The sequence below is a fragment of the Artemia franciscana genome, unplaced genomic scaffold (assembly GCF_032884065.1).
Source record: "Artemia franciscana unplaced genomic scaffold, ASM3288406v1 Scaffold_826, whole genome shotgun sequence".
In the NCBI taxonomy this organism is placed as follows: Eukaryota; Metazoa; Arthropoda; class Branchiopoda; order Anostraca; family Artemiidae; genus Artemia; species Artemia franciscana.
The window spans coordinates 134814-206902 of record NW_027068258.1 but is presented as its reverse complement, the minus strand read 5'-3'; the positions used below and the strand labels follow the sequence as shown (position 1 = coordinate 206902).

The 72089-nt window shown below is 34.9% G+C and overlaps 2 protein-coding genes across 4 annotated transcripts; both read right to left on the bottom strand.

The window, feature by feature from the left end:
* Nucleotides 1-63: 63 nt before the first annotated feature.
* On the bottom strand, nt 64-891 carry LOC136043683 (transcription initiation factor IIB-like). Its single transcript, XM_065728578.1, has one exon. The coding sequence runs from the start codon at nt 889-891 to the stop codon at nt 64-66; it is 828 nt and encodes a 275-aa protein (XP_065584650.1).
* A 42209-nt stretch (nt 892-43100) lies between these two features.
* On the bottom strand, nt 43101-71020 carry LOC136043681 (uncharacterized). 3 transcript variants are annotated; one of them, XM_065728575.1, is made up of 4 exons: nt 70863-71020; nt 66363-66680; nt 57560-57731; nt 43101-43359 (listed from the first exon to the last, which is right to left on the bottom strand). In XM_065728575.1, coding segments are annotated over exons 1-4 (633 nt in total). In that variant the 5' UTR covers nt 70865-71020; the 3' UTR covers nt 43101-43218. The 3 variants fall into 3 exon arrangements, with proteins under 3 accessions (XP_065584647.1, XP_065584648.1, XP_065584649.1); XM_065728576.1 differs by lacking the exon at nt 70863-71020; XM_065728577.1 differs by lacking the exons at nt 66363-66680; nt 70863-71020 and adding an exon at nt 63716-63746.
* Nucleotides 71021-72089: the final 1069 nt, after the last annotated feature.

The window sequence follows — 72089 nt, the reverse complement described above, 5'->3', positions numbered from 1 at the left end:
AAAAATTAACAGCTAATTTTGGAACAATTGTTAGCTACTTGTTAGTCCTAAAAACATTAATAGCTATTCTTTCAGGAGAAGACTTTTCTTTTCCCATAATTCCTTAAAACAGAGAGAAATTGAAGTTAGAGAGCTTCCTGTAACCAACCGAATTGCGCTTTTGCTTATTGACTTTTCATCCAGTAAACGCGCTGCCATGTAAATGGCGGCTGAAGCAATCGTGACTACTGTCCTGTTATGCGATACGCTGTGCTCCATTGCTTTGGACGCTATTTTATAAGCTTTTTTTTTTGTTGGCACTGGCAACTTTAAATGATCACAAAAACGTTCAATGAAAAGGTCTGGCCGCGCTACCTCACTTTCATGCCCTACAACTTCGGAAATGCTTCTTGACCATTTAATAATATGATTAATTTGGATACCAGATACATCGCTTATCTCCTTTAAGGTCCGTGGGACTTTATCCTTATAGCAAGCAAGGTATACGCAAGATGTAGCTATCGTTAATACATTTTTACCCCTTAAAGATTTACCACCAGACCAATACCTGTTGAAATAAAACCTGGCAATGTCAGCAGTGGTATTACTCAAGTTTAATTTAGCCTGTATGGTTTCTTTAATAAAATTTTCCCCCCGTAGGTAAGATCTGGTTTTACTGTTTAAAAATTTTTGAGAAGAGTAGCTGGTTTTGAATTTTCGGCTTTTAGAAGGTTCTATGTATGTACCAATGGAGAGATCAAGGTCGCCCCGAATGTAGTCGACAACTTGAGTGATTGGCTGATGTTCGTAGCCAATGTTTCTTTCGTAATGGCGATCAATAGATGCATTTTGCTGTAGAACCCATCCATAATTATTGAAAGGACTTTGATGTGGATATGCGTTCAGTGTCATAACTTGTCAAATCACTTCTAGTGGATAATCAGTCGTAAATTTTATGGGAAGTCACCTAATGATAAGATTTAACTGTGAAAATTAACTTCAAGCTGTTGCATGCTTTTGTCCTCCTATTTTAATTTTTTTTTTTTTTTAGCAAGTTAATTTTGCAGCAAACATACAAAAGAAAATCGAAACTAAAGTTCCGTATTTTATGAATAATTTTAATTAATCTTTTACAACGTTATTGATGGAATGATGACGTTATGTATAAATTTCACAGCCAAGACTGAAATTGAAAATCCTTTTTGATAGTTGGACATAGCTCAAATGTTAGGGGAATTTATCAAAAACTTAGTCTTCTAAGAAAGTTTTGAAACCGCTAAAAGATTTTAGAGTGGCGGAAACTAGTCACCTGCCATCATCTCATGCAATGTTTGTTTACACCCAACCAAACACATTGACATCATCACTGCACTTTGGTGCACTATTAAGATAGGTGTATTGTCTGTAATTTTGCTGAAAAGAGGAATTAGTTGTTTGACTCCTGAATATGGTCTAAACCTGCCTAAGAATGCATTTTTGGCGGACTCTTAATTTATTTTTCTTTATTTTTTTATTTTTTCATTCAAATATCTAACAGATAATCAGGTATGGCCAAACCCGTCAACTTTTGTAATAAGGTGTATTGGGACAGCGTGACATCGCAGCTCCAGCTCCCTCTTTCGTATTCCGACCAATGGGGGTTAATCATTATATAAATATGGTTAAGCCATGGAGGTCTTCGATCTAAAGATTTTTTTGTAACTAAATTACAGATAATCAGGTATGGCCAAACCCGTCAACTTTTGTAATAAGGTGTATTGGGACAGCGTGACATCGCAGCTCCAGCTCCCTCTTTCGTATTCCGACCAATGGGGGTTAATTATTATATAAATATGGTTAAGCCATGGAGGTCTACGATCTAAAGATTTTTTTGTAACTAAATTTGTAACTAAATAACACAGCATGAATATATACACTGTTATCCATGCTCTTATCTACTCCATTGAGATATTTGGGACATAGAGATTTGAGACATTTGAGCACTTCTGCTTGGCTCTGGCTGCGTATGTACATGATGCTGAATTCTTATGGATGGGTACGGTGTATCTGATTATTCTGATCGAAATCTAATTCGATACAATTCAATCAAACTCTCCCTACTCCAGCCAAGTTTTTCAATGGCATTAATGCTGTGTATGTTTCGTTTTTGTAATGAAACTGCATTGCAATGTAAATATTAATGTAGTCGTACATACCGCGTACGCCACACCTCAGCCTCCAAAAACTATATTTTATTTTGCAGGTCTCTGGTTTTTCCTTATTGAATAGCATCTTATTTTGGTGTAAAAATGTGCGATTGGTTAGAAAGACCTAACAAAAACTGTCTCTAAGCTATGAGTTAATTAAATACACTTCTGGAAGCATGGAGACAATGTTTGTTGGAATTAAACAAAAAAAAAAACAAGTTTTTTAACTGCAAGTAAGGAGCCACATTAAAACTTAAAACGAAAAGAAATTGTTCCATATATGAAAGGAGTTGTCCCCTCCTCAACGCCTCGCTCTTTCATCTAAAGTTTGACTCTTTCTCACAACTCTAGCTTTTAAAGTAATGAAGAACTATAGCGTAAAGAGCCTTTTAATGGCCTTTGTGATTCAGGAGCCATTCTTACAGAATTGGGACAAAATTTGAACTTTAGTGTAAACATTGAGCTATTGACGGGGAGGATCCCTCTCATGTAAGTAATGATTTCTGCTTGTCTTAAGTTTCTATGTTGCTCCTTACTTTCAGTTGAAAAAACATATTTTTTTATTTAATTCCTATAAAGAACTATTTTATCAACACAATCTATTCGCTAATCTAACAAATTTTTACAATAAAAATCAGGTGAGGATAATATGGTAATGAATCTTTCTAAAAGTAGGTGTTTCTGTGCTTAAGAATAAGTTTTTGTTAGAGAATAACATAAAACAGCCATAAGAAAGAATGATTACCATTAAGATTTGCTATTTTTTTGTAGGGTCTCATTGTAGGGTTTTATTTTTGTTTTTTCTAAATGTGTTAAAGTTTTCCTCTTCTTTCTCTATTTTCTTTTTTCAGTGTTCCTGCATAAGGCTTATACTGCGTGCCTGATTTAAAGGAGTGATTTAGAGGTTTAAAATCTTCTTGCATTTGAATTATGTTTATACCTATTTTTTGTATCCAGGTTTTGACTAATAAGTGAACTACGGTTTACTGATTCTATAATTTCTTATTAATCATCTTCAACTTTGACTCAAACAGATCCCTAAGCGTCATTTGAAACCTTATGTTAAGATGTACTGTATAGGAAACAGCATATGGTCCTTCTATAAGACGGACCAAATTCTTCCGCCTTTGAGCATAGTGGTATCTGAAGTTTTAAATACAAGGAAACAATGCAAAAAGAGTTAATTAGAAACGGTGATTAGTTTATCATATTTGGCTTGCCGACCTCAGACATTAAAAGGAAAAACTGGTCTTACTACAGGGTTAGCCTTTGAACTAGGAATATTAACTCAGTTTTAAAAAGTGGAGCAAGGTCTCAATAAATGGGTTTTCAGAACAACTATTGAAATACAAGGGATATAACAGAGGACAGACTAATGCCTTGATAATTGCGACACTCACTCTTATCACTTTTCTTATATAGTGGTTTAGTTAAGGTTTTCCGAGGATCGTTAGGTACTTCCCCTTTTTCAAAAATCATATTTGTAATCTGTATGTAGCTTATTTCTAACCTAAAAGCCACTACATCTAAAAAACTCATTTACCACACTATCAGCATCGGTTTTTACAGATCATTCGGTTTTGTTTCTTTCTGGTATTTACCCTATTTTTCATAAAAAAGAAATCAGTTCCATTCGTTCTTATTATTTCCGTTTTTCCCGTTTTCAATTGTATCTGCCTCCATGGTATAGGAATAGGAGCCTCATATCTATTTATAGTTTCCCGGATATTGGGTCGAAGCTCACAGAGCTTGCTGGCAAAATACCCCAGTCTACTTATAAGTATCTGCCCGCCCACGGAGGCCTTACTCGTTCGCTTTAGTTTCTTGTTTTTTCTGTTTTGTGTAGTGTTTGTTTTGTTTCTTTTATTGCCATCCCGTCGGTTTCTTCATTTCGGTGGCTGGGAATTAACGTTAGTAAAACTCTAAAATCCTAAAGGACTCTCACTGTTGCTGATTGCAAGAAGAAAATCCAATTAAGTTACTCTAAAATTGTTGCTAACCGAGGTAGATATAATAGAAAGTCCCTTGCTAAATTATACTCGGTTTTTACAGATCATTCGGTTTTGTTTCTTTCTGGTATTTACCCTATTTTTCATAAAAAAGATATCAGTTCCATTCGTTCTTATTATTTCCGTTTTTTCCCGTTTTCAATTGTATCTGCCTCCATGGTATAGGAATAGGAGCCTCATATCTATTTGAAGTTTCCCGGATATTGGGTCGAAGCTCACAGAGCTTGCTGGCAAAATACCCCAGTCTACTTATAAGTATCTGCCCGCCCACGGAGGCCTTACTCGTTTGCTTTAGTTTCTTGTTTTTTCTGTTTTGTGTAGTGTTTGTTTTTTTCTTTTATTGATACTCCATTTTGATTTTTTATAGCGGGTCAAAAATGAATTATTATTATTATTATATGAAAACAAAAGCAATGTAAAGAAAGTGGAGAAAGCATTAAATTTTGGACTGAGGAGGTGTAAAGTAGAGGCCATGGATAAAATTGCAGAGGACCTGGAAGATGCAGCTAGACGGTAAAATAGTAAAATATTATAATAGTATGTTAATAAATTAAGATGGAGTAGTCACTCTGGACGTGTCTCAGTTGAAGATACGAATATAGCCACAATTAGTGATTAAGATATAGTTAAATAGAGATAGGTGAACATTTTGAGAATGTACTAAACCGGGATATTGTTGCACAAAAACATACACAGAAAAATAAAAACGTTTGTGATACCCTGGATGTGAAGGAAGATTTGTTTAGTGAGGAAGAATTAGTGACAGTACTAAAAGGATTAAAAAAATAATAATCCAGATGCTGATAGTGTGGTAAATGAGTTTTTTAGATGTAGTGGCTTTTAGGTTAGAAATAAGCTACATACAGATTATAAATATGATTTTTGAAAAAGGGGAAGTACCTAAAGATTCTAGGAAAACCTTAACTAAACCACTATATAAGAAAAGTGATAAGAGTGAGTGTCCCAATTATCAAGGCATTAGTCTGTCCTCTGTTATATCCCTTGTATTTCAATAGTTGTTCTGAACCCATTTATTGAGACCTTGCTCCACTTTTTAAAACTGAGTTAATATTCCTATTTCAGAGGCTAACACTGTAGTACGACCAGTTTTTCCTTTTAATGTCTGAGGTCGGCAAGCCAAATATGATAAACTAATCACCGTTTCTAATTAACTCTTTTTGCATTGTTTCCTTGTATTTAAAACTTCAGATACCACTATGCTCAAAGGCGGAAGAATTTGGTCCGTCTTATAGAAGGACCATATGCTGTTTCCTATACAGTACATCTTAACATAAGGTTTCAAATGACGCTTAGGGATCTGTTTGAGTCAAAGTTGAAAATGATTAATAAGAAATTACAGAATCAGTAAACCATAGTTCACTTATTAGTCAAAACCTGGATACAAAAAATAGGTATAAACATAATTCAAATGCAAGAAGATTTTAAACCTCTAAATCACTCCTTTAAATCAGGCACGCAGTATAAGCCTTATGCAGGAACACTGAAAAAAGAAAATAGAGAAAGAAGAGGCAAAACTTTAATACATTTAGAAAAAACAAAAATAAAACCTTACAATGAGACCCTGCAAAAAAAATAGCAAATCTTAATGGTAATCATTCTTTCTTATGGCTGTTTTATGTTATTCTCTAACAAAAACTTATTCTTAAGCACAGAAACACCTTCTTTCAGAAATATTCATTACCATATTATCCTCACCTGATTTTTATTGTAAAAATTTGTTAGATTAGCGAAAAGATGGTGTTGATAAAATAGTTCTTTATAGGAATTAAATTAAAAAATATGTTTTTTCAACTGAAAGTAAGGAGCAACATAGAAACTTAAGACAAGCAGAAATCATTACTTACATGAGAGGGATCCTCCCCGTAAATACCTCAATGTTTACACTAAAGTTCAAATTTTTTCCCAATTCTGTAAGAATGGCTCCTGAATCACAAAGGCCATTAAAAGGCTCTTTACGCTATAGTTCTTCATTACTTTAAAAGCTAGAGTTGTGAGAAAGAGTCAAACTTTAGATGAAAGAGCGAGGCATTGAGGAGGGGACAACTCCTTTCATATATGGAACAATTTCTTTTCGTTTTAAGTTTTAATGTCGCTCCTTACTTGCAGTTAAAAAACTTGTTTTTTTTATTTAATTCCAACAAACATTGTCTCCATGCTTCCAGAAGTGTATTTAATTAACTCATAGCTTAGAGACAGTTTTTGTTAGGTCTTTCTAACCAATCGCACATTTTTACACCAAAATAAGATGCTATTCAATAAGGAAAAACCAGAGACCTGCAAAATAAAATATAGTTTTTGGAGCCTGAGGTGTGGCGTACGCGGTATGTACGACTACATTAATATTTACATTGCAATGCAGTTTCATTTAAAAAGCGAAACATACACAGCATTAATGCCATTGAAGAACTTGGCTGGAGTAGGGAGAGTTTGATAGAATTGTATCGAATTAGATTTCGATCAGAATAATCAGATACACCGTACCCATCCATAAGAATTCAGCATCATGTACATACGCAGCCAGAGCCAAGGAGAAGTGCTCAAATGTCTCAAATCTCTATGTCCCAAATATCTCAATGGAGTAGATAAGAGCATGCATAACAGTGTATATATTCATGCTGTGTTATTTAGTTACAAATTTAGTTACAAAAAAATCTTTAGATCGTAGACCTCCATGGCTTAACCATATTTATATAATGATTAACCCCCATTGGTCGGAATATGAAAGAGGGAGCTGGAGCTGCGATGTCACGCTGTCCCAATACATCTTATTACAAAAGTTGACGGGTTTGGCCATACCTGATTATCTGTTAGATATTTGAATGAAAAAATAAAAAAATAAAGAAAAATAAATTAAGAGTCCGCCAAAAATGCATTCTTAGGCAGGTTTAGACCATATTCAGGAGTCAAACAACTAATTCCTCTTTTCAGCAAAATTACAGACAATACACCTATCTTAATAGTGCACCAAAGTGCAGTGATGATGTCAATGTGTTTGGTTGGGTGTAAACAAACATTGCATGAGATGATGGCAGGTGACTAGTTTCCGCCACTCTAAAATCTTTTAGCGGTTTCAAAACTTTCTTAGAAGACTAAGTTTTTGATAAATTCCCCTAACATTTGAGCTATGTCCAACTATCAAAAAGGATTTTCAATTTCAGTCTTGGCTGTGAAATTTATACATAACGTCACCATTCCATCAATAACGTTGTAAAAGATTAATTAAAATTATTCATAAAATACGGAACTTTAGTTTCGATTTTCTTTTGTATGTTTGCTGCAAAATTAACTTGCTAAAAAAAAAAAATTAAAATAGGAGGACAAAAGCATGCAACAGCTTGAAGTTAATTTTCACAGTTAAATCTTATCATTAGGTGACTTCCCATAAAAATTACGACTGATTATCCACTAGAAGTGATTTGACAAGTTATGACACTGAACGCATATCCAAATCAAAGTCCATTCAATAATTATGGATGGGTTCTACAGCAAAATGCATCTATTGATCGCCATTACGAAAGAAACATTGGCTACGAACATCAGCCAATCACTCAAGTTGTCGACTACATTCGGGGCGACCTTGATCTCTCCATTGGTACATTCATAGAACCTTCAAAAAGCCGAAAATTCAAAACCAGCTACTCTTCTCAAAAATTTTTAAACAGTAAAACCAGATCTTACCTATGGGGGGAAAATTTTATTAAAGAAACCATACAGGCTAAATTAAACTTGAGTGATACCACTGCTGACATTGCCAGGTTTTATTTCAATAGGTATTGGTCTGGTGGTAAATCTTTAAGGGGTAAAAATGTATTAACGATAGCTACATCTTGCGTATACCTTGCTTGCTATAAGGATAAAGTCCCACGGACCTTAAAGGAGATAACCGATGTATCTGGTATCCAAATTAATCATATTATTAAATGGTCAAGAAGCATTTCCGAAGTTGTAGGGCATGGAAGTGAGGTGGCGCGGCCAGAACTTTTCATTGAACGTTTTTGTGATCATTTAAAGTTGCCAGTGCAAACAAAAAAAAGCTTATAAAATAGCGTCCAAAGCAATGGAGCACAGCGTATAGCATAACAGGACAGTGGTCACGACTGCTTCAGCCGCCATTTACATGGCAGTGCGTTTACTGGATGAAAAGTCAATAAGCAAAAGCGCAATTCGGTTGGTTACAGGAAGCTCTCTAACTTCAATTTCTCTCTGTTTTAAGGAATTATGGGAAAAGAAAAGTCTTCTCCTGAAAGAATAGCTATTAATGTTTTTAAGACTAACAAGTAGATAACAATTGTTCCAAAATTAGCTGTTAATTTTTAGTGCAGGCCTATCTTCTATCCAAAGCTCCTAGCTTTGGTTCATTGAGATAGACTTCTCACAAAATACGCATAACTATTTTAGTGCAGTATTATCTTCTATCCAAACCTTCTAAATTTGGATCATGGAGATAGAACTTCTCACAAAACACGCGTCATTATTTTAGTGCTGTCTTAACTTGTCTAGCACTCTTACCTTTGGTTCGTGGAGATAAAGCTTCTCACAAAATGCACATTACTATTTTAGTGCAGGCTTATCTCCAGTTCAGACTTCTTACCTTTGGTTCAAGGAGATGTAACTTCTCACAAAACACGTGTCATTACGTGATAATTATGCTTAATCCACATGTTCCTTGTAAATAGGTTAACCTGGTGTAGATTTGTTGATAGTTTTAATACAGACTAAAAAAAACTCTTTCCAAATGAGCCACTCTTTTACTAGTTCTAAGTGATGACGTTAGAAACTTTGCGTTCGGCAAAAAAAAAGTCAACTTTTGAATCAAGACAAATAGATTTTTTTGACGGCAGTCGATAGCTCTTGATGAGCCGATCATACTATATGTCATCCATTTTCTAGTAGAAAATCCCTTCACGAGATATACTAGTTTGAAAGTTTAAAGGGGTTGACAACTTCAGTAGTAAGGTACATACTGAAACCAAAAATAGGCCGATACCAATTGTGAGACGTATAGGGGAGTTTAAAGCAACAGTCAGCTGTTTGCTCATAATCATCTTCGGCAATGAGGGGATCGCAACTTCGGGTAATTAGTGTATCTATTGTTTGTTTCCGGTGTATTTGATGGAGAGAGAGAGAGAGAGAGAGAGAGAGAGAGAGAGAGAGAGAGAGAGAGAGAGAGAGAGAGAGAGAGAGAGAGAGAGATAGAAGTTTATTATTAAATAGAAGACAATACAAAATACGATTCAAAATTGAATTACCATATGTTTATTACAATACACTTAATTCCCCTCAGAAGGCTCCATGGCCAGGGATACAAGGGGGATAAGAAAAAAAATACAAGCAACAACTACAATATAAGCAATATATATAAGGGGGATACAATATAAGCAACAACTAGAAGGAGGAAAAAAAGAACATACCTGAGGCCTGGGAGTCAAGCGCAGAGAAGACAACCACGGGGGTACTTTCCACCGATGAATTTGCCATGGGGGAAGACGATTTCTATCGAGGGAGCGCAGGATTACTAGCACTATTAAAAAAAACAATGAAAAAATAAATATGTAAAGTTTTTTTAGCTGGAAGTAAGGAGCAGCATTAAAACTTAAAGCGAACATAAAATATTACCCATATGACGGGCTCACCTCCTCCTAATACCTCTCTCTTTACGCTAAAGTATTTTTAGTAATCTCAACTATTTATTATACGGTTTTTGTGATTCAGAGGTCATTCTTAAAGAATTGGGACAAAATTTAAGCTTTAGCGTAAAGAGCGAGGTACTGACGAGGGAACAAACCCCCTAACATAAGTATTAAAAACATGAGAATACAAAACTTCTTTTCGTAAGCTAATTTATAAGTTACGTATATCTTTTACTAATAAAAAGATTCGTAAAAAATTAAAAGCTCTAGTTGCCTTTTTAATTAACCAAAAAATCAGAGGGCAACTAGGCTTCCTCCTTCGCTCTTTTTCTCAAAATCATTCAATCAAAATTATGAGAAAGCCATTTAGCAGAAAAAAAATATATATGCAAATTTCGTTTTAATTATTCCTCTGTGGAGAGCCAAAATCAAAACTTGCATTGATTCAAAAACGTTCAGAAATTAAATAAAAAAAACAAGTTTTTTTTAACTGAATGTAAGGAGCGACATTAAAACTTAAAACGAACAGAAATTACTTCATATATGAAAGGGGCTGCTTCCTCATTAACGCCCCGCTCTTTACGCTAAAGTTTTTTACTGTTTTAAAAAGTAGAGTTAAGAGAAAGAGTCAAACTTTAGCGTAAAGAGCGGGGCGTTGATGAGGAAGCAGCTGTTGATTGATTGGACGTTGATGATATATATATATATATATATATATATATATATATATATATATATATATATATATATATATATATATATATATATATATATATATATATATATATATATATATATATATATATATATAGTTGCCCTCTGATCTGAAGACTGTGTGTTAAGTTAGAAATTTCTTTATCTGTAAAAGTTCTAAAAGAAGACTCGCCCTTCTCACCCACAGTAATCTCTGTTTTAGGCACAATTAGTGATAGATAAATAGGGAAATGATCAGAAAGATTAGTGAAAACAAGACCAGAAGTGAACTTCAAATTAGGAGAATGAAAAATGAAAATATTATCTATTAAGGCTAATGGTCTTAATTTGTGTCCAATGCTATTTCTCCTATGATAGAAAATCATGAATAACTTCTGCGATTTTGGTGATTTTGAACTGATTTTTTTTTTTTGATGACTCTCGAGTTAAAAAGGAAAAAAATGTTGGTTTCACTTTTTCTGTATATGCTTTACCTATTGTGCAAAAAAAGAAATCAAGTTATTTTAGTTTGGTGAATAAAAATTTAGTGGGTGGGAAATGACAGTAGATTTTTTTTTTAGTTCATCCTGCCAGTATTTAAAAAAAAATGTTGGTTGCAGAATTGTTATATTTTTATTTTTAACGGTGCAAAAAATTATTTTTAATTTTCAACATTTTTCTTGCTAGAAGGTATGAAGTTTGCTCCAGAGGGTAGAATTTTGGATCATATGTAGATTTTATAATCTACAACCATTACAGAAAATTTCTGATGTCTATCATAAATAGTTTGAAAGCAAAATCAGAAAAATACAATTTCAAAATGTGCTTACTTTTTACTTATTTTACCCCTGTTTCCGGCTTAATAGCGTTGTTCATCAGCCAATAGAAAAAAAGGCGGGATTCTTATCCAATTTTAGGCATTACGCCTCCAAGGCATTGTGTCTCTGATTAGTTGACTTGTCAACTGAAGTCAATAAGACATTTGAGATATGAGGAAGAAAATTATCAACAAAAGGTGGCTGAATTTAAAATACCGGTAAGTAAAAATTACATGTACAAGTTTCATTCCCTCTTGTCCATTAAATAAAAAAAAAACAATTTTTTTTAACTGCATGTAAGGAGCGACATTAAAACGAACAAAAATTATTCCGTTTATGAAAGGGGGTAGTCCCTCAATGTCCCGCTCTCTACGCTAAAGTTTGACTCTTTCTCACAACTATACTTTTTAAAACAATAAGAAACTTTAGCGTAAAGAGCGAGGCGTTGAGGAGGGGACTACCCCTTTCATATACGGAATAATTTCTGTTCGTTTTAAGTTTTAATGACGCTCCTTACTTGAAGTTAAAAAAAACTGTTTTTTTTTTATGTAATTTCTGAATGTTTTTAAATTAATGCATGTTTTGATTTGGCTAACCGCACAACGAAATTTGCATATCTTTTTTTGTCTAAATGGCTTTCTCATATTTTCGTTCTGACGATTTTGAAGAAAATGGGGTGGGGGAGGAGGTCTAGTTGCCCTCAAATTTTTGGTAACTTATAAAAGCACCTAGAACTTTGTATATTTGTATTACATATATGAGGGGGTTTGCCCTTTCGTCAATACCTCGCTCTTTACACTAAAGCTTAAATTTTCTCCCGGTTCTTTAAGAATGACCCTAGAATCACCAAGTCCGTAGAATATATAGTTGAAATTACTTTAACGGAAAGAGCGAGGTATTTAGGAGGAGATGAACCCCTTATATGCGTAATAATTTCTGTTCGTTTTATGTTTTAATGCTGCTCCTTACTTTCAGTTGAAAAACTTCTTCATTATTATTTTTTCAGTGTTTTTTTTAATAATGCTAGAAAATCCTATGCCCCTTCATTGAATTTCTTTTCCCCCGTGACAAATTCCTCTAAGTAAAGATCCTTCAACGTAGCTCCCTCCCCTCTACCCCCCCCCCCCCTCAGCCAAAACCCCTCAACCGTTGACTTTTAATTAAAAGGAATAGTTGTGGGAAAAGTCAAGTCATGGCCAATTGTAGAAAAAGCCAAGACAGATTGTCCAATTAAGTGGGCATCAGGTCAAGGTAAACACTGATCAAAGTTTATAACTTGTAGCCCCTCCCCCGGGAACTATGGGGGAGTAAGTCGTCCCCAAAGACATCTTATTATGTTTTTTGACTATGCTTAAGAAAATGGCTATCTCAAAATTTTGATCTGTTGACTTTGAGAAAAAAAATGAAAGTGGGAGGGGGCCTAGGTGCCCTCCAATTTTTGGTCGCTTAAAAAGGGCACTGGAACTTTTCATTTTCATTAAAATGAGCCCTCTTGCGACACCCTAGGACCAATGGGTCGATACAATCACCCCTGGGAAAAAGAAAACAAAAAACAAATAAACACGCACCCTTGATCAGTCTTCTGGCAAAACAATTCTATGACTTTTAGGGCGTGTTTCCCCCTTTTTTCCAAAATAAGACAAATTTTCTCAGGCTCTTATCTTTTGATGGGTAGGACTAAATTTAATTAAAATCCGATTCTTTTGACGTATTTATTAGTATCAAAATTTCGTTTTTTAGACTTTCGTTTACTATTGAGCCGGGTCGCTGTTTTGTTTTTCTATGGTTCTTTTCATTTTTTTTAGAAAGGTGCTGCTTGGAGAACAAGATAAAGATAATTTGTCAAATGGATCGAAAATTTCAGAAGAATTTTCAGCAAATCCTCTCATAGACGATTCAAATAAATTGGGAAACGGTAGTGGTTCTTACGGTGTTGATTGCCCCGATACGAATACTGAGATAGACTTATCTGGAATTCCAGATGGAAACTGCATTGTGAATCTAAGGTATTTCCTTGCTGAAGTAATTTCAGCATTCAGACACAAAATCAGTTGCGATCACGGAAAATTGATTATAAAGCAATTAGAAAAGAAAGGCCTGAAAACTGAACTGAAAGTTAAGTGTAATAAGTGTAACTGGGAAAAGAGGATTAAAGGTGAACCAGAATGTCCAGCAACAAGCGTAAAAGAATATCTTTCAAGTTTTACGGACCAGACACAGGTTGCTTTTTCCAAAAAAAAATCAAGTCTTAAAGGCTGCTTGAATTCGAAGGCTTTTTGGGGAGCCATGGGTAGTGGAGGAGGGTATTCTACACTGTGTGAATTCTTCGGGGTGCTTGGAGTGAAACCAATGTCACGAATAGTTTATTCCCGTATTGAAAGGCAGCTTGGTAATGCTTGGATGAATAGTTTATCGGAAATTTTGCTAGAAAATGGACGAGAGGCCTTAAAATCAGCCATTCATGATGATAGGTATAAGGAGGACTCATACTGGACAAAAGTGATATGTGATGGAGGCTAGAATAAGCGTAGCAAAGGACACGATTATTCGGCCAAAGGATATGTTGCAGTTATCATAGATGCATTTACGAAAAAACTGTTATATGTTGGCATAAAAAATAAATACTGTTATATATGTTTTTCTTCTGCAAACGCCAAAGTAATTCCCAAAGATCATTTCTGCTTTCTGAATTATAACGGAAATTCAAGGAGCATGGAAACAGATATTCTAGTTGAAGGCTTTCGTTCCAGTGAGGAGATGCACGGATTACAGTTTTTAGAGTTTATCGGTGACGGTGATTCCAGTGTTTTTTATAAGCTAAAACAAAGTGTTTCCTACGGTTCCAACATACGGAAACATGAATGTGCAAATCACGTCACAAAAAACTATACAGCCCATCTATATAATTTGTGCAAAAATAAAAAAGGTTTGTACACAAAATGTCTTCCCCGAGGAATTACCCAGCAACTGACAAAAAATTTAAGGGGTGCGATAAAAATAAATTCTGAAAATAATGGAACAGCAGAAGAATTGAAAATCTTGTTAAAAAGAGGTCCGTACCATGTTTTTGGAAACCACACAAAATGTGATTCTGGATGTCCTAAGATTGCTGAATTGACCGTGAATAGTAAAATAGAAGATCGGTGGAATAATTTTCCCCTGCACGTGTTTGAAGATGTTATGACAGAGGTCGATATTGTGTGTCGAAAAGCAGAGCAGCTTCGAAATGACGCAACTACAAACTTAGCTGAAAGCTACATGTCAGTTGTTGCTAAATTCATCGGAGGAAAGCAAATAAGCCGGTCTAAACGAGGTTCATATCATGCAAGAGTTCATGGAGCAAGTCTTGCTTATAATTCAGGTCCAAAATGGCATCAATTAGCTTGGAAAAATATTTTTGGGCTTAGTCCTTCTAGCGTAACAAAAAAATATTGTAATAAAACGGCTAAACTCCGTGTAATATCTAAACGTAATTTGACCAGTTATTATAGTGCTCTTGGAGGAAAACACGTTGCTAAGTTAAAAAATAGAAACTATAACTTTGGTAATCGTGACTATGGACCAAATTGAAATAAGCCAGACATGACTTCTGATGAAATGAATTTGGCCATACAAAAATATACTGACGAGAATTTAAAATTGGATTTTGCCAGTATAAGCTGTTTGTTCAACAGTACCAAGGGCCAATCCAAAAATGACACTTGGGTTGAAGAAAGATCTAAGAGAATAACTAGTAGTTACTTCCACAGAATTGCAACCAGAAAAAACAGCACCAGAGTTGCCCCAATTGTTAAGCAAATTCGAAACTTGGGACCTAGATTCTGCTCTGCCCTAATGAAAAAGGGCTTAGATTTAGAAGTAGTGGCACTAGAAGCATATGAAAACAAATTCAACTTAAAAGTCGTAAAGGGAGATCAAATAGGACTCAGTGTGCATCCACAGTATCAGTATCTTGCTGCATCTGTAGATGGGCTGCTCCCTAATGGCACACCTATAGAGATAAAAACGGTGCATAATATACCAGAGTTCAAAACCATTTATGATGTGGCCCAGTCAAAAAATTTAGTTAAAGCATTTTTTCTTGAATTATCCAGTGAAGGTCTTCAGCTAAAAAAAAATCACAGGTATTTCGCCCAGATACAAGACCAACTCGAGATACTGGATAAAATGGTATGCCACTTAATAGTTTATAACTCTATTGAGGATTGGGAAATAATTACAGTTCACCGATCGAAAGACTACTGGGAAAAAATATTTCCGAAGCTTGAAGCCTTCTGGAATGAATCCTTACTTCCTGAAATTTTAGACTCAAGGGTTGCAAGGAATATGGAAATCAGAGAACCTGTGTCTGTAAAATGTACAACAGCCCACCAACCGAAGGAATCAAGCTTGTCTCAAGAAATAAAAAGAGGAAAAAAAAGAAGGTTGAGTCGAGTTGAAGTGAACAGCAAGAAAAAAAACGCACAGAAGGGATCGGGGGAGAACAGTGAATTTACCAGGAACTCAATGCATGAAAACAGTGATTTTGAAGAAATAATTTGGTCTGATTTGGAATAGATAAATATTCGTGTTTGATAAAAAAAAATGTGTTAAAAAATATTGGCAAGGAAAATTATTTTTTCCTCCATAAATTTCTGTCTCATTCTTCGTCAATGTCCAAAAATAATGAAGTTTCTTATCTGGTCTGAAGTATATTAAATACATTTAATACAAACAATTTTAGTTTTTTTCTTATAAATTTCTTGTATGTTACTTGGGCTTAGTATTTGTGATTTTATAGTTTTTCCTACAATTATTACGTTTTCTGTACAATTCGTTCATTTTTGGTATTTAATTAAAGCGTCTTTAAGTTTCTTTCCGAAATCTTGTGCATCTCGCCCTAACACAAAATAACGTTAATGCCCTAATCTTATTACAAGGAAAATAGCTTTCATCTTATTAATTCCAAAATACTGACAAAAAAAAAACCACTATAAAAATCAAGGTGACTGGAAAGATATTGAAAATGAACTGAATGTGTAATGTATAATTATTTAGTGTTTAATATACTAATTACAGGAAACATCAACAATTATGGTTTACAGATTCTATTTAGCGACAATTTTTTATTTTGGTTTACGGTTAGAACGGAACTCTAGTCGAACTCCTATGGGCAGTAATTTGTGTCCTTTTTGGTTTAACTTTAGCACTCATTTTAATTTTTAATCGTCTAGGATTTAATTATTTGTATATAGCAGTACCCATTTCTTTTATGTTTGGTATAATTATTTATTTTTATTTCTCTTCATTTTCAGTCAATTATGCATAGACAGTAATGTTTGACCGTTTCACATTTAGATCGTTGAAGGATTTTATTTTCTGTCCGTCTGTTTCAAATGGCTCTTTAATTTTCAATTACTTAACTCACTAGCCTAATTGTATAATGTACATTCCCAGATTGCTATGAAATCACGATCTTGTATCAGACTTAGCAGACATCTGCCATGCTTGGGATACTTATGTCATGCTTGGCACAGATCATTCACTCTTAGTACTGTTCTCACAGTTCCGCTATGCTTGGCACACTTCTGCCATGCTTGGTACTAGCCACCTGAGGTATATGATTTCTGAGAGTGAAAAACCTCTCAAACATTCATCCTTTTTCTTTGGGTAGTTTACTTTTGCATGTGCGGACTGTTTGTTTTCGTTGTTGTATTTTAATGGGGGCAGATACGATGGACAAGGGTTTTTAAATTCCTTTTGGGAAATCCCAAACTTTTTACTGTTATCGCTTTTCTTCTATTTCAATAAAAATTATTTATGATGGAATGGCGGATTAGTCTTCTTAGTTATTTAGCAGGATGAGATTGAGGAGCACAAAAACACAAACGTACGCAAACACAGGAACAAGTCTACACACACACATCAAATTACCAATTACGCACTTATTGTTTGATGCAAGCTGTGCTAGAGTTTTGTTCGCAGGAATTCTTCAATTCAATTCAATCATATATATTTAAATAAAAACACATAATTACATGTACATAATCTGCCAGGAAAGCACAAAAGTGCTTGACTAGGGCAGAAACTTAACTAAAGAATAATTAAACAATCAACTAACAGAAACAACGAATCAACTAGATTTATCAAAAAAGAAAAAAAAGAGAAAAAAGGGGAGTGACGAAGAGAAAGAAAAGAAAAAAAAAGAAAATAAAAGAAAAGATCGAAAAGAGGAGGACCGCATGATATTCAAATCTAAACAGTATTTCTGGAACGACCCTTCACTGCTCGCTTGAAGGTAGTAAGGTTATTTGAGTTCCGGATTTCCAAGGGGATTGAATTCCAGATAGCTGGTGCATATCCGTAGAAAGTCCTTTGCGAAAGCCAAGTTGGGTATCGCACAGAAGATTCTACTCCTGGAGGTAATCATACATTCTTTCATGGACTACTTTCTCATAAATCTTCGAAAAAAAGGTAAAATAGAAATGGATCGGTAATTACTCGGTTCATTTTTTGACTTCCCTTTGTGAAGGGGTAGCACTCAGGCTAATTTAAGTGTTTCTGGAAAAGTTCCCTCTTCAAGTGATAAATTAATCAGATGAGTCAAAATAGAAATAACAATTGTTTTTGTTGCTTTAACGATACTTCATCTACTCCACAGGATTGTTATTTCATACACATAATTATTTCATTTATTTCATTTTCATCACAATTTGTAAAAAGGAATTCAGAAGTAACATGACGAGGTTTAAGTTTGGGGACTGGTGGACTTCGAGAACTGAAGATTAAAAGAAAATAGCCAGGTGGGTGTTTCACCCACCTGGCTAACTGCTTGCAATTCTCAATACCCAAGGGTTCTCCCAATAGCCAAACAATTTTCATTTCCAAACGGACTCGGTCTCGGTTGAGGTTTGGGAGAGTTCACGCTTTACATTTCAAAACAGACACCCATCTCGAAAATAAAAGATTTGTCTACTTTTCGTACAAGTTCTACCATTTGCATTCAATGCACATCGAATCAAAATCTCTGAGCGAAAAAATATAGGATTACCCTTTAAATTGATGTGCAAAAGAAAACACTATTTTTAGCTCAGCAGTGGGTATATTTTCTTTTACATAACCTGTTCATTTAAATTAATCTCCGTAGAATCTAACGTGCTTTTGCTAAACAAACATCTTTTGTTTTTTTCTCCCACTTGTTTATGTTTTTGTCAAGTCTCATAAACGAGTTTGCTATCGAATAGATACTAGCAGTGGCGTTATTAAGATTCTTAGAATCTGTTTCAGAAATTGGGCGGGAACAAAAAAGACCATTAGCCTTAAAGTGGCAGAACCTCTTGTAGGGTTAATACGAGAAGAAAAAAATTGTAGGAAGTAGCCCAGAAGACGAAAGTACATCAAAAAGATGGTCAGATTCATCACTTGATCCAACTTTTAACATACTACAATTATAATCTCCCAAAGCACAAATTCTTTTTTTAGAGAAAGTCCCCACTGCAGAAAGCTGATCAAGGAAATCACAGAACAGATGTGTTGGAAAAGCAAGGGGCTTATAAAACAAGCAAACAGTATCACATGCAGACTGGCTTTTCAGATCAATGACAAGAGAATTAAACTGTCATACTACTAGACACTGCTGATGCAAACAAGGATTCAAGGTCAGATCGTCTACTAATTATATAGGCGGTAATTTTGATTTAAGGTAATTTAAAATGTTTTTGGTACTCTGTGATGAAAACGGGACTACTGATAAATTTGATTAGATTTTCCTCTAGGACAATGGAACAACCTACTTCATCAAACGTGACATGACCAATCTGACTAGCTAAAGTTAAGGATATTAAAAAATGTCTAAAATAAAGAGAAACGATAAAGACAACAAGCATATAGGGAACAGAATACAACCAGCAATAAATACAAGGAGTCTAAAACAAAAGTAAAGAACAAAGAAACATTCGGTTGGAAAATAAGTGGCAGCAAGATTTAAAATTATTTAGAAAGATGAGTGAAGAACAAATAAATATCTGACGAAAAGATAAAGCACAGAGAGGACAATGAAATAGGTAGTTAAAAGATAGATAGCTGTGGGATGTACAAGCAATCGCAAGAAAGCGAGTATCAGAAAGTGTCAAAAAATAAATGAAAACTACCCTTTATGCGTTCCATGGGGAGTCCTCCATTTTCCCTACGAAAAAGTAGCAAAAAGAGTTGAATCGTCGCCACTTACAAGACCAATCAACATATACCATATGCCTAAAACATGCCTAATGCCGGGGCTCGGCTTCTAAATTTGCTATATAGTTTCTTTCTTAACTAGTATATTGACATTTATGGCCCCTCAAACAATCCAAAAAGGGCAAAGCTTTAAAGAACAATTTGTATTTCCCCAAGATGGGTGTATCAAACATTTGGTGACGCCATGACATCAAACAGAGGTTTACTTTGTCTGTGGTTACTTGAGAGTCAATGTCATACAAGCCTCTTGTGTAGCCATACGGAGACACACCCATCAAATTAGCTAAATTTTTCTTCTAAATTTTCTTCTTAAAACTGACAAATTGACCTTTTTGGTCCCAAAAACAATCTAAATAAGTTAGATCTTTGTGAAAGAATTTGTTTTTCCCCCATGTAGCTGTACTGACCCTGTGGCCGAACCGTCATAATCAAACAGTTCGTGGTAACGAACTGTAGTAAGGAGCGAACCGGCTCAATAGTAACCAAAACTCTAAAAAGGGAATTTTGATACCAATAGTTACATTAAAAGAACGTATTTTAATGCTGATTTTAAATATATAAGTTTTATCAAGTTTACTTACCCATCAAAAATTACGAGCCTGAGAAAATTTACTTTATTTTGGAAAATAGGGCGAAACACCCCTTAATAGTCCTAGAATCTAACAAAATCACACCATCAGATTCAGCGTATCAGAAAACCCTATAGTAGGAGTTTCAAGTTCCTATCTACAAAAATGTGGAACTTTGTATTTTTTCCACAAGACAGATCTGAGATGCGGGTTTATTTGTTTGTTTTTTTGCTTTTTCCCCCAGGGGTGATCGTATCGATTCATTGGTCCTAAAATATTATAATTATTAACTTAAATTGAAAGTTCTAGTGCCCTTTTTAAGTGACCAAAAAATGCGAGGGTACCTAGGCCCCTCCCACGCTCATTTTTTCCCAAAGTCACCACATCAAAATCCTGAGATAGCCATTTTATTCAGCATAGTTGAAAAACGACATTAAAACTTAAAACAAACAGAAATTACTCCGTATATGAAAGGGGCTGCTCCCTCCTCAACTCCCCGGTCTTTACGCTAAAGTTTTTACTGTTTTAAAAATTAGAGTTGAGGGAATGAGTCAAACTTTAGAGTAAAGTGTGAGGCGTTGAGGAGGGAAAAGCCCCTTTCATATTCGGAGTAATTTCTGTTGGCTTTAAGTTTTAATGTCGCTCCTTACTTTCAGTTAAAAAACTGGTTTTTTTCTTTAATATTAATAAAAGGCTCAAATTGATTTTGCTTCCAAGACAAGTGAAAATGAGAGTCCATATCTATATGCTTGCCGCTTGCCGAGAGCCAGGGCCCGTCAGAAAAGCCTCCGGGCTACCGATAAAGTGAGGTCATATGAGCTTTCATTAAGGATTATTCAATAGGAGATAAGAAGTTCAAGTGTCTTTTACGACCTGAATGTAGACTGAAGACAATTATATCTACAAGACCTCTTTTCTCTAAATGCCTCCGATATATTGTTTTTCAAAACGATAGAAAAATCAGTTAATAACAATTCTGAGATTTAAAAAACAGATTTCGGAGGCGATTGTTTTAATTTATGCCCCAGGAACATAATAGGTTTTTGTCGAAGGATTGGTCTTCTAGGGTATATAGCTCATATACGTATACTAGGGTATATAAGAGTGCTGTTATTTATGTTAAAAGTAAAGATCATCATCTAGTTGTGTTTAGGGTTAACTTAAAGCTGAGCTGTCGGAAGGATAACTACCTCCCGAGAAGTTATGATGCTGGTAGACTTCAAGATGAAAATTTGACAGAAACATTCCAGTGAAAACTAAACTTGAGAGTTTAAAATTTGAAAACGTGGAAGATGAATGGAATAATTTTAGAAAAAAAAATGAATTTGCTGATGGTGTCTCAGAGAAGAAAGTTAAGATCGGAGTTATAAATATTAGTGAAAAAGCTTTGTGTTTATAGAGAGAAGACGGGGTTCATACAAAAATTATCTGAGTGATAGATCAGAAGCGAACTGGATTGAAAGCGCCACTAAGTCATTTAGGAGATATACTGGATTTTATCAAGAAGGGCAATGCAGATGATTTCGACATCCCGTTCCAAAAAAAAAGAAACAATAGGAAAAGAGGAAACAGGAAAAACAAAAACAAAGGAGAGAGATAGAGAGAAAGAAATCACTAAAGAGGAAAAATTCGACGAAATAATGCCTTTGCAGAAAGAAATAGAGGAACATCCGAAGGGAGGGAATTCCATAATAGAATTGAGTAATATACAGGAGACCTCTGGGCTGCTGAAGAAGATCGTTTTGGTAAATAAATCGTCGAGAAGAACTACGTAAATATGAAGAGTACCTACCTTAGCCTGTCCGTGAGAAAAATTGCTGCAGGGGCGGTGGGAGAGTACCTAGAAAAGCAGAATGCGCTAAATAAAGAGTACTTTTACCAATAATTTGATCAAGCGGAACTATTCTAGCATCATTATAAAGATCAGAGGAAGGGTAAAGCCATGGGAGAAGAAAAGTAGCCAATATATAATACATATATATATATATATATATATATATATATATATATATATATATATATATATATATATATATATATATATATATATATATATATATATATATATATATATATATATATATATATATATATCTATATATATAAAAATAAGTTGTCTGTCTGTCTGTGGATCTGTGGATCAGGTGACGTCATGTTTCTGTGTCGGCTGACGTCATGAAATTAGTTGTCAGGTGACGTCATGTTTCTGTGTCGGCTGACGTCATGAAATTAGTTGTCGTCATTTTTGCTTTGACGGTGACGTCATTCAAGTTATATAAGACATATGTTCACGTAGAAATCTATTAATGTTTAAGTTTACAATGACTGATGAAGATGCTCAAAGAGTCTATGCCAAAAAACTTGCTGCTGATAGTTCCTCGGCACGCTTTCTTTTCTGACTTTCTCTATCAGCAGCAAGTTTTTTGGCATAGACTCTTTGAGCATCTTCATCAGTCATTGCAAACTTAAACATTAATAGATTTCTACGTGAACATATGTCTTATATAACTTGAATGACGTCACCGTCAAAGCAAAAATGACGGCAACTAATTTCATGACTTAATTTCAGAACTTAATTTCTGTGTTGACTGACGTCATGAAATAAGTTGTCGTCATTTTTGTTATGACGATGCTTAGTATATTGTAAAACACATTAATTTGGTTAATAATATACCATTTAAAACACCAAAATGAACATGCTGGAGTAGTCACTCGGTGAGAGAGGGTGTCAGAACGGAGAATGAAGGTCCCAGGTTCAAATCGTAAAAACCAATAAAAAACTGAAAAGAAAAAAAGGAATAAAACTAAAAAAATTTTCATCTAAAAAACAAAAAAAACTAAAAAAGGTAAAAACTAAAAGAACTAAAAAGAAAAAAAAACTGAAAAATAAAGGAGAAAAAGAAAACTAAAAATTGTAAATAAAAATAAAAAAACTAAAAAGATAAAAACTTCAAAAAAAACTAAAAAGAAAAAAGAAAAAAACTAAAAAACCTAAAAAAAGGTCAAAACCAATAAAAAAAAAACTAAAAGGAAAAAAAGGGAAAAAATTAAAAATTTATTTCATCATATACCAATTCAAAAACGAATGTATACCGGGATGACGACCGGGACACAGGGAATATAAATGACACAACTACAACGGGGACGCCGGGGGGCACAGGGGGATATAAATGACGACCGGGACACCGGGACACAAGGAATATAAATGACGCCCGGGACACTCAAAGAGAAATCAGACTGGGACACCGGGACACAAATGACGACCGGGACACAGGGAATATAAATGACGACCGGGACACAGGGACATAACTACAAAGGGGACGCCGGGGTGCACAGGGGGATATATAAATGACGATGGCGACTCAGGGAATGGTCGATTAGCAATCACCATCAACAAAGCTCAAGGGCAATCATTAGAATCATGAGGTATAGATCTGAATACGGATTGTTTTCCCATTGACCATTATATGTTGCATGTTCAAGAGTCGGTAAACCTGACAATCTATATATATCATCAACGTCCAATCAATCAACAGCTGCTTCCTCATCAACGCCCCGCTCTTTACGCAAAAGTTTGACTCTTTCTCTTAACTCTACTTTTTAAAACAGTAAAAAACTTTAGCGTAAAGAGCGGGGCGTTAATGAGGAAGCAGCCCCTTTCTTATATGAAGCAATTTCTGTTCGTTTTGAGTTTTAATGTCGCTCCTTACATTCAGTTAAAAAAAACTTGTTTTTTTTTTATTTAATTTCTGAACGTTTTTGAATCAATGCAAGTTTTGATTTTGGCTCTCCACAGAGGAATAATTAAAACGAAATTTGCATATATATTTTTTTTCTGCTAAATGGCCTTCTCATAATTTTGATTGAATGATTTTGAGAAAAAGAGCGAAGGAGGAAGCCTAGTTGCCCTCCGATTTTTTGGTTAATTAAAAAGGCAACTAGAACTTTTAATTTTTTACGAATCTTTTTATTAGTAAAAGATATACGTAACTTATAAATTAGCTTACGAAAAGAAGTTTTGTATTCTCATGTTTTTAATACTTATGTTAGGGGGTTTGTTCCCTCGTCAGTACCTCACTCTTTACGCTAAAGCTTAAATTTTGTCCCAATTCATTAAGAATGACCCCTGAATCACAAAAACCGTATAATAAATAGTTGAGATTACTAAAAATACTTTAGCGTAAAGAGAGAGGTATTAGGAGGAGGTGAGCCCGTCATATGGGTAATATTTTATGTTCGCTTTAAGTTTTAATGCTGCTCCTTACTTCCAGCTAAAAAAACTTTTCATATTTATTTTTTCATTGTTTTTTTTTAATAATGCTAGTAATCCTGCGCTCCCTCCATGGAAATCTTCTTCCCCCATGGCAAATTCATCGGTGGAAAGTACCCCCAGCATATCCCCCTCTTCTCAACCCCTCCCCCAAACCAAAAAATCCTCGTCCTAGTCGTCCCCGAAGACATAGTTACAAGGTTTTTCGACTACGCTGAATAAAATGGCTATCTCAGAATTTTGATCTGGTGACTTTGGGAAAATAATTAGCGTGGGAGAGGGCCAAGGTGCCCTCCAAATTTTTTGGTCACTTAAAAAGGGCACTAGAACTTTTCATTTCCGTTAGAATGAGCCCTCTTGCAACATTCTAGGACAACTGGGTTGATACGATCACTCCTGGGAAAAAAAAACAAACAAACAAACAAATAAACACACATCCGTGATCTGCCTTCTGGCAAAAAATACAAAATTCAACATTTTTGTAGATAGGAGCTTGAAACTTCTACAGTAGGATTCTCTGATACGCTGAATCTGATGGTGTTATTTTCGTTAGGATTCTATGACTTTTAGGGGGTGTCGCCCCCTATTTTCTAAAAGAACGCAAAATCAGCATTAAAATGGAATTCTTTTTATGTAGCTATTGGTATCAAAATTCCACTCTTTAGAGTTTCCTTACTCGCTCCTTACTACAGTTCGTTACCACGAACTGTTTGATAACATTTTTTGTACCTACAAGAAAAATGACCTTTTTAGAAATTCTGATTGATTTCTAAATAATGAGTGGCTTTTTCGTTTATGGACAGGTCAAATAGCTCCCGAAGCATAAGGTCATATATATGTAGAGATAGCAAAATTTTGCCACAAGTTTATCTGGATAATGCAGACCTGGCCACATAGTTAATCCTTTTGTGTTGAAGCGACTCGGCTGGAGCCACTTCCTTAAATACTACTAATTTTTTTTCAACAGCTACCTTCTCTCCTTTGAAAAATGATGATTCTAGTATTGCTTCTGCATTAAATTTAAATTAGAAACTGGCACAGATTTACAAAACAGCAAAGTTTTTTCGACGGAATTAAAGAGTGAATTTGAAATTTAAAACAAACAAGAATTATTACTTTACAACCAATGATAACTAGTGCAAATAAATCAACTTGTGATATTTCCATATTTTATTATGATTCCTGATAACTAGTGCTATACTGAAAACCCAAAACAATACAGGAGTTTTGGTACGACAAAAGTAAATCTTGTAATACCACTTTTTACAGTTTAAAACTAAGGCGTTTTAGGATTATTGCTTTATTTTGTTTGGTTTAATTTGGCATCATGAGCTCCGTTAAATGAATGACCTTCGGTTTGGGTTTTATTACAAGAATAAATTTTTTTTTATGCGTGCTAACTTTCTCTTGTTGAGTCTCCTGTATTGAGGTGAGGTGCCTTGATTTCACTGTAATGAGAATTCAAATTACTTTTCACTATAACTTTAACCTCGTGTTTGGCTTAAGAACATAATTAAATAGAAAAAAACAAGTTTTTCAACTGAAAGTAAGGAGCAACATTAAAACTAAAACGAACAGAAATCATTCCGTGTATGAAAGGGGCTGTTCCCTCCTCAACGTCCAGCTTTTCACGCTAAAGTTTGACTCGTTCTCTCAATTCTACTTTATAAAACAGTGAATAACTTTAGCATAAAGACCGGGACGTTGAGGAGGGAACAGCCCCTTTCATATACGAAGTAACTTCTGTTCCTTTAAGTTTTAATGTTGCTCCTTACTTTCAGTTGAAAAACTTGTTTTTTTTAATTTCTGAATGTTTTTGAATTAATGCATGTTTGATTTCAGCACTCCGCAAATGAATAATTAAAACGAAATTTGCTCATATTTTTTTTTCTAAATGGCTTTCTCTTAGTTTTGATCAGACGATTTTGAGAAAAAGGGTGGGGGAGGAGGCCTAGTTGACCTCCAATTTTTCGGTTACTTAAAAAGGCAACTAAAATTTTCAGTTTTTAACGAACGTTTTTATTAGTAAGAAATGCACGTAACTTACAAATTAACTTACGTAACAAACTTCTATATTCGTATATTTTTATTATGTATATGAGGGGCTTTACCCCCTCTTAAATACCTCGCTCTTTACCCTAAGGCTTTAATTTTGTCCCAATTCCTTAAGATTGATCCCTGAATCACAAAGGCTGTAGAATAAATAGTCGAAATTACTAAATATAATTTAGCGTAAAGAACGAGGTATTTAGGAAGAGATGACCCCCCCCCATATAATTAATAATTTCTGTTTGTTTTAAGTTTTAATGCTGGTCCTTACTTTCACTGGAAAAAAACTTTTTCATATTTATTTTTTCATTGTTTTTCTTTTAAATAGTTCTAAGAAATCCTTCACCCCCTTCATGGATTTTCTCTTCTCCCATGACAAATTCCTCCAAATGAAGATCCTTCTACGTAGCCCCCTCCCCTCAAGGCCCCCTTCCCCCTCCAAAAAATCTCCCTTAAAAGGTCTGTACACTACCAAATAACCATTACTGTATGTAAACGCTGGTCAAAGTTTGTAACTTGCAGCCCCTCTCCTGGGGACTGTGGGGAAATAAGTCAGCCCCAAACACTTATTTATCATGTTTTTCGACTATGCTGAACAAAATGGCTATGTCAAAATTTTGATCCGTTGACTTTGGAAAAAAAGAGCGTGGGGGGGCCTAGGTGCCCTCTAATTTTTTGGTCACTTAAAAATGACACTAGAAGTTTTAGTTTCCATTATAATGAGCCCTCCCGTGATATTCTAGGACCACTGAGTTAATACGATCACCCCTGGGAAAAAAACAAAACAAACAAACAAATAAGCACTCACCCGTGATTGGTCTTCTGGCAAAAAATACTAAGTTCCACATTTTTCGAGATAGGAGCACGAAACTTCTACAGTAGAGTTCTCTGATAGGCTGAATTCGATTGTGCGACTTTCTCTAAGATTTTATAACTTTTTAGGGGGTGTTTCCCCCTATTTTCCAAAACAAGGCAAATTTTCTCAGCCTCATAACTTTTGATGAGTAAAACTAAATTTAATGAAACTTATAAATTTAAAATCAACTTAAAAATTTGATTCTTTTGATGTATCTATTAGTATCACAATTTCGTTTTTTATTTGAATTTCGTTTACTATTGAGCCGGGTCGCTCCTTACTACAGTTTGTTACCACAAACTGTTTGATACACTTGACATATCATTAATTAGGTGGGAAAGCTGCCAACACTAACTAGAAATTTAATTATTCAATTCCTTTAACTATTTCGGTGTGAAAAAGCAGAGGATAGGGTCTGGTCAATGAAGAGTCATCTCCTGTTGTCTTTTATCACCATTATCTGTTTTCCTGTCAAATCGTTTTAGTAAGCAATGGTTCTAGAGGCACTCTGTAGACACAGAGACACTATCCAAATTTAACACATCCAAATTGAACATCTTAGCAACAGCTTACCTCTCATTATCAGACCACATCCAAATTGAACATCTTGGCAACAGCTTACCTCTCATTATCAGACCACATCCAAATCGAACAGCTTGGCAACAGCTTACCTCTCATTATCAGACCACATCCAAATTGAACAGCTTGGCAACAGCTTACCTCTCATTATCAGACCACATCCAAATTGAACATCTTGGCAACAGCTTACCTCTCATTATCAGACCACATCCAAATCGAACAGCTTGGCAACAGCTCACCTCTCATTATCAGACCACATCCAAATTGAACATCTTGGCAACAGCTTACCTCTCATTATCAGACCACATCCAAATTGAATATCTTGGCAACAGCTTACCTCTCATTATCAGACCACATCCAAATTGAACATCTTGGCAACAGCTTACCTCTCATTATCAGACCACATCCAAATCGAACAGCTTGGCAACAGCTTAGCTCTCATTATCAGACCACATCCAAATTGAATATCTTGGCAACAGCTTACCTCTCATTATCAGACCACATCCAAATCGAGCAGCTTGGCAACAGCTTACCTCTCATTATCAAACCACATCCAAATTGAATATCTTGGCAACAGCTTAGCTCTCATTATCAGACCACATCCAGATTGCACATCTTGGCAACAGCTTACCTCTCATTATCAGACCACATCCAAATTGAACATCTTGGCAACAGCTTACCTTTCATTATCAGACCACATCCAAATTGAACATCTTGGCAACAGCTTACCTCTCATTATCAGACCACATCCAAATTGAACATCTTGGCAACAGCTTACCTCTCATTATCAGACCACATCCAAATTGAACATCTTGGCAACATCTTACCTCTCATTATCAGACCACATCCAAATTGAACAGCTTGGCAACAGCTTACCTCTCATTATCAGACCATATCCTACTTAAACAGCTTGGCAATAGCTTACCTCTCATTATCAGACCATATCCAACTTGAACAGATTGCTTTCTCCCTTGAAGGAGCACCACAGATGCCCTATTTAGACTAGAGCATCTAATAAAACTAAGCTTCAAAAAAGGAAAAACAGTCCTTGTAATATTTTTAGATACGGACCCAGCATTTGATAAGGTTATAATGGGGCAACTAATCATAGAGCTATCTGTGCCTTTTCTTATTCTTCTTATTCTTTCTTATTTTCTTATTTTTTCTTATTTTTACTTATTTTATTTATTTTTATTTTTTACTTATCCTTTTCTTATTCTTTCTGTCCGTATTCTTTTTTTAATAAGAATTTTTATTAATTTTTGAATCACTAAATGGTGTTATCACTAACACGAACTCCTAACTGGTGTTACTTAGATTCTTCATAAAAACTTCAGGCCGTATTCTTCTTTTAATAAGCATTTTTATTAATTTTTAAATCACTAACTGGTGTTATCACTAACACAAACTCCTAACTAGTGTTACTTAGAATCTTCATAAGAACTTCATTTTGGGCCGAATTCTTCTTTTAATAAGCATTTCTATGATTTTTAATAAGCATTTTATTAATTTTTCAATCACTAACTGGTGTTTTCGCTAACATGAACTCCTAACTGGTGTTACTTAGACTCTTCATAAAAACTTTATTTTAGGCCATATTCTTCTTTCAATAAGCATTTTTATTAAATTTTAAATCACTAACTGGTGTTATCACTAACACAAACTCCTAACTGGTGTTACTTAGAATCCTCATAAAAACCTTTTTTATGAAGAAAAAGGTTTCCTTTTTCTTGAAAAAGGAATCTATTACTTGGACAGCTGAAATCATTACCGTAAGTGTCTGTTATCGTTCCGTTCACATATTTTCTTTTATCTTCTTAGCCATTGATGGCTTAAAAATATCAGAAACACTACTCTAAATTATATTTGTTAATGAAATGGTTTTAAAATATTATATTTTAAAACTATTTTCTATATCAGTTGAACATTGGAAAATCAGCCACTTGTCTACTTGGTACTCTGTTCTTAGTGTTGGTATTCTAGACCTCTTAGTATTGGTATTCTTGGTATATCTAGTATTAAGGCTCAAGCAGCTGCAGAGGGAAGACATTCCCAGAAAAAAGTCTCTATCACTCGAACAATTGACGAAACTACCGTATGTGTCTGTTACTTTAAGGAAATTATTATAAATAATGGCAACTTTCTATACAAAAAAATTGCCACTAACAGAAATTTAATCCAGAGGCAGTCGAATCAAAAGCTTATCATGAAAAAGGCTTATCAATAATATCTCAGGAATGGCTTAAGTTTTTAAATTTGAATTTCTAGGGCATGCTGATAAGGATGCTGAACTAACCGAAAGGTAGTAAGTATGTCGATGCGTTATTATATGGTCTTAATAACTAAATTGCAGGAATAGCTTATAATATTATTTGAAACATTCAGTACATATTAAAGGAGATGTTAAACCAACCAAAGGACAATAATACATTTCATTACTAGTACCTCCACGTTACTACTAAAGCTACTACTAAGGTTAAAGGTAGTAAGGAGAAATATAGAGTAAACGTTGAGATAATATGTTAAATAAAATTGATACACGCTATGTGTATGCAGGCTGTCAAAAGGGCTTATGATATGTATCTCAGGAACAACTTATGATATTAGGCTGAATCTTTCCGGACATATTCAAATGGATGTTGTACTAATAAATGCACTTTGTGCATATTACTAATAGCAGTAGTACTGCTATTCGTATTACTATTACTAAAATTCATAGTATTTAAGCAAAACCTGGAAGAATTGCTTACTGAAATTTTGGGCTAAATCAAAACACACTATTTGTGTGCTGGTTATCAAACGGGCATATCAGCGATATTTTAGGAAAACTCGAAGTATTAAGTTTAAACTATTAGAAAATGAGGAGGGGATATTAAATTAGACTAAAAAGACACCAAGTGAATATTATTACTACTGCTACTACTAATACTGTTAGTACTCCCGATGCTCACCCTATTAAATCTGCTAATATTAATAATGATGAGGTTAGTAGCTAAATCTTTCAGCGAATAGTTTCAGTGATGTTGAGCTAAACTAAAACATAGTATATGCTTACAGGTAGTAAATTGACGCTTCAATACCATCTAAGGAAATACTTAGTGTATAAAGGGACAGCTTTCAGGAAATTTGGGGGGGGGGAATCAAACATATTCAAAATATAATAATTGTAAACACACTTTAACTGAATCAAAATACGCCTTGTGTATCCAAGCTTGTCTTGAGGATGTATTTGTGACATATGTATTTGTGCGGACGAATAGAGGCATTATGTTGAAGCTTTCAAGGCACCTTGAGGGGGAGGCTTAACTAGTTATGAACATTAAAAGGATATATCAGCGATATACCTGGACTGGATAAGGGCGTAAGGGTTAGACTTTTAGCGGATGTTGGGGCATTTGTTGAACCGAACCAAACTCACTGTGCATACAAGTTTTGAAAGGGGTCAATCAGCGATGTCTTGGGAATCTAGACTGACTGAGGGTATCAAATTGAGGCTTTCATAGCTTTTGCAGCAACTACTGCTACTTTTACTAATACTACTACTACTACTAAAACTACTATATGCTGCTACTATTAATACCACTGCTGCTACTTCTACTGATACTTTAACTGCTCGTGTTTGTGATTACATACGACTAAAAAACTTGTGACTGGAACTCCAAATTTTTGAGACTGCAATCCAATTACTCGTGCGAGTTTGACTACTTGGAACTTTGATACACCAGCTACTCACGTCTGCAGCTACTTACAACTGTAACTGAACCTATTTATGAATAATACTGGTACTACCACTACTGCTACTGCTTCTACTACTAATAATGCCACCACTAATGCAACTTCTACTACTACAATTACTATACACACTACTACTCACTCACTACAGTTATTATAACTACAATAACTGCTATTATACCAAATCCAAAGATTTCAATTGTAGTCAGGTTGTAAAAATAGAACAGATCCAATATGCCGGAAATGGGATAGGGCAAGGCTTCTAAAACTTTTTTCACTCACCGCCCCATTTTTTTATTCCGAGTGTCCTGGAAACCCCATATAGATATTAAAGGCAGATAAATAAATATTTCTTAATGATTTTTATTTATTAGGTAACAGTATACATATACATATGACATATGTAGTTTTAGAATTCGTTCAGAAATATACAGAAAAAAATTTCACCGAAATTGCATTTTTTTTTTTTTTGCAATAAAATAAATAAAAGGGAATTCTTACCGTCTTAGCTGGTCGAATATATTCGAGCACGGTTGTTGAGTGGCCAGTACTAATTTAAAATCAACGAAAAAATTTAATGACATGGATGTGCCTGTTTTTTTATTGCCCGACAATTTGGAATATTTGATATTACTGGACGAATAATATTTTCAACATTTTTCAGCGATGAACGATATTGCGATTTAGTATATGTTAAAGCTGAGAAAGTAACAACATAAATATGTTATGTTGAACGGCAGAAGATCGCTTAACGGCATATCAGCAATATTGGGAAAATCACCTCTAGTTCTGATCCAGAATTCAGTCAAAAATTCAATTTTGGAGATCAATCCGAGCAATGGGGTTAAAGTGAATTAAAAATGTCTGAAGTAATGATAAACGAAAACAAAGAACAAAACAACAAAGAGAGATAAAACTCTACAAAAAAAAACCTCAAACGAGACTACGGCCAGTAGAGAGGAAAGACTAAAACGCGGATATTTCGCCTGTATCCAAACTAGGCGTCCTCAGCACAAGATAAAAAGAAAACTAAACTAAACACAAATAAAACCACACCAATAATAATAAATACAACTGTCGCTACTGATCCACGTAGGGAAAAGAAGCTATTCGAGTTACTTCAAAGAGATGCTTTAATGTTCTGATTGAAATAACACCTTTATTTGGAGAAATGTGATTTAACTGAGTTTGCAATATAGATAGTAGGGGTAACCTCTTATATAGATAGTAGGGTAACCTCTTATAAATTTAATGGTTAATAGTAGTTACGCTGAATATACGGTTCGGTAGGGGTCTCCCCCAGGCCACTCAAAGCGTCCCCAAGTGATAGATAGGAGAACACCCAACAAATGCTTGCGATGCCTCCAAAAGAGGTACAGACAAAAGGGAAAAAGTGCCTGGTTATTCACAATAGAAACTGGGGCAGCATCATCTAAGGATCGTAAGCATTGTTGAAGGAGGAAGAAAGCCCCTTAAATACACAATCAGCAGCGCCGATCATTGTGTGCACATGTTCTGTGAGTTACAAATCTTCTCTCTGTAAAGGATTAAATTGCATGGTGACGCCAAACACGATTAAGGTTTCTGCATTAATTAGTAACAACCTAGGGAAATGTTAACGTAGTTTTTTATTGTTATGTTTACAATTATGAGTACTAGAAGCACCCGTTTTATCTGTCAAGCGATTTGAAAAAGAAGTATGAGGGTGAGGAGATCTATGAACACTTTTTGGGGCTGGCTGGGTTTTATCATATTTTGCAGGGATGGAGGTGTTATGGGTAGGCTTAAGATTAATTTTCCTAGTAGTAGGGTGACTAATAAATCGGTTTTGAAGTGGGAGGGGTAGAGTTTCAGTTTTAAAAGTTGGGGGTAAATTGAGAGAGCCCTGGGTAAAAGTTTCCTGGCGTTCAAACGATTCTACAAGATCAATTTCTTCTCATAGTGAAAACCTGTTACTAAGTGGGATGACTGCTGTAAGTTGCTGTTGTTCAGTGGGAGTGCTGTCTGGTGCTGTAATCGAGACTGAGTCGGGGGAAGTGGGCTGGGTAGACACGGAGGGGGGAGCGAAAATGTGTGCGAGGAAATTTGAGGGGGTATGTAAAACTCCGGTCTTTGGTACTCGGGAAAAGTCGGACGCGTTCGGGAGAGCTCCAGAGGAACCAAGTTGTGATGATCTTTGTACAGGGGGCTGCGAACTCAAATCATAGTCTGAAAGGGCGGGGCCTCCCTCCGAAATCCATCCCCGTTTTTTTTTCAAATTCTTAGTACTACCATCGTACCAATGCGAAGGTGTAGCTTGTGGCTTAGAGAATAACCTACTAAAAGACTTTAGAATAAAAAACTTGATACTTGTCACAACCGAAACAACGATCCGACATAAAAACAGAACAAATTGAAACATGGTCAAATGAGCACGAACTCTTATTGCAAGAACCCGTTAGAAAATATTCATAAATATGGAGCCGATTACATCTTCTGCCGTGGTTACATTTTGCACGTAAAAAATCTTTACAAACTGATTTCTTTTTTTATTTTCAATTACACGCTGATCGCCTTTTTTTCCAGCTAATTCTTCTGTTTTCTTCACTTTCATATGCTACAAGTTTCTCATAAACAATTTCTATGTCTGCATAGGATTTTGCAGTAACCTTATTAGTCTTCAAAACAAAAGTGACTTTAACCTCTTTCAAATTCAGAATACAACGGAAGCCGTTAAATTATTCCTGTATTCAGGAGCTGCATCCTCTACCATAGTAATAGAATATTTGTGTGTGGGATTTTTACGCTCATGAATAATTGATTTCATTTCAACATTATTAACTTGACCTTTCCGGTCAGTGTCATTGCTAATCACCAGGTTTGTCGCTGGTTCAAACGCCCTTGACCTTTCAAATGAATTTTCAAAGGGCAATATAGAATTTTCTGATTTTTTTTTATTTTCGCTTGATTGACTTCATTATTCTTTGTTATATCACTGTTTTGAGTTGCAGATAGGGGTTCAGAAACAACAGTCCAAATGTAGCTTAATAACTCTTCGAATATGTCTTTTAATGGTTTAATAATATCAAGATTTGTATGGCAAGCAAAATCTTTAACACAGGGAAAAGAGATGCGCTAAATTTTCACTGGTAACATATGAGTGAGGTTCGGTCTAAACTGATACTTCACGTGAGCATGTGCATAATTTTTCAACGGTGGTGTTAAGAGTATAGGATGGGTCAACCGAAGAAAAGGCCTGGCCCTCAGTCCGACAATAAACTTCAAGAGGGGAGATGTCACTTTATGTTGTAAATAGGGATAGGCTGGAGTCAACTTCTGTGAAGAGGGGAGCACTGGTGATTTAAGCTCTTTAAAGATATTAAGCATCCTAACTCTTGAGTTTGGAGAACTAGGGGTGTGAGGTGAAGATAAAACAGGTAAATTTAGAGAATTTAACTGATTGATTGGCATTTTCTTAGAGGAGCAGTCAGGACAACACCAGCTTTCCCTCTAATTAGCTTTATCAATTCTGGAACATTTTTCCACTCCTGCATGAAATGAAACGACCAATTGCACCCTCCACATTTCAAAGAGTTTGAAAATACTCTCAACCTAAATTCGGGACAAAATAGTTTTTGTCTGACCATTGCTTTTTAAGAGGTTAATGGTCCGGCTGAAAAACTAGGCTCAACAGTTAGCAACACTAGATCCTCACACGTTGGATGCTCGATGATGACTATCGATTGCTTCCATGCTCGAGCAGAATTCACATTTATTGGCTCTTGTCTTTGCGTTTTTATTGAAATAAAAAAGGTTTTATAGTACTATGGTGAATATATGGTGTATACCATATATGGAATATATGGTGAATGGAAAATATTAGAGCAGCAATGAAGATAAAGGAGATCCCATGATAATTGCTACATTCAGTCTTTACCCCTTTTTTGAAGATAAGGAACGGCAAAAACTATTTCAAAAACAGAAATTAAATCTTTAAGCAGTATAGAATTGACCCTAAATCTGATGAGCTAAAAGCAAATTACAGCGAAACCACAACTGCAAGACTATTATGGAGTGTAAAAGCCTGAATTTTTAATTCAGTTTTATTGAGTCCATTTGCCCAAAAATATTAAAACTCAAATAAGAATTCTTATATGGGAAATGAATGGAGATTTTGCTTAAATAAAGCAGACCACGGTTTGACACACCTAATTACAAAAAATGCCTAGGGTAGAGACACCTATATTTAAAACTCGTATGAAATATCATATCACTTAATATCTTGGTTTGACAAGCAGATCAAGATAATGGAAGAGTAACAAGTAATTAATGAAGGAATTAGTGAGTGGCGTCTTCACCAGTAATAGTAAGAAAGAACGGTAACACATCAAGACGTTGCGTCGATTTGTGGTTCAATCCCGGTTTCTAGGGCTACAATGAAAGAAAGGACGAGATGGCTAGGCCACGTTCTACGGATGAAGGATGACAGATTACCGAAGATTGTCCTTTTTGGCCAACTGTCTGGGGCTACACAGAAAGCAGGTCGTCCTTTTCTGGGTTGGGAAGATGTCATAAATAAAGATTTAAAGGAAATGGGAACTTCCTGGGAAAACTCATAGAATCTTAACAAAAATCCCACCATGAGATTCAGCGTATAAGAGAACCTTACTGTAGAAGTTTCAAGCTCCTATTTACAATATTGTTGAATTTTATATTTTTTGCCATGAGACAGATCACGGATGCGTGTTTATTTGTTTTTTTTTTTTTTTTTTTCAGGGGTGATCGTATCGATCCAGTGATCCTAGAATATCGCGAGAGGGCTCATTCTAACGGAACTTAAGGTTTTAGCGCCCTTTTTAAGTGACCAAAAAAATCGAAGGGCACTTTGCCCCCCCCCCCACATTAATTTTTTCCAAAGTTACCGGATCATAATTTTAAGCGTAGTCGAAAACTTAAGAACTATTTCCTTGGGGACGACTTAATCTCCCACGGTCACCGGGGGAGGGGCTGCAAGTTAAAAACGTTAACCATTGTTTACATATAGTAATGGTTATAGTAATGTAATAAAAAACATGTAGTAATGTTTATTACTAACAAAAATGTTGGTAAAAAATATATATATTTGCACTTTTAAGTGACTAAAAATTGAAGGGCGTTTAGGCCTCCTCCCCCTCCCCATTTTCTTATCAAAATCGTCCAATCAAAACTATGAGAAAGCCATTTAGCAAAAAAAAATTAATATACAAATTTCGTTTTAATTATTCATGTGCGCTGAGGAAAAATCAAAACGTGCATTAGTTCAAAAACGCTCAGAAATTAAATAAAAAAAAAGTTTTTTTTTAACTACAAATAAGGAGCGACAATAAAACTTAAACAGACATTGAAAAAATAAATATGAAAAAAAATTTTCAACTGAAAGTTAGGAGTAGCATTAAAACTTAAAACGAACAGAAATTATTACGCACTAGCTGGTGGGGGGGCACTTCGCGCCATCCCAACACCTAGTTGGTGGGGGCGCTTCGCCCCCCGCACTTATAAGTCGTTACGCGCCATTGTAGTTGTGTCCCTGTGTCCCACCTGTGAATAGATATATATATATATATATATATATATATATATATATATATATATATATATATATATATATATATATATATATATATATATATATATATATATATATATATATATATATATATCTATATATATAAAAATAAGTTGTCTGTCTGTGGATCTGTGGATCAGGTGACGTCATGTTTCTGTGTCGGCTGACGTCATGAAATTAGTTTTCGTCATTTTTGCTTTGACGGTGACATCATTCAAGATATTTAAGACATATGTTCACGCAGAAATCTATTAATGTTTAAGTTTAAAATGACTGATGAACTTACAATGGCAAAAGTCGATGAAGATACTCAAAGAGTCTATGCCAAAAAACTTGCTGTTGATAGAGAAAGTCAGAAAAGAAAGCGTGCCGAGGAATCAAAAGAACAGCAAAGAAACAGGCTTGAGGCTAAAGAACGCAAAACCGCACAGTTAGATAAAGATCCACCTGGACAGCGAGAGTCAAAACATATCAAAACTGAAAATGATAGCGATGATGATTGGGTTTGGGATTTTGACTTGGATAAGGTCATCAATGCCTATCAGATTTTAGTTAAGAAAACAAAGGATCGGCGATATGTATTTCATAGTGAAGCTGAAAAATAAAGAAGAAAAAGAAAACTGAAAAAGAAAAAATGTAAAAAACTAAAAAATACTAAAAACAAAAAAATACTCAAAGAGAAATTACAGACCGGGACACAAATGACGACCGGGACAGAGGGAATATAAATAACGACCGGGACACTCAAAGAGAAATTACAGACTGGGATACAGGGACACAAATGACGACCGGGACACAGGGAACATAAATGACGACCAGGACACAGGTATTTAAGAATATCGTTCAAAGACAAATTTTTAATTGTAAGAACACCGTTGAAAGAGAAATTTCTAATTGTAAAATGACTGAAGAACCTACAATAGCAACGGTACCACCATCGAAGTAGATACCCAGTGGGTTGTTCCATATTCCCCATTATTATCAAAAACATTTAATGCACACATAAAATCTTTCAGGGTTTCCACCATACGTGCTACAACTAAAAATAGGCGTACCAATAATACTTTTAAGAAATATCAACCCACCAAAGCTTTGCAATGGCACGCGACTTGCCGTAAAAAAAACAATTGAAAACCTAATAGAGGCCACAATCTTGACAGGGCCTTTTGAGGGTGAGGCTGTTCTTATTCCTCGCATTTCCATGATTCCAACGGATCTGCCTTTTCAATTTAAAAGATTGCAATTCCCAATTCGATTAGCATTTGCAATCACCATTAACAAAGCTCAAGGTCAATCATTAGAAAAATGTGGTATATATCTTAATACTGATTGTTTTTCCCATGGACAATTGTACGTTGCATGTTCGAGGGTCGGTAAACCTGACAGTCTATTTATATGCAGCGACAATTGGACAGCGAAGAATGTTGTATATTCTCAAGTTTTACGCAGTTAATTTGTATTGTATCTATCTATCTATCTATCTATATAAAAACGAGTTGTGTGTATGCATGTTTGTTTGTTTGTAGAAAGAGCGTTTGCATATGACGTCATTATTAGTACATACGGCTTTGTATATGCACAGACAATGGGAAAGCCAAGAATGTTGTATATTCGCAATTTTTACGTAGTTTAACTCCTGCAGACGAAATGAATGCTTGCCTGAAAAATTCTAATTTATGGGCACACGTAAAAATATTAAAATTAACTACAAATATGCGTGTCCGATTGCAAAACGATGACTCTGGTCACATTTTCAGATCAATTGCTGGCAATTGGAAACGGAAAGCTCCCAGTAGTGGGAAAGCCAAAAATGTTGTATATTCGCAATTTTTACGTAGTTTGAAACACATATATATAAATCTATCTATATTCACAGGTGTGACACAGGGACACAACTACAATGGCGCGTAACTAATATGGCGCGTAACGACTTACGCGCACGGGGGAGCTTGGGGGGTTTCGAAGCGCCCCACCAACTAGGTGTTGGGGTGGCGCGAAGCGCCACCGCAACAGCTAGTATATATATATATATATATATATATAAATATATATATATATATATATATATATATATATATATATATATATATATATATATATATATATATATATATATATATATATATATATATATATATATATATAATATACATATATATATATATATATATATATACATATATATATATATATATATATATATATATATATATATATATATATATATATATATATATATATATATATATATATATATATATATATATATATATATATAATATATATATATATATATATATATATATATATATATATATATATATATATATATATATATATATATATATATATATATAAATAAATATATATATATATATATATATATATATATATATATATATATATATATATATATATATATATATATATATATATATGTTTTTAACTACGTAAGACTTGCAAATATACAACATTCTTGGCTGTCCCATTGTCTGTCCATATAAATAGATTGTCAGGTTTACTGACTCTTGAACAAGCAACATATAATTGTCCATGGGAAAAACAATCTGTATTCAGATCTATACCTCATTATTCTAATGATTGCCCTTGAGCTTTGTTGATGGTGATTGCTAATCGAACATTCCCTGTGCCCCTGTTGTCATTTATATATCCCCCTGTGCCCCCCGGTATCCCTGTTGTACTTGTGGCCCTGTGTCCTGGTCGTCATTTATATTCCCTGTGTCCCGGTGTCCCAGTCTGTAATTTCTCTTTGAGTGTCCCGGTCGTCATTTATATTCCCTGTGTCCCGGTGTCCTGGTCGCGATTTGTGTCCCGGTCTGTAATTTCATCAGTTGACAAACATGACGTCAGTCGACAAACAACTTCATGACGACATACAGATAAATCCTTATAATGACGTCAGTCGACAAACATGACGTCAGTCGACACACAAACAAGACGTCAGTCAACAGACACACAAACAAACAAATTATTTATATATGTATATATATAGATAGATAGATATAAAAGGCAAAAACATAAAAAGGCAACTATAAATTTTAATTTTTAACGAATTTTTTTTATTAGTAAAAAATATACGTAACTTTAGAATTAACTTATTTAACAAACTTCTATATTCTTTAATTTTTATTATGTATATGAGGGGGTTTGTACCCTCGTTAATACCTCGTTCTTTACACTAAATCCTAAGTTTTGTCCCAATTCTTTAAGAATGACCCCTGAATCAGAAAGGCCGTAAAATAAATAGTTGAAATTACTAAAAATACTATAGCATAAAGAGCGAGGTATTTATCTCCTCCTAAATACCTCGCTCTTTATGCTAAAGTATTTTTAGAACCCTTCATATGCGTAATAATCTCTGTTCGTTTTAAGTTTCAATGCTACTCTTTTCTTTCAATTGCAAAAACTTTTCCATGTGAATTTTTTCATTTTTTTTATAGTAATTTTAGAAAATCCTCCGACTTTTCATTGAATTTTTGTTCCCCAATTACATATTTCTCTAAGGAAAGATCTTACCACATAGCCCCCTTCCCTCAATCCCACCCCCAAAACCAAAAAAATCCCCTGAAAACGACTGTAGACTTCCCAATAACCATTATTATATGTAAACACTGGTCGAAGTTTGTAACTTGCAGCCTCTCCCCCAGGTACTGTGGGGGAGTAAGTCATTCCCAAAGACATAGTTATTATGGTTTTCGACTATGCGGATCAAAATGGATATCTCAAAATTTTGATCTGTTGAATTTGGAGAAAAAATGAGCGTGGGAGGGGGCCTAGGTGCCCTCCAATTTATTTGGTCACTTAAAAAGGGCACTAGAACTTTTCATTTCCGTTAGAATGAGCCCTCTTGCGAAATTCTAGGACCACTTGGTCGATACGATGACCCCTGGAAAAAAAATAAATAAATAAACACTCACCCGTGATTTGTCTTCTGGCAAAAGATACGAAAATCCACATTTTTATAGATAGGAGCTTGAAAATTTTGTTAAGGGGCTCTCTGATACGCCGAACGCGATGGTGTGATTTTCGTTAAGATTCTTTGACTTCTAGGGGGTGTTTTCCCCTATTTTCTAAAACAAGGTAAATTTTTTCAGGCTCGTAACTTTTGATGACAAAGACTAAATTTGATGAAACTTATATATATAAAATCAGCATGAAAATCTGATTCTTTTGATGTATACTTTAGCATCAAAATTCTGTTTTTTAGAGTTTCGTTTACTATTGAGCCGGGTCGCTCCTTACTACAGTTCGTTACCACGAACTGTTTGAAAAATATTCCCTCTGCAGTGCCTGGAGCCTTAATACTAGATTCAATTGGGTCAGTCTCTTCATGGTCCTCGCACTTTCTTGTAGCATATGGAGTATAAGGCGGCAGATTTTGAAAAAGTTCAATTGACCTAAAAAATTATCGTTAGAAGTGAAATTCAAAAACATTTCACTCATTAAAAAAATTTGTATCTGTGTTTGCTGATCAAACATACTTTCTTTTATTAATAAATTTCAACAATAGGCAAATCGCATAACTTACAGCCTTTGCAGCGGGAGCTGGGAGGATTTATGGATTAATTGATATTCAACCTTAGGCTATTTTAAGTAAAATGTCTTTCTGAAAATTTTAATATGCTGCATCCGGAAAAAAAGACATGAGAGGGGATAGTTTTCTTCCGAACATTTTTGACTCTTAAAATCACGCATGAACTTTTGATTTCCAATCAAATGAGCTCTTTGCAGACTTTATGTAAAAACATTTTTCAATAAAAAAGTTCTGTTCTAACAATGAGCACATAGCAAAACTTATCACCCTTGTCCCGGAAGCTGCTGACGGGGTTGGCAACGCTGAAGGTTGGATTTTTTGACCTTTCGAGTATTTAGAGCTAAATGGCTCTTTCGGGATTTTTATCGGATGCATTTGGGCAAAAATGGTCTGTTGGGAGAGTCTGGTTCCCCTCCAACCCCTTTTGATTATTGAAAAGGGAACTAGAGCTTTTGATTTCCATTTGAATGTGATTCTTTCAAACTTATATGAATATCCCTTCCATTAAACCCTTATATTTTAACATTGGTAAACTTGCATAAGATTTTACTGTTGCCTTTTGGCAAGGGCTGTTTCGATTTTGTCAATTCCTACCACCTCTTGCATATGAAGAGCGCCAGGTAGAAAATTATAATAAACCATTGAAGCCTTATGGCTTTCTAGTAAGGGTAACGGTTAAGCATTGTATCTTATGCAGTTTCTGTTCTATGTACTTACTAGGCTTTCGGTGTTATTTTTTTTTCGGTCCTTATACTGTTGGTGCGAAATATTTCGCACCACTACTCTTTATGTCAAAACCTCATTTTGCTCCACTAAAGTAGCCGCCGCAAAATTTTACCTATAATCGGTCTTTGGTGCTAATAGGTTAGGCTTAATGACATGGTTAGAATTTGGAAGTTAGATTTGGAACAAACGTATCGTATTCTTCTAGGTTCATTATTCAATAGCGCTTGTGTATTTTGATACAATCTAATAAATGAACCAAAGTGGTATATAGCCCCCTGTTACTTCATATTTAGGCTTATAAATGAAATAGGTTCTGATTCAAAGCTATTGTTTCTGAGTGGGATAAGCTAATAGGATTAAAAAAAGCACATGATGCTAACCTAAAACGCACAAGGGGCGATCACTTCATCTAAACTTTTGCTGCAATACGTCAACTCAACTTGATATTATATTAGAAACTAAAAATGCCGAACAGGAAGGCACAATTTGATCTATATTCCCATTGGTGTCTGCTTTTCTTATGAATTCTTACCTCAAAATTTCGAAGCTCCAAAGCATAAATTGTCGTAATGCATGTTTTTACACACAGATGCTGAAAAACTGAATTCTTAATTAATTAATTTAATTAAATCAGACTTTAAATAACTTTAATAACTTAAAAGAAATCCACTAAAAACAAAATCATATAATTGATAATAAATAACATCAATTAAAGTTTCTTCACTTTCGGTTATACTGCTATAGCTTCTTAAAGTTCTGGCTCTTCACCGGAACCTTCAGGTTCTTCAGGGTAAACAGATGGGTTACACAAGGGTCCACTTACACCAGACAAGGGATAACATGCAAGAATGTTTGTCATTGTTATTCCTGCTGTCTCCGTCACTGTTGCCTGAAAGAAAAAGATATAAGCCTCTGGTGTGTCGCATAATTGAATAGCTACTATTTAAACCAGCTAACGGCTATTATTTAAGGACACAATCAAACAGTTCGTGGTAACGAACTGTAGTAAGGAGCGACCCGGCTCAATAGTAACCAAACCTCTAAAAAATGGCATTTTGATACCAATTGCTACATCAAAAGAATTGCATTTTAATGCTGGTTATAAATATGTAAGTTTCATCAAGTTTAGTCTTACCCATCAAAAGTTACGAACCTGAGAAAATTTGCGTTATTTTAGAAAATAGGGGGAAACGCCCCCTAAAAGACATAGAATCTTAACGAAAATCACACCATCAGATTCAGCGTATCAGAGACCCCTACTGTAGAAGTTTCGAGCTCCTATCTACAAAAATGTGGAATTTTGCATTTTTTGCCAGAAGGCAGATCACGGATGCGTGTTTATTTGTTTTTTTGTTTTTTTGTTTGTTTTTTTTTCCAGGGGTGATCGTATCGACCTAGTTGTCCTAGAATGTTGCAAGAGGGCTCATTCTAACGGAAATGAAAAGTTCTAGTGCCCTTTTTAAGTGACAAAAAAAAATTGGAGGGCCCCCAAGCCCCCTCCCAAGCTAATTATTTTCCCAAAGTCAACGGATCAAAATTCTGAGATAGCCATTTTATTCAGCATAGTCAAAAAACCTTATAACTATGTCTTTGGGGACGATTTACTGCCCCAAAGTCCCCGTGGGAGGGGCAACAAGTTACAAACTTTGACCTGTGCTTACATATAGTAATGGTTATTGGGAAGTATACAGGCGTTTTCAGGAGGATTTTTTTGGTTTGGGGGAGGGGTTGAGAAGAGGGGGATATGCTGGGGGAACTTTCCTTCGAGAATTTGTAATGGGAGAAGAAAATTTCCATGAAGGGAGAGCAGGATTGACTAGCATTATTTAAAAAAAAAACAATTAAAAAATAAAAGTGAAAAAGCTTTTTCAGCTGGAAGTAAGGAACAGCAGTAAAACTTAAAACAAACAGAAATTATTACCCATATGAGGGGCTCACCCCCTTCTAATACCTCGCTCTTTACGCTAAAGTATTTTCGGTAATTTTAACTACTTATTCTACGGCTTTTGTGATTCAGGGGGTCATTCTTAATGAATTGGGATAAAATTTAAGCTTTAGTGTAAAGAGCGAGGTACTGACGATGGGGCGAATCCCCTCATATATGTAATAAAAACATGAGAATACAAAAGTTCTTTACGTAAGCTAATTTATAAGTTACGTAAATCTTTTACCAATAAAAAGATTCGTAAAAAATTAAAAGTTCTAGTTGCCTTTTTAATTAACCAAAAAATCGGGGGGCAACTAGGCTTCGTCCCCCGCTCTTTTTTTCTCAAAATCATTCGATCAAAATTATGAGAAAGCCATTGAGCCAAAAAAAAAAAAATAAAATATGCAAATTTCGTTTTGATTATTCCTCTGCGGAGAGCCAAAATCAAAACATGCATTGATTCAAAAACGTTCAGAAATTAAATAAAAAAACCAAGTTTTTTCAACTGAAAGTAAGGAGCGACATCAAAACTTAAAACGCACAGAAATTACTTCGTATATGAAAGAGGCTGCTTCCTCATCAACGCCCCGCTCTTTATGCTAAAGTTTTTTACTGTTTTAGAAAGAAGAATTGAGAGAAAGAGTCAAACTTTAGCGTAAAGAGCGGGGCGTTGATGAGGAAGCAGCCTCTTTCATATACGAAGTAATTTCTGTGCGTTTTAAGTTTTGATGTCACTCCTTACTTTGAAAAAACTTGTTTTTTTTTATTTAATCAAAACAAGAGGCGTAAAATGAACTTCACTTACTAAAATATGGAAATAAAACTGATTTATATTATAAGTGCAGGAATGGAAAAGTCAGTAAGTCGAGGAAAATGAGTTAAAAAGATAAAGGCATGCATAACCTAATCTGTTCTGAGCCACTTGTCTTCATTTATATCTACAGATAATCCTTTCCACCTTTTAATCCGCTTTGAAAGTGATTCTGAAGTTTTTTTAAGTGTTCTTTTTTGTTTTAAACTTTTTTGTCTTCTCTAGGACTAAGGAGAAATTTGTATTCTCTCAAAACTAAAATAGTCTTGCTTAAGATTCGAATTTAATTATGACAGCCACAGGCAAGTGTTATAGTTATTGCGCTATTAAGTCTTATACAAAAGTACTTATCTTTTCTCTTTTACCTTACCGTTGTTTACGTGGGTTTATGTATGCAAGTGGGAGTATACAAAAGGGAGGAATTTTGATTTCGTATTGTTACCCTGTCATTGGAAGTTCATATGGGCCTATTCTTAAAACTTGAAAGCAGTTGTGCGATCCAAAGTGGTGGATGTATGCCAAATAGATTTGACAAAATTATTTGAAAAATATACGAAAAAAGCGACAAAACACAAAATGGTGATTTGAGAAGAAAGAGTTAACAAAACCGCGAGTTCAGGAAAATAAGTGACAAAAAACGAAAACAAACTTGTAATTGTTAAGAGCAATCAAACAAAATAATGTCAACACTGGAATATAAAAAGTGACAGATTTTGAAAACTTATGCTAGAGAGGATAGTCTTTCTTCAATGACTCGTGGCAAACCTTGGCTTTCATAATAAGCCCTTTCATGGTCTCTCGAATCCCCTCAAATTTGAAATAAAATGTGAATAAAACCTGTTTTTGGTAAACCCAATTTCGTCAATGTTTAACTTAAAGTTTACAGTGAAACTTTATTTTTTTGCTAACAAGCTGCATATAATGTGCAATTCATGAATTTCCACAAATGAGAAGAATTCAAGTTTAGCGTTTAAATCCGTCCTATTTACGCTATACTTTTATTTTGCTTCAAAAATACGACTATTCCAACTTATAGTATTCGAGCACGAAGTTTAAGTATTACCTTACGAGCCAAATCCGGAGGAAGAAGCACCCTCCGTCCATTTATACTAACTAATTAAACAAAAATTCCGAAAAAGAAATTTTTAAAGAAAGGTAAAGGCCTTGTTAAGCTAAAGATCGGAAAAAAGAGGAATCTACAACAACTCAAACACAATACGACCAGAAATTACTATTAAAGAATTAATGAAACCCAAAACAAATAGAAATTATATAAACAATCATAGCATAAACAAACATACAACAGGTACTAATGCAAATGAATAGATAAATATCTAATGTGTAAAATTTAAATTGAATTTACAACTCAAGCTTAAAACGAACAAAAATATTTTTCTATTGAAATATGAATGAAACCCTAAACTAACATAAATTAAATAAACAATCATAGAAAAAAAATACAATATATACCAAGGTAAGTTAAAAAAATAAATCTTAAAACAAGTTAAATTTAAATTGAATATGCAAATCAAGCTTTGAACAAACAAAATCACGACAAACAAGAGTTTGTATTTTTTCTTTCTTTGATGGTAAAAGTATAAGACCTACTACGTCATTGGCGTTTTTGGACCATAAAATAAAATTACAGTGAATAAGAATCTTTAACTGATGATCATTCAACAATTAATAGCATTATATATAAAACATTCAGTTTGATTTTATTTATACTTTCCAAGACTATTCATGAAACATACAGTTTCCAGTAAAAAAGTCTGAAAACCCTCAAAAATGGCGTTGAATCATAATGAAAAAGACACCATTGGAATCATCATGATCGAAAACCTTGAAAAGGGAAATTAAAGTATCCTTCCTTGAACAACAAGGAAAATCACTCGAGAATGCATAAGTCGTCTTTATAATTTTGAACTGGCGATGATAAGATTTGTGATACAACGACTTTCAATTATTAAACTTGGGAAAATAACTGGGTTGAAGAGACCTAGAACAGAACAGATCAACCCATTTAGAGGTAGAATAGTATATTTACCTGTTGCTATGTAAGCCAATGCAGCCGTTGAGCCCAAAAACAACTAAACATTGACAATTTAGTAATTCTTGTTAATGGTCAGCCAACTTACAATAAGAATGTTTTGACAGCATTAATTGATTTGAGAAAAGTGCATGAAGCACTACTATGGTTAAAAGAGAATAACGCTCTTTATAGGACAATACGTGCATACACCTTAGAGGATCTAAATGAGATCCCTGAATCTCGCTTGGCTGAAAGAGCGGTTGGTGTCGACACATCACCTGAAATACCGGAAAGTGCTATCTATATATATAAAAATAAGTTGTCTGTCTGTGGATCAGGTGACGTCATGTTTCTGTGTCGACTGACGTCATGAAGTTAGTTGTCGTCATTTTAGCTATGACGGTGACGTCATTAAAGATATTTAAGACATATATGTTCACGTAGAAATCTATTAATGTTTAAGTTTAAAATGACTGATGAACTTACAATGGCAAAAGCCGATGAAGATGCTCAAAGAGTCTATGCCAAAAAACTTGCTGCTGATAGAGAAAGTCAGAAAAGAAAGCGTGCCGAGGAATCAAAAGAACAGCAAGGAAACAGGCTTGAGGCTAAAGAACGCAAAACCGCGCAGTTAGATGAAGATCCACCTGGACAGCAAGAGTCAAAACATATCAAAACTGAAAATGATAGTGATGATGATTGGGTTTGGGATTTGGACTTGGATAAGGTCATCAATGCCTACCAGATTTTAGTTAAAAAAACAAAGGTTCGGCGATATGTATTTCATAGTGAAGCTGAAAAAATAAGAAGAAAAAGAAAACTGAAAAAATGTAAAAAACTAAAAAATACTAAAAAAAAAAAACACTCAAAGAGAAATTACAGACCGGGACACAAATGACGACCGGGACAGAGGGAATATAAATAACGACCGGGACAATCAAAAAGAAATTACAGACTGGGATACCGGGACACAAATGACGACCGGGACACAGGGAATATAAATGACGACCAGGACACAGGTATTTAAGAATATCGTTCAAAGACAAATTTTTAATTGTAAGAAGACCGTTGAAGGAGAAATTTCTAATTGTAAAATGACTGAAGAACCTACAATGGCAATGGTACCACCATCGAAGTAGATAACCAGTGGGTTTAGGGCCAACCTACCATCTTCAAAGATACCACGATAGGAAGACTCTACACCGTTCACCCCAATCAACATGAATGCTTCTTTCTACGCCTGCTTTTGGTGAATGTACCCGGTCCGACATCCTTTGAGTATTTGAAAAACGGTAAACGGTACTATACATGACACTTACCGTAGTGCATGCCAAGCTCTGAATTTATTAGAGAATGACCAACACTGGGATAACTGCACCAATGACGCGTGCGAAACGTCAACCCCAAGTCAAATTCGTGCACTTGCTCCCGAAATTTATAGCTACACTTTGGTTATTATAGAAGATTTGTGCGTACGTATGGCAAACAAACCTCTTCAGGATTTGGGAATGCCTTCACCTAACCGTATCGCTGCTGTTTCGACATGTGTAGAATTGGATCGTGAACAAAGTTACAGTACGAGTGATCTATTGTCGTATGTACAAAATAACATTTCCAAGTTAACGTCGGAACAAAAAGACATTTATGATACGATAGACTCAATTTCAGGACGTATACAACTACCTGCTGATTTCTGTAATTTAGTGACGTCCAAAAATGAATTGATTGAAAAAGTATTTCCGAATATTCTAAAACATTATAAAAATAATAAATAGCTAAGTGAAAGAGCGATTCTCGCACCCAAAAATATAGACGTCCACGAAATCAACAATATTGTTTTGACCAAGATTCGAGACCAGGCAGTCCTTTGCAAGTCAGTCGACACAGTTTTGGAACCAAATGAAGCGGTTAATTATCCATCTGAATTTTTAAATTCCATAGATCTTTCAGGGTTTCCACCACACGTGCTACAACTAAAAATAGGCTTTTAACAACTAAAAATAATACTTTTAAGAAATATAAACCCACCAAAGCTTTGCAATGGCACGCGACTTGCCGTAAAAAAAAAAACAATGGAAAACATAATAGAGGCCACAATCTTGACAGGGCCTTTTGAGGGTGAGGCTGTTCTTATTCCTCGCATTCCCATGATTCCAACGGATCTGCCTTTTCAATTTAAAAGATTGCAATTCCCAATTCGATTAGCATTTGCAATCACCATTAACAAAGCTCAAGGTCAATCATTAGAAAATGTGGTATAGATCTTAATACTGATTGTTTTTCCCATGGACAATTGTACGTTGCATGTTCGAGGGTCGGTAAACCTGACAATCTATTTATATGCAGCGACAATTGGACAGCGAAGAATGTTGTACATTCGCAAGTTTTACGCAGTTAATTTGTATTGTATCTATCTATCTATCTATCTATATAAAAACGAGTTGTGTGTATGCATGTTTGTTTGTTTGTAAAAAGAGCGTTTGCATATGACGTCATTATTAGTGCATACGGCTTTGTATATGCAGAGACAATGGGAAAGCCAAGAATGTTGTATATTCGCAATTTTTACGTAGTTTTTCTCCTGCAGACGAAATGAATGCTTGCCTGAAAAATTCTAATTTATGGGCACACGTAAAAAAATTAAAATTAACTACAAATATGCGTGTCCGATTGCAAAACGATGACTCTGGTCAAACATTTTCAGATCAATTGCTGGCAATTGGAAACGGAAAGCTCCCAGTAGTGGGAAAGCCAAAAATGTTGTATATTCACAATTTTCACGTAGTTTGAAACACATATATAAATCTATCTATATTCACAGGTGGGACACAGGGACACAACTACAATGGCGCGTAACTAATATGGCGCGTAACGACTTACGCGCGCGGGGGGGCTTGGGGGGGCGCAAAGCGCCCCACCAACTAGGTGTTGGGGTGCTAGTTCCCACCCCAACAGCTAGTTCTTGATAAACCAACAAATAGTACAAAGTCTGAATTTGTTGAACATTTTTCTGTACAGCCACTTATTACAACAGTTCCTAAGGACCTTATGGAAGATTTTATGAATAGAAAAGATCTTAATATTGACCAGTTTCAGCTCAAAAAGCTAAGAGGTGAAAACGAGGACTTATTTCAGGAAGATATTGATCTTGAAGTCTTTCCCAATCTTTTTCCGAACAATGAAAATTGGATTCGTAAAATAGCAAAAGCTTTTCAAGTGAGGAATGCAGAATATATAAAGTAAAGGCTTCTTAGCAGACGCTCGAAGTTTCGTCTTGATAAGCAACACCTGTTTCATGATTTTCAACTACAAGAGCTTTCTTCGTTCTCCAATAGTGTTGGTCACATGTTGCATACTGTAAAACCAAACCAAAACGCTCGCCATTTTATGAACAGGCTTCATTCTTGAGATGGAGAGATGGAAGGAACTTTGTTTTCAGTTCAATCCAAAATCAGAGAATTTCGACAGTATTTTCAGTCTCTGTCTTACAAAATAAAAACCACGATTGAGCAAGAAGGTCCACCAACATTATTCTTTACAATTTCCTGTGCTGAGTGGTCATCTCCTTAATTTATTGATTTCTAACTGACTATAGACATGCATTTGCAAGGTGTGGAGAAGATGACACCAGAAGGATTCATATCTGTAGATTCTGTCATGGTTTAAATGCACTTACACAAGAAATGGACTGCCATATTTAATTATCTGATTTGTTCACAATCAACTCCTATATTTGGCAAAGTTAAGGACCATTTCTGTCGTATTGAGTATCAGGAGCGAGGTGCACCTCATGTACACGGTATCTTATTGATTGAAGATGCTCCTGTTATTGGGAAATCAATAACAGCTGAAGTAATTCAGTATATTAATGGGATTTTAACTTGCGAACTGCCGAATAAATTGACGAGCCCGACACTTGCCCGAACACACAACACGGGCCCAACAAAACTAATCAAAGACCATCTAGTGCACAGTTGTAATAAATACTGTCAAGAGAGTACAAAAGGAAAGAAGGAAGATGGGTTGCATATTGTAGATTCGGCTTTCTTCTTCCTAAAAAGGTACAGACAGAACTGAATGACGTCATTGACTGCTTGGCTCATTGGACAAACCAAAAAAAGCCATGAAAAAGAATAAATAATCTGCTTCAAAGAGAAGATGAGTGAACCATAAATTACTACAATCCAGGATTGCTGATGACTAATCAAGCAAATATTGATGTTCAGTATATTGGTCACTTGGCTTCTAAATTGCCATATTACATAACTAAATACATGACAAAAGTAGAAAGTGCCGAAGTTGATGACATGTGGGAGAAAGTAAACAGTCCGTGCAAGAATATTGGCCAAAGAACTATGTCTAATTTCTTGAAGTATATGAAATTCCGTCAAGTCTGAGCTGTTGAAGCTGCAGATAGGTTCTTAGGCACAAAGCTGTACAGTGTTTCCAGAAAATTTGGATATGTTGACATTGGAAAAATAAGCCAAGTTAAGAGCACGTTAAGAAATATAAAGAGCTGGAAGGGCTTGCAAAAGAGGATCTAAAAAGCTGTGACGTATTTTTCCCAATGGATTGCTGACGTCCACCACAAAAGGCCTGAACATACGGAGAACGTCAGTCTTTATCAACTGCTTTCTTGGCTTGAGTGAGAACGTAAGGGAACAGATGAGAATATACTTTTGAATGGTGGCTCTTTTTGCCTAAGAAAAAGAACTGTTACACCATACATCATTCAGCATAAGAAAATAAACCTCGCTCGAGTCTGATGAGAAGATAGAGATTTATTACGGAATGCTTTTAAGATTTTATACCTTGGCGAAATGAAAAAGATATACTAATCAGTGGAATGAGCAATTACCAGGCGTACTGTGTTGAAAGTGCAATGTGCTGAATTCACGACATTGAAAATATGGAAGAGGATATAGGGAACAATGAAGATGACAACCCAAAAAATGCAATTCAGGGAGGAGTTATAGACAGATCTGCTGATACTATGGATGATTTGGTAAACACAAATAGAAGATATTGGACAGTGACACGAAAGATAGATTAAAAAGTGACCACAAATCACTGAATATTTATCAAAAGAGAGTTGTTAACAAGACTTCGGAATCAGTTGTCGGTGTTACATCCCTGAAAATGGTTGTATCAGGCTCTGGTGGTAGAGGACAATCTAGGCTCTTTACTGTCGTTAGAAGACTAGTTTCTAAACACTTCAAGAAAGAGGAATGCCCTGTTGTAGTACTGGCCCCTGCAGGTCTTGCTGCTCATAGTATAAGTGGTGTAACAATTTATCGCTGCTTAAGTTAACCTCTTGATCAGCAAACAGAAGCAAAATACACAACACTCTCCACTGAACAGCGTCTTATTTTGAGAAAGACACTTGCAAAAACCCCATTTTTCATTATTGATGAAGTTAGCACGGTTTCATCTCTTCCGTTGATGTATGTCCACTTGAGGCTGACTGAAATCATGTCAGGTAATTTACCAGTGGCTAACTGTTAGTTAGTTAACTGGTAGTAGTTAATACTAACTGCCTGCCTTTCGCAGACTTTCTTCAGTTGCGAGCAGCATCTTCCAATCCCCCATACATACCTTTGACACGTCTTGAAATCAAAAGTAGAACTGGATCAATGGGCGCAATCAGCCTATGGCAAGGGTTTGAATACAATGAACTAACGATAAATATGTGACAAAAGACCGATACGAGTTAAACTCATACACTTTCTGACATTCGGCTTGGTGTTTGTACAAGTGAAAATCTGAATTATTTCAACAAGAGAAAGATCGGAAACTCTTGCAGAGCTACATCCGACGAATTGTTCATCTCTACATAAAGTTAGCCACAGAGGGAAACACTCTTGTTTTATTGATGCCAACCAACGAAAACTGTATGATCGTTAACAAGCTACTTCTTCAGAAAATTAGCTCAGAATAGGTTAAACTTGTTGATGTTGACCAACTGTTATCAGTAGTCAAAGACAAAATAATTGAACAAAAAGCAACAAATAGAATGGCAGGCTTTGTCAACAACAAGAAAAGAACTACAGGTGCTTTGACGAACCTGATACTTGCAGTTGGTGCACACAAAATGCTCCAAAGAAGTGTTTCTGACGATAAAGGGCTTGTCAATAGATCAATAGGCTATGTATGTGGATTCAAGACACTTTAAACTGGTGAAATAGGGAATGTCCCAGTGGAATTTGATGGAAACGAAATGCCATATGAAATCGGCAGTGAAACCGTGCGCTTTCAAGCATTAAAGTGATTATATTACACAAGAAGACAATTTCCACTTCAAATTGCCTTGGTCATCACAGTACACAAATTACAAGAACTGATTTTACAATGTGCAATTACTGACGCAGGTAGTCGTTGTTTTGGTCCAAGTATGATCTGTGTCATTTTGTCACGTATGGCTAGTAGTATAGGTCTACGATTAGTGGAATTCGATCCTACGAAAATTATACTAGATTTAGAGGCTTTATTGCAATATAACCGTCTGAGAAAAATTTATAGATCAGATCTTCCATTATTTGAAATCCCTGTAATATGTTTGAGAAATTTCCCAGTTGAGGCATCTCTGCCTACTGAGTGTGAATGTCATTCCAAAAATTATATTGGGAAGTGCCCTTCCAGAAAAACCACTAAGTTCGAAGAAAAAAAAACATCAGATATTTCCACGAACATACACAAAACTAATCAACCACAAGGACTGTCAAGGCTCCAAATATTATTTTTGGAGAGAAAGGACAAAGATTCAAAACAGATTTATGAGTAAAAGGGAAGATGAAAAGGGTATGAGTGAAAGGGTTCGTTTCAAAAGAAAACGAACAGAAATTAATTTCAAAAACCTTTATCCACAAAATAATTTAAAAAAAAGTAAAGATCTCCATTAAACCAAAATAGGGCAAAAGTTAAATTGAATAATCTACAAAGCGTAAAAATACTACAAATCAGGATCAATAAATAAATGAAACCCAAAATGAATAGAAATTACAATAAATAAAAGAATCAAATTAAAAAACAAGAGCTAAGAGCTCATATGGTACTTGCGACAAGGGAAGAAGAGCTAAGAGCTCATATGGTATGAGCTCTAACAAAATTCTAAGAATCAATAGATTGACTTAAAAAGAAAATCAGAGGCTTAATGCCGGTCAATATTTAAAATAAGAGCTCTGAGTCACGATGTCCTTCTAAATATCAAAATACATTAAGATCCGATCACCCACTTGTAAGTTATAAATACCTAATTTTGTCTGATTTTTCCTTTCTCTTTAGCCCCCCAGATGGTCGAATCTGGGAAAACGACTTTATCAAGTCAATTTGTGCAGCTCCCTGACACGCCTAGAAATTTTCATCGTCCTAGCACATCCAGAAGCACCAAACTCGCCAAATCACTGAACCCCTCTTCCCAACTCCCACAAAGAGAGCAAATCCAGTACGGTTACGTCAATCACGTATCAAGGACATTTGCTTATTCTATCCACCAAGCTTCATCCCGATTCTTCCACTCCATGGGTTTTCCAAGATTCCCCCCTCCAACTCCCTCCAATGTCAAAAGATCTGGTCGGGATTTGAAATAAAAGCTCTGAGACACGAATTCCTTCTAAATATCAAATTTCATTTTGATCCGATCACCTATTCGTAAAATACAAATAAACAAATAGTTTTCAAAGAATTCCGGTTTCTACCTCTAACTCCCCCAATGTCACAGGATCTGGTCAATAATTAAAATTAGAGCCTTAAAGCACAAGATCCTTCTAAATATCAAATTTCATTAAGGTCTGGTCACCCTTTCGTAAGTTATAAATACCTCTATTTTCAAAATCCCCCCAACTCCACCAAAGAGAGCAAATCCAGTCTGGTTATGTCAGTCACCGTATTTTAGACACGTTTTTATTCTTCCCATCTAGTTTCATCCTGATCCCTCCGCTTTAAGTATTTTTTAAGATTCCCCCCAAAAAAAAATGACGCTGGATCCATTTGAGATTTAAAATAAGAGATCTTACTTACGAGGTCCTTCTAAATATGAAGTTTCATGAAGATCCAATCACTCCTTCGTAAGTTAAAAATATGTCATTTTTTCTAATTTTTCAGAATACCCCCCCCCCCTTAATAGAGCAGATCTGCTCCGATTATGTAAATCACGTATCTAAGACTTCTGCTTATTTTTCCCACCAAGTTTCATCTCGATCCCTCCAATATAAGAGTTTTCCGTGATTTTAGGTTCCTCTGCCCTAAGCTCCCCCTAATGTCACCAGATCCGGTCGGGATTTAAAGTAAAAGCTTTGAGACATGATATCCTTCTAGACATCAAATTTCATTCCGATCACCCGTTCGTAAGTAAAAAATACCTCATTTTTTCTATTTTTTCAGAATTAAACCCACCCACGCCCCAACAACCCCAATGAGAGCGGATCCGTTCCAGTTATGTCTATCATGTATCTAGGACTTGAGCTTATTTTTCCCACCAAGTTTCATCCCGATCACTCCACTCTAAGTATTTTCCAAGATTTTAGGTTTCCCCCTCCCAACTCCTCCCCCACCCCAATGTCACCAGATTCCGTGGGGATGAGCTCTGAGACACGGTATCCATCCAAATATCAAATTTCATTAAGATCTGATCAACCGTTCGTAAGTTAAAAATACTTTAATTTTTCAATTTTTTTCGAATTAACGGTCCCCCCACTCCTTCCCCCCAGATGGTCAAATCGGGAAAGCGACTATTTCTAATTTAATCTGGTCCGGTCATTGATACGCCTGCCAAATTTCATCGTCCTAGCTTACTTGGAAGTGCCTAAAGTAGCAAAATCGGGACTGACAGACAGACCGACAGACCGACAGAATTTGCGATTGCTATATGTCACTTGGTTCATACCAAGTGCCATAACTAGCAGAAATTAACATGAATAGGGCTCACAACCGCTTTGCCTTCTCATGGCTTGTACACAATTTGTACTTTAGTAAAGATTTCTATTTGTGAGAATAAAAACTCTGCGGTTAAAGTAGAAACAAGCTTGTTACAAGCTTGTTTCGCTTCAAATCAGGAGGTAACCAGGGTATTGTCCTATCCCAATTTATATGGATCCTTGTGACAGACTTCGACTCAAGGAGTACAGCAAATGCAAAGTGAAAGAGCTTATCAACTATTTATAATGAAAACAGACTCCCTATGAGCAAGAGCATTGTCAACTATTTATTTTGAATACACTTGATGTCTTAGTAAACAGCTGGACTAAGATAAGTAAGAGCTATTGAGTTTCTGGTGACATAGTAACACAAAAATAAGATCTGGCTTGTAGCTGGCACAAAATAGACCAGTTGAAAATTGCTCTTAACTAGTTTACTTAATTCAAAATATTTGAGGTAATTCAATCTTGAACAATGAGCCAAGTCTCGCTAATTATAAACTTCTTGTTTTTAGTTTGCATTGCTAAACTATTTAGAACTGAAGAGTAGTGCTCCTGCTTGTAAACCATTGATAATAAACATAAATCAACGAAAAAAAACTACAAGCCAATACCTAGTTTCCCTAGAATCTTAGAAAATCATTTAATTTCTTTCGTTTTTGAAGAATATAGTGCTATTCAATTTTAAGGGAACTCGCCTCATCTGAAACTAGGATTTGTCTTTCTTTTTTGGTTTCAACAGAGAAGAATTTTCTTTTATAGTTCAAGAAGGGCAGTCCCTAAGATTTTTCTAGCCGACATGTTAAAAAAAAAACACTAAAAATCTTTTCAAAAGAAATATTATTTGTAATCCTGGCCATTTCGGGAGTTCCTGTTATGTCACCTTCTTTGATTCACAGACTCGCCGAAACACTTCCATCATCTTTTTAATTAAATTTTATAGTTAAGCAACAAAGTCTCAATAGCTTTCAGTGATAACTAATCCCCTGGGAGAAATTAATAAATTACTATTTGCTCTTATAATGGTCAGCCGATGCTGAGGCTCGCAAAACAATTTTAATGTATTGAATCATTATAAGTATGGTATTTCAATAGTAAATTGGTAAAAATTAAAAAAAAATGCTAAAATCAACTTTTTTGCCATACTCTTATTCGCACTTTTATTTTATTTTCCATTGAAAACTCTTGTCGGCTAAAAAAATTGTTCATTGTTTGCAAAAATTTCACCCTACAAAATGAAAAAAAAATACTGGCGAATTTACTGATAAACCATAGTGGCTCTATTGCCAGCGAAATCCATCTAGTTATTTGCAAAAGGGTCTGGATTCAACACCAATTGTGGCACACTTTCTTATAACGAGTTACCATTACCTAATAAAAAAATATCATTGAGTAACAGACACTTACGATTCTTATCAAAGGTGAAACAATCGTTTTTGTAAGAAAAAATCTCCCCTCTGCAGTTGCTGGAGTTTTGATACTAGATTCTATCAGGTTACTATCTTCATTAGCAGGATGTTCTATTGCTTCATATTGTTGATAAGGTAATAATTCTTCATTTTCAAAAAGTTCATTTGGCCTAAAACAATTTAGTTCAGAATTTAAATGTTGATCAAGAATGGTATCTATTAATTTTGATACCCAGAAAACTGAATGAGTGGGCATGAATAGGATGACAGTATCTCTACCCACATGGGGTGGCAGCGGAAATCATTTAACAAAAACATGACCCTGAAAAACAGTTGATTGAAGTATATATGGCAGGAGATGAGTTTTTATTGGCCAGACCACTCCTCCCTCTTAACCATTATAAAAAATGTCAAAAGAGACAAATATTGATTTACTCGAAAGTATCTTTGGCTGCCCTACCATATTAATAATAAAAGATATTTTTGAAATGAAAGTGAGGAAAACAGTCAAACTTACAACGGCCGGAATAATTCATTATATGAGGGTAACTACCCCACCTTAAATTAAAAATTCTTATGCTCTAGTTTGAATTTTTGTTCCAGTTCTTTAAGAACAACTTTTTAAATACGAAGACTACTAAATTTGAATAATAATGTAATTTTAAACCGTAATGAAACTATCTAAATTAGCAAAGGATTTTGTACGATATAATTTCTTTTTGTTTTAAAGTTCAAGGTCACTCCTTACTTACAATTTTAATTAAAAAAAAATATATGACAAAAGTAAAGCGCAAAGTTGCAACCTAAAACATACAAAAGTTACCGTTTTATAGCTTATTGCAAATTGCACATTTTAGGAAAAAATGTTTTGAATAAACTGGCCCGTAATAATCCCAAATATTTTTCAAATTCTAATAGCTAGCGCTTATCATGAAAGTGAAACTATGAAGAATATTGAAGGTTATGTTATCCTAAATCAAAAGACACTATGTGCATCCAGTTTATCAAAAAGGAGGGTATCCAGTATTTTAAGGACAGCTGAAGGTACTGAATTGAAGCATCCAGGATATGTTAAGGTGGATGTTGAATTATCACTGGAAGGCTGCTAGCCTCCTCCAATGCATGTTAGCTGCTCATCTTCAAGAAGTATTTGGTCAAAACATTGAAAACGACAGTCTTGTTCAAATAGGCAAAAGCTCAAACAAATATGGCTATATGGATGAAATAACGCCTGACAGCTTCGTAGAGGAGTGCTGAACATTTTTCTATTAATTTTTAGCTACTCTTTTTCTAAAAATGTTCCATCAAAATTTTCAAAAAGCCTTCTTGTTCAAAATAATCAAAAGCTCAAATAACTACGCCTATGGGGATCACATAACCTGGGAGAGCTTCGGAAAAGAAAGCTAAACACAATAAAATACACTGTATGGTTACTGATTTTCAATTTAAGGTATCAGCAATATATATATATATATATGTGTGTAGGCTAAAGGTTCTAAGTTGACTATTTCAAAAGACGTTGAAGAACTGTCAGATAGTAACCAATGCCTTACCCTTTTTAGATTTTTCCTCCCCTTAGCACTTGTGATCATTTTGAAAAAAGTAATTTCATTCAAAATAGTCGAAAGGGCTAGTAGCTTTGCCTCGGGGGATACAAAGCTTCCCAGAACACCCAGGGTAATGATTGTAAATTGTGACATATTCCCTTTTTTTAAATGCAGGATGAATCATTTGGAAAAAGGAGGAATTTTGATTCTAGGTGGGTTTGAAAAGTCTGAGTGTATTAAGGTGAATTTTTGGGAAATGTCGAGGAGCATGTAAAACTAAATGTTAACACACTATAGGCATCCTGTCTATCAAAAAACTGAATCTGCAATATTTCAGGAACACCTAGGGATGTTGAGTTCAAACTTTAAATGCATATTGAAGATGTCAAAAAGCTGTTGGAGAGCAACCTCGCCTTCGGACTTTGCCTTTTTGGCTGCCCTTTCTCCTAAGATTTCTCATAAAAACCTTGGAATATCGATCTTGCTCAAAATAATGAAAAAAATTCAAATAATTGTTCTTCCAGAGATGATTTATTCCCCACCGCCTTTAGGGGAAATATTTAAGTTACATAAGTTTCGCTTTATTTATATACAAGGTTGGTTATTTCAGGAAGGCTGTATGTTTGATCACGATTCTCCTAAAAAGGCTAAGAATATTAAAATAAACCTTTTAGAATAAGTTGAGGGGAATGTGAAACAAAATCAAAGCCCTCTGGGCTAAGCTTGTGAGTCTTATTAGAATTTGATTTGATTAAAATATATGTGTTAGACGCAACTTGGTTAAAAAAGTCTTACAATGACCACAAAAACAGCTGCAGGATATGAAGGCTAAAAGAGGAAATTTGGAAATATCAAAATCCCTATTTTTAAGGGAGGATGTGTTGCTGGGCATTTCGAATATAAAAAATAGTTGCCTGGGGCCGTTGTTCTTTTATATTTAAATATCTTTAGCCCCTCGTCTTTACCAAAACTTTGTATTGATTTGAGTAATGTAACTGTACGTGATTATTATGGTTTTAAGTTTCATCTTGTACCTCTCTACTGTTGGTACCCGGCAACCCGCAGTTTAAAGTGCTAACCATAGCTATTACCCACCAAATCGACTCACCCAACTTACTCCTATATCCCATCTATGGTAGTAACCCTCCTAAGTTTCTTTACATTGGAGTGGGTCCAACATGGATATCCCACTACGCCTAGTGGTTATAAAATAACTATTTTTCTTAATCTGGTTGTTACAACTTGTTTGTTTCACAACATTTGGTTGTAGACAAAAAAAAGGAGGTGAGAAGATAAAGTTATAGCATAAATAATAATGGCTTTGTCTTAAGGGAAAATCAAAATGACTTATCTTACAACAGTGCTGGAAATCACAAATGTCATAACGGAATACGTGGGAGTTTCCGATGTCGAAGAATTTTTCGAAAAATTACGAATTTTCGGCGAATAAAGAAACATTCGACTGCCCAATTAAAGAAAAATGTTTAGCAGCCAGATTAAGAGAAAGTACCTTACAACATTTTGAGTCAATAAGAGATAAGGAAACCAATGAAATGAATAGTGTGATTGAGTCCTTCAAAACAAGATGCATTGAAACAAGTCTATCAGAAAGGCATGAAACTGAGGTATGTACTTTTAACGCATCATCCAGTTCTCGTAATTATGTGGTTAAGATTTTCATTTTAGTATGCTTACAGCTAGACAAAAGCAGAAGCGACGAAACGGTGGAAATGAACAATTTTATATGCGCTTAAGCAAAGGTTGCCAAAAAAGCTTCTAAAGCTAATATTATCACGATAATTTGAAAATCTCGAACAAGCTATTTCCTTGGCAGATATAGAAGTCCAAATTGACGGAACGACAAGAAAGTTTTATCAAATATTTAGAAATATTATCAAAAATCAAGACAATGTCAACAGTAAGATTGTAGAAATTGCAGAGTCTCTTCGTTAAGCCATGAGGAGCAAGGAAGGCCCAAATACATCCCCATGAACAGATTCATCCTCATTTGGCGACAAATTCAATGGTATTAGGTCTTTAATGTCTTGGTATACTAAGCATACTTGACACTAACCTCCTCCTCCTGCAGAAAATAGTAGTGTAAATAGGGACAAGTCAGAAATATATAGAAATAGCTATAAGCCCCTCGCGGGAGCAGGAAACAACTAATCAAAACAAGTAATATAGAAACAGATTCAGTTGCTATTACTATGGCAGGCCAAACAATTGTGGGGCACAATGTCGCATCAGGATACAAAATGAAGGCTTAACGTACTATAGAACAAACCAGTGTTGACCAAAAGTTGGAAGAAACTTAGGAAGACAGGGACCAAATAATATTTAGCAAGTACCAAGCAATATTCTCGAATTTGTGCCTTAGAATCGGACAGTAAATCATACGTTTGGCAAAAAAAAACTTGGAGCGGCAGAAAAGAATCCAAATGCAGATACTAAATCTTTAAACAGTCTAAAAGGAGTTAGAAATGGTGTTTTCCACTAGTAATAGTAAGGAAGAAAGACAACACATGGAGATGTTGTGTAGATTTTAGGGAACTAAATGCATTGACAGTAAAAGATGTAACGATATTACCCAGAATAGACAAAATCTTGGTTCGCTAGGAGGGTCAAAAAATTATACTAGATTCGATCTAATAGCCAGATATTGTCAAGTAGCACTTTACTACAAAACTATGCATAAAGCAATAATAATTTTTTAAGATGGCAGGACGTTCAAGTTTAAAAAAATGCGTCTATTATCTATTAGCAACAACTGTGTTATCCAGTTTAGGAATTCAGCGCTAAAGGAAGATGAAAATGAAAAAACACAGAGCCCAGGACAAGAAAGAAAGCAGATATTCGTATTTTATTTAGATAACGTTATATTACAAATGGAGAAAACAGAAGGTCATTTAAATGTACTTAGAAGTATATTAGGAAAATTCAAAAATACAGGTTTAAAACTTAAACCAAAAAACTACAAGTGGTAATTTCAAAACATGCGTTCCTTGGCACTTGATAAATCAAGGAGCTATTTTGCCCAATCAAGTGAAGTTCTCTTTCATTAAATGGTTAAAACCAGCTAAAGATCAGGAAAGCTGTAGATCAGTCTGTGGGCTGGTAAGCTATTTCAGGCATTACTTCAAAAGTTATGGCACAAAAGCTAAACTTTAAACCAATCTTTTAAAAAAGATCAGGTCGAGTTGAGCCCCCCCCCCCTATTGCAATAGAGGCCCTTGATATTCTTAAGAAGGAATTATTAAAGGAACCAGTACTTAAATTACCAGATCCTTCAAAAGAGTTTTGCCAGCAGACTGACGTGTCATCATGTGACACAAGAGCAGTAGTATAGGACATATATTCTGATAGACAAGAGTCAATAGTCCAGTATTCAAACCCAGCCTTGACCAATCTCTTAGAAAAGATCAGGTCGAGTTGAGCCCCCCCCCTATTGCAATAGAGGCCCTTGAGATTCTTAAGAAGGAATTATTAAAGGAACCAGTACTTAAATTACCAGATCCTTCAAAAGAGTTTTGCCAGCAGACTGACGTGTCATCATGTGACACAAGAGCAGTAGTATAGGACATATATTCTGATAGACAAGAGTCAATAGTCCAGTATTCAAACCCTGCCTTGACGGAGGCTGAAAGAAAATATTCAATGGTTGAAAGAGAATATTTAGCAGTAGTATTGCACAACAAACATTTTGACCAATTTTTTGTTAGCCAAAAAGTTTATCTTAGGTGTAGAACAAAAAATACCAATTTGGCTATATTTTATGCAAAATGGTTCAGAAAGACTAACCTGATAGGTTCTTCGATTACAAAACTACGATAAGAATTCTGTTTATATAAAAGTCTGTACTAACATATTGCCGAATTTTCTTTCTAGAAACCCAGGAGAAAACGTTAAACTAAATGTCGCAGTAACCCAAGATAGCCCCATTGCCAATTTATATTATTTTACAAATTTTATCGAAAAAAAAAAATTTCCAATATTTTATCGAAAAAAATTAGTGCAGTCACGAAGTAATTTTTACTCAACGGCAAACAGCTACCAGAACCTCTCAAACACAAAGTAAGGGAGCTAGGTCAGTTTGACTTAGATAAAGACAAAAATCTACTCATAAGGTATTACAGATCGTCATAGGAATATAGGAAAAATGAACTAAATGTTCTGCCAGTTATACCAAAAACCCAATAGGTAGAGATATTACAGATGTCAGATTCAGTAAGTGGTAGCCGTATGGGAGGTGCAAAAAAAAATTGGCAGGATAAAAGGAAATCTCTATTTTGCAAGTATATACAAAAGATAAAAACATTCATTCGAGGATGTGAAGAATATGTTAAGAATACGAATACCTCCCCCCCCAACTAAATGATTACATAGCACACCACTATATAGCCAAATCAATTCATGAAATTAAAAAACGAGATGTTTATTATATATCCAAGTGTATACTTTGGGGCCGGGAAAGTGTGGTGGCATTTAGCAAACATAGTGTAAACAATTAGGTATTTTCAACACCACCCCAAACGCTCAACAACCAAACTGATTCGCAACTAAACATAAAACTAAATAACAAGAAATTCACTATTTTAATCACAAACCACGAGTTGCTTAACATATAAATGCAGAAATTAGACTGGTATTTTGAAGCTGTGATTATCAAACAGTTCGTGGTAACGAACTGTAGTAAGGAGCGACCCGGCTCAATAGTAATCGAAACTGTAAAAAAATGGAATTTGATACCAATAGTTCCATCAAAGGAATCGCATTTTAATGCTTATTTTAAATATATAAGTTTCATCAAGATTAGTCTTACCCATAAAATGTTACAAGCCTGAGAAAATTTGCCTAATTTTGGAAAATAGGGAGAAACACCCCCGAAAAATCATACAATCTTAACAAAAATCACACCATCAGATTCAGCGTATCAGAGACCCCTACCGTACAAGTTCCAAGCTCCTATCTACAAAATGTGGAATTTCGCATTTTTTTTTTGCCAAAAGACAAATCACGGATGCGTGTTTATTTGTTTTTTTTTGTTTTGTTTTTTCCAGGAGTGAACGTATCGACTCAGTGGTCCTAGAGTGTCACTAAAGGCCTCATTCTAATGGAAATTAAAAGTTCTAATACTCTTTTTAAGTGACCAAAAAAATTGGAGGGCACCTAGGCCCCCTCCCACGCCCATTTTTTCCCAAAGTCACCGGATCAAAATTCTGAGAAAGCCATTACCATATTCGAAAAACCTAATAACTATGTCTTTGGGGACGACTTACTCCCCTGCAGTCCCCGTGGGAGGGAATGCAAGTTAAAAACTTTTAATTGTGTTTACATACAGTAATGGTTACTGGGAAGTGTACAGACGTTTTCAGGGAGATTTTTTTTCGGTTTAGGGGGGGGGGGGGGGTTGAGAGGAAGAGTTACGTCGGAGGATCTTTCCATGGAGGAGCTTCTCGTGGGAGAAGAGACTTTCAATGGAGGGGGCGCAGGATTTTCTAGCATTATTTACAAAAAAAACAATGAAAAAAAAAATATGAAAAGGTTTTTTCTACTGAAAGTGAGGAGCAACATTAAAACTGGAAACGAACACACATTATAACGCTTATGAGGGGTTTACCTCTTCGTAATACTTTGCTCTTTACACTAAAGTAGTTTTAGTAATTACCAATACTTATTTTACGGCCTTTGTGATTCAGGGGTCATTCTTAAGGAATTGGGACAAAATTTAAGTTTTAGTGTAGAGAGCGAGGTATTGACAAGGGGTAAGCCCCCTCATATAAACATACGAATATAGAAGTTCACAGCGTAAGTTAATTCGTATGTTACGTATATTTTTTACCAATGAAAACGTTCGTAAAAATTAGAAGTTATAGTTGCCTTTTTAAGTAATCAAAAAATTGAAGGGGGACTAGGCCTCCTCCCTTGCTTCTTTTTTCTCAAAATCTTTCGATTAAAACTATGAAAAAGCCATTTAGCCAAAAAATAATAATATGCAAATTTCGTTTTAATTATTTATGTGCGGAGAGCCAAGATCAAAACATGTATTAATTCAAAAACGTCCTGAAATTAAACAAAAAAAACAAGTTTTTTAAAATGAAAGTAAGGAGCGACATTAAAACTTAAAACAAACAGAAATTTTTCTGTTTTGAAAAAAACAGAAAGAAAGTTTTGGGCTTTTCCTCCTCAACGCCCCGCTCTTTACGCTAAAGTTTATTACTTTTTAAAAAGTAGAGTTAAGTGAAAGGTTCAAACTTTAGCGTAAAGAGCGGGGCGTTGAGGAGGAAAAGCCTTCCTCAAAAAGTAGTGCACTTTTAAAACCCCCACTATTTGTAATATCACTGAGAGAAGAAATTGCAGTGATCTTGAAAAAGTGACCTTGATTGCAGTGACCTTGAGTGACCTTATTGTCTAACATCAGCCAGTAGTTACATCGGTTCAAACTACCACATACGCTGATACCCAAAATTATTTTGGTGACGTTCGAGCTTTTCCAATACGTATTTAGTATTTTATTAAGCTTCAGAATCTCTTATAAATTTCAAAAGCTTATGCTCAAACGACAGTGAACAGATTCGATCAAACATTATACAATAACAAATTTTAAGCAATGAGTGACACAATTCAATAGCAACTTCCTTCTTTCCTTAATAAGGAGGAGGGGGAGCAGGAGATTTTCCAGCAAAATTTGAAAAACTGTCAGAAATTGAATAAAAAACATTTTTTTTTTTATTAAAAGTAAGGAGTAACGACAGTATAAAGTAAGTAAGGAGCGATCAAACTTAAATTTAATATAAAACGAGCAGAAATTATTTCATACTTAAGGGGTGGTTACCATTTCTTCAACGTTCAATCAAAACTCTGGAGTTTGACTTTTCATCATAACTCTTTAAGAAAGACTGCTCAAACACATGGGTCGTTTAATTTGGGTACAATGTGTTTAAAAAAACTAGAACTTTAGAGTAAAGAGCACAGGTTGAGATAGGGGCTGTTCCATTCATAAAAAAGTTTATTATCCATTTAAGTTTGAATGCTGCTTTCTAACTTTCAGTTGAAATTTTTATTTTATTTTCAAATAAGAATGAACGAGATGCATAAGAAAAAACGAAGGTTTTATTTAATTTTTGTCCATATCGCTTACTTTTCAAAGTTTTTTTCGGGAAACGACAACTTTCTTCACTATTCTTAACCAATTAAGATAAACCTTTATAAAATTAAAATTGGGGTTCAAGATATAATTACGTTCAGACAAACCTGATATATTGTTCTGCATACAGGTGCGGTAAGACGTTGAATTGTACAGCCTTGGCCCAAAATGGAGAAGTTCTTATATTTGAGTCATATTCCCAGATATATTGCCTTTTTTTTCTCTGACAAACTGGCAATGATGATGACAAAAGCTGAAAGCAGGTTGGATGTATCGTTGTTGTAGTTGTTATCATGCTTGTTTCAAGAATAATACTTGTTCTTCGTCTAAAGAGATTGCCTAGAAATTGTTGCTGCCTTACTTGGGAGTATCCTTCTGTTAAGACAAACAACAGAAAAGGAAAGAAAAAATTGGCCAAATATAACCTGAAAAATAGCGAGAAATAACATTCACATAACTCGACTGCAAAATAAGGTCATAAGATCTAAAGGGGAATCTAGGATATGAAATCAAGAAAAAAAAATAGTAATTTGAAGCTGGTAATGCTGAAATTTTATTTGAAAAAAGATTTTAAAGAATTATTAAGATGTAAAAAAAATCTTTTGAGGTATCTAAAGAATATTTTAGATCAGATGTAATGGGACTGAAAACCAGGCATGTATTATAATCTATACGATATGGTGCATAGGATATTTAAGTTTCTCGCAAAAGAAATAAGAGGGAGAAAATAGAGATTAACAACAAAGATATTTATGGATGATCGGATAGACGGGCAGTGCTACGAAATTATATACTTATGAGCCCAGAGACCAAAGTTGCTAAGAATTGCAAAAAGAACGAGCAAAAAAAAGAGTTTGAGGGAGAGATACTAGACCCATTAGCCCTGATTACCAAAAAAATGTCTTTTTTTTGTTGTTTCTTTCGTTAGATTTAAGTTATTCCTACGCTTGACTCTCTGTTTCATCCCCTCCCCTTTAATATTGAATACTTCATAATATTTAATTCTCCCTTTGATTTGAAAGTACTATATTTTTCCCGCTGACTTGCTAATTAGCTTGAATAGTAACTGCACAGTTATATTAATTCATCCTGATCAAAATCTGTTTTTGGACGGCCAGACTAAAATGAAAAATCGCCAGGTGTGGAAGGGAGAATTTGTTCTTTCCTTGGGAATGACGCATGACTTTAAATATATGTTAATAGACTGTGAAGCCCCATTTTTTATCTTTATAACTTTCAATTTCGCTCATTATTTCCCACAGGAAAACTTTGTTTTTTTTTTTAAATTAATAGCTATAAAGGTTTAAACTTTGGACTGGCTTCATTACCCGATATTTTTAGGAGAGATCTTGAACTCAGAATCCCTCCGCTTTGGTTCCACCTTGATCTATATGACCCAGCAGGCACCTTGGGCTGTTAAACGGGGAGCTAGTCTAAAGACAGGATATATTATGGGTATAGCCGAACAGATGGAAAATACTTAGGCTATAGAGAAAATTACTTTAATGCACAAATATCAACCTCCTAGATACCTTTTTTGTCAAGGTATATTCAACTGAGTACGGAGGGTTTTTACCCCGGAGAATGTTGGTGTAAATCCCATTAGCCCAACCCTAGGCAGTTCTCTAACCAATCGTGGACGAGCGCTGAATGACAGGCACTAACAAGTCTTTTCTTGTTACCCGACCAAACAGGACAACTTTCAGCAGAGAAAGGTGGATATAATAGAGAATCATCGTGCCTACATAGATACCAAGTTTTTTTTTTTACTGAAAGTAAGGAGCGGTATTAAAACTTAAAATGAACAGAAATTACTCTGTATATGAAAGGGGCTTTTTCTCCTCAACGCCCCGCTCTTTACGCTATTTTTTTACTGTTTCAAAAAGTAGAGTTAAGAGAAAGAGTCAAACTCTAGCGTAAAGAGCGGGACGTTGATGAGGAAAAGCCCATTTCATATGCGGAGTATTTTCTGTTCGTTTTAAGGTTTAATGTTGCTCCTTACTTTCAGTGAAAAAAAGACATGTTTTTTTTATTTAATAAAGTATAAAGGTGTCGAATATATTCGTTTTTGGAATTCAAAATCAAATTTAAAATGTTAAATTAAATTATTTCTTCTGAATCTTAGTTTTAATGTTTTGCTTTGAACAAATTATTTTGATTATGCGTTACTTCTTATAAACACTGAATCTGAAGCCATTAAATATTTTGATGTTTGATAACAAAGTTCAAATCTGTCCTTATTGTTAAAAATTATCCGTCCAACGCCTCGGCATTGCTCAACAGAACTGAATGCTGCGAGTTTATATCTTTGTTTTTGTAAGTAGGCTTTTGTTTGTGTATTTTTTGTAATATACCTTTTTCATGTTTACACACATTTACTTTAATTGACCTAAATTTTCCATTTCCTTTTGTTTGTCTCTAAACTTCATTAAATAAAAATAAATAAGTTTTTTCTACTGAAAGTAAAGAGCAACATTAAAATTTTAAAGGAACGGAAATTATTACGTATATGAAGAGGTTTGCCCCTTCCTCAACACTTCGCTCTTTACGCTAAAGTTTTTTGGCACTTTCAAAAAAGTTACTTAGTGTTCTAATTAAACGACCCTTGTTTTTCAGGAGTCGTTTTTAAAGAATTAGGACACAGTTTTAAACTTTAGTTTAAAGAACAAAGTACTGAGGCTGTTCCCTCCTCAACGACTCGCTCTTTACGCTAAAGTTTGACTCTTTTTCTCAACTCTACTTTTTAAAACAGTAAAAAAACTTTAGCGCAAATGCGGGGCGTTGAGGAGGGAACAGCCCCTTTCAGATATGAAGTAATTTCTGTTCGTGTTAAGTTTTATTATCGCTCCTTACTGTCAGTAAAAAAAAAAATGTTTAGCACATGAATAATCAAAACGAAATTTGCATATTAATTTATTTTTATGGCTAATTGGCTTTCTCATAGTTTTGATCGACCGATTTTGAGAAAATAAGGGGCGAGGGAGTAGACCTAGTTACCCTTCAATTTTTTGGCTATTTAAAAGGCAGCTGAGACTTTTATTTTTTACGAGCGTTTTTATTAGCAAAAATATACGCAACTTACGAATTAACTTAAGTAATGAACTTCTATGTTCATTTGTTTTTATCACTTATATGAGGGGGTTTCTCCCCTCGTTAATACCTCACTCTTTACACTAAAGCTTAAATATTGTCCCAATTTCTTAAGAATGACCCCTGGAACACAAAGGCCTTAGAATAAACAGTTGAAATTAGTAAATCACTTCAGCGTAGAGAGTGAGGTATTAGGAGGAGTTGAACCCCTCATATGCATAATAATTTCTGTTTGTTTTTAGTTTTAATGCTATTCCTTACTTTCGGTTGAAAAAACTTTTTCATATTTATTTTTTCATTGTTCTTTTAAAAAATGCTAAAAAGTCCTGCGCCCTCTTCATGGAAATTCTCTCTCCCCATGACAAATTCCTCCATGGAAAGTTTCCAACCGCATAGCCCCCTCCCCTCAAACCCTCCCCCAGCCAAACAAATCCCCCTGAAAGCGCCTGTACACTCCCCAATAACCATAACTATATTTAAACACTGGTCAAGGTTTGTAACTTGCAGCCCCTCCCACAGGGACTGTGGGTGAGTAAGTCGCCCCCAAAGACATAGTTATTAGGTTTTTTGACTATGCTGAATAAAATGGCTATCTCAGAATTTTGATCCGGTGACTTTGAAAACAAATGAGTATGGGAGGGGGCCTAGGTGCCCTCCACTTTTTTGGTCACTTAAAAAGTGCACTAGAACTTTTAATTTTCGTCAGAATGAGCCCAATCACGACATTCTAGGACCTCTGGGTCAATACGATTACCCCTGATGAAAAAAAAAACAAATAAACACGCATGCGTGATCTATCTTGTGGCAAGAATGCAAAATTCCACATCTTTTAGATAGGAGCTTGAAACTTCCACTATAGGGTTCTCTGATACGCTGAATCTGATGGTATAATTTTCCTTAAGATTCTTTGACTTTTGAGGGCGTTTTTCCTTATTTTCTAAAATAAGGTAAATTTTCTCAGGCTCGTAACTTTTGATGAGTAAGTCTAAACTTAATGAAACTTATATATTTAAAATCAAAATTAAAATGCAATTCTTTTGATGTAAGTTATTGATATAGAAAATCCGTTTTTTAGAGTTTTGATCACTTTTGAGCCAGGTCACTCCTTAATAACAGTTCGTTACCACGAACTGTTTGAAAAGCGAAAAAAAAAACGATATTATACATTTTGAAGATTGGGGCTTGAAACCTCTACGGTAGGGTTCTTTGATATGATTCATCTTCAGAAATATTAAGTTCAAGTGCACGGGGAGAAAATTTGTCTTACGGAAAAAAAGAACAAAAATCTGGAATCTGTCTACAGTCTGTACAAAAAAGGGTGTGTTTTATTTTAAATTCTTTCTTAAAGAGATATATTTTTTTATACATTAGTTAGTGTATCAAACACCAAACACCAAAAGCAGTTTAAAACTTGTCAAACATATATTTCTCTGACTAGTAAAAACCCACTGATTAGTTATCTATCAAAACACTCTTTTTAAGAAACATAAGCTAAATAACAAGCTAAGAATACATACATTTTCACTATCTGATAGTAATTCTCCTTTTGATTGCGGACAAACACCCAGGGTCTAATATATAGGCCTAAATAAGAACTGAATTATTTGACAAAACTCAGCCCAGAAAACGAGTCAGACCAGAGAAAGGTCAGCCTCAGCGACCAGAAAAATACCCGAATTTGACATTGTTTCATCCTTTTATAGTTAGAGCGCCAGATTCTGTATCTCGCTTATTTAAATTAGTACCCATGCTGGAAAGTACAAAAATGTTAAGGGTAGATCACATGGTAGTCGACCATGCTGAAAACGAATATTGTAGACCGCATGTTTGCCGTTGGAATGTTTCTGCGATATAGGCCAAAAATACCAAATTTGGCCTATAATGGGGTTCGACGATTCTAATTTTTTTTACAGATAAGATTGGTCAAATCCAGCGTACTCTTACATCAATAAAAAGAAGAGGCTTGGGGCTACATAGATATCATTTTTGTTTGTAAAAAAATAAAAATAAGACATTTTACTTCAGTTTTAAAAAAAATCAGCTTGTTGTCAACAAATCTCTAACAGAAAAGCTGAAAATCGAAATATTTTCAAGATAAAGTATTTTTTTATATTAAAAAGGAAAGCCCGTTTAATTCCGAACACATTGAGCTAAGAATAAAGTTTAAATTCTTGTATCTGGGGGGTATGCAACTTTTCTAGCGAGTGTTCCCGATAATAGGAATTTTGTTTAGTAACCGACTACCTAGCGGGAAGTTGATACATAAGCTAATCAGGACAAATTGTTAAGCAGAAGATGAAAAAGAAAAGTGAGTCAGGTAGGCCAAGATAAAAAAAAAGTTACTTCTGGTTGATTCAACATGTGATTCTGACGGAAATACTGATTTGCTGATGGATGCTAACGAAGAATATGACACAAATTTGGAAAATCAAAAAAAAATTGAAAGAAATAGAATTTTCAAGAGCACTTTTGGTGTTGTAAAGTTGGCTGGCTAAAGGAGTGTAAATTTTGTTTTGCAGAAGTAAGAGACTTAATGAAAATAGTTTACAAAGCTAAATATCACAAGAAACTTGGTGATACTGACTCCTTTAGATTTATAAGGACTGATCAAAAGGCATGTTACACTGATCAATCAGATTTAGTATTGGAACTTCCAGTTCTAGTGAAAACTCGTGGGACTGCTTGTCAAATGGAACATCTGTAGTTTGAAATTGATTTGTCAATATTTATTCTAGAATAGTTGA

What these genes read in the sequence shown, in the direction of transcription:
- LOC136043681 (XM_065728575.1), bottom strand. An exon ending in TATGCAGAACAATATATCAG is followed by an intron (nt 57,732 to 66,362) that starts GTTTGTCTGAAC and finishes AAATTGTTTTAG; the next exon opens with GCCAAATGAACTTTTTGAAA. An exon ending in TTTCACCTTTGATAAGAATC is followed by an intron (nt 43,360 to 57,559) that starts GTAAGTGTCTGT and finishes TTTTTCTTTCAG; the next exon opens with GCAACAGTGACGGAGACAGC.
- LOC136043683 (XM_065728578.1), bottom strand. Translation starts at nt 891, where the DNA reads ATGACACTGAACGCATATCCACATCAAAGTCCTTTCAATAATTATGGA.